The following is a 50578-nucleotide window of genomic DNA, read 5'->3' as shown; positions in this document are numbered from 1 at the left end:
TTGGTCACTTTTTATTTGATGGTCACTTTTTATTTGATGGTTACTTTATATTTGATGCTCATTTTTTATTTGATGATCACTTTTTATTAGATGATCACTTTTTATTTGATCATCACTTCTTTGACGGTCACTTTTTATTTGATGGTCACTTTTTATTTGATGCTAACTTTTTATTTGATGCTCACTTTTAGTTTGATGGTCGCTTTTTATTTGATGGTTATTTTTTATTTGATGGCTACTTTAAATTTGATGATCATTTTTTATTTGATGGTTACTTTTTATTTGATCGTCACTTCTTCTTTGATGGTCACTTTTCTTTTGATCGTCGCTTTTCATTTGATCATCACAATTTAAGTTGATGGTTTCGGCATTCCATACATGGTCGCTTTATATTTGATGGTCGCTTTTCATTTGATCGTCGCTTTTATTTGATCGGCACTTTTCATTTGGTCGTCGCTTTTCATTTGATCATCACTTTTTACAGTACGTGCGCATAAACGTGTCGCAGTGAGCATGCACTGAGCAAATCCTCATACGTATAGCTAGCGCGCTCTTTTTGCTTCCGAGAATTGAAGTGCAGGTGCATATATATGAATCTATTGATCGTGAAAAAATAAATCTGGAAAATGGAGGGTATACTTAATAGTTTAGGGATGCCTCAATCAGTTATTAACAACTTTCAACGGGAAGGGGTAAGTTGAAGTTAGAATTTACTTAGATCTAGACCTACACTTTAGATCTAACTTTGTTTGTCTATTTTGTTGGTGTGAAACGGTACTATAGGCCTTGGCCTAGGCCCTACTCCCTCACAACATTGTCACTGGGGCGTTGCACTGGGGCCTATGCTCTAGTATAGACCGGCTAGGCTAGGGCCCTATCTATAAGTGTCACTAGGCCTAGTCACTAATAAGCCTAGACCAACCTGACTCCATTGTTGAGAACTGTGCTAGTAACTTAGTGTTAGAGCCAGAGGCTACACACGAAACCCATGCAAATGCAGAAAAAATACAGTTAGTGTTCAGTTCTTAAATATTTTCAGATCTCTAGACCCTAATAATATTAATTTTAGCTGATGATTGGCATTGCCCATTTTGCAAATGCAGCGCGGCGGGGGCAGAGGGAGGGGGTAACACTAACGAGTAACGTTGAGTCTTATCCATTGTAGTTATACACTCAAGCCTAGCGCCTATAACATACAGTTCAATTGTTACTGTTAACCCCCTACCCTCTACTCCTGCCCCCGTTGTGTTGAAGAAAACCTTTTTTTTTTTTTTTTTTTTTTTTGCTATAGGCTATTCATATTTATATATATATATATAAACAAGGCCATAGATATGAATAACAACAAACCGAGTCGCCCTTTTCCAAAACTCCCAACCCCCCTCCCCCCAGAAAATTTGTTGCGTCTATTATTGGGCTTATTTTCTTTTTACCCAAAATTAAGGGGGGGGGGGCTGCGTGCGCAACCTCCCAACCCCCTTGGCGACGGTCATGCAGTTGACCCACAGAAATTTAGAAAATTTATATTTTTCTTGCAAAAATGCATAAAATTTACAAAAAATTGTGCAACAAATCCTTCAAGTTCTGCTCGATTGCTTCGCTCCCTCACTTTCGAATAGGGTCTATTTTTGAAAATTGCAAGAGTTTTTAACAATGATGGGATGAGGATGTTTTAAACACTCTATCAAAAGTAGGTTCAATTTTGCACCTTTACCAATGTCACACCTGGAACACATTTAATGATGCAAATTTGCACCTTTCAGAAAAATAGGTGCAATTATAAGCTGTACCTTTTAAGGTGATTTCTTTTCTGAAAGGTGCAAATTAGGTGCAAAATTGACACTTTGAAGGTGTTCTCAGTGTGACATTTTCTTCACAAATTATGTGCATTTGACAAACTCCATAAATTTTTCCATCAGTGGTCATTTGTAATTGTGAATTTCAGTCAAAGTTATGATATGCTGAGATCGTTAAGCATGATCTCTTTGACGGCAAAGGCGAGGAATGGCTGGCTTTAACGCCACACATTGTCATAAAGTCACGTGACCGCACATGCCTCCTTTATTTCGAGGGGTGGAGCTTAGCAAGCGTTAGAGCTGCGAATAATGACTTTTTTCTCTCAATATAGAGAATTTCAGAAAAATTGGGTGGAATCTAATGTGAGGTATTTTGATGTTTTAAGATCCTATGTTATTTGGGTTGCAGGAACCCTTTGCCTCGGGAAAGATCGACACCGGGGAGGTGGGGGTGGGGGGGGGGGTGCACTCACAGATAGCATGCGTACACAAGCGCTTCCATGGGTTTTGAAAATACCCCTAAACAGGTTTTACGCTTCGATGAAATAACACACCTAAACAAAGATTTCTGGCGCGGCTTTTCATGATATCAAGCTCCGAAACAGCTTCAATACAAACTTTATCCCCTGAACATTTTCTGTAACTATCCTTCATTGAGTCATTGGCCAAAATTCAAGACAAGCAGCCATACACTTAGGAGCGCCAAGATGGAGAATTTACCCCCTAAATGCGTTCAGCTAACCATCAATGCACCCCTTTTTGTTGAAATTCAGCGTCTTTGGAACTATAAACGCGTAACGCGCGTTACGCATTCCTCATTGACAAAAGACCCCTTTTTCCGTGGACGCGCATGTGTACACCTATTATCTGTGAGTGGCCCCGGGGGATCGACACATCACCGACATTGTTTTTCAACATCAACGGGACAAGTATCCCCGCACTGCGGTACGGGTACAGGGGCCGTATTCTGAAAATTGTCTCAAGATAAACTTTGTCTTATCTTCAGAGTTAAGATTAAATCCGTATTCTGAAAATTATTTTGACTTTTCTCTTATCTTTTCTTGTATCTCTCCCCACTACTGCACATGACGTCAGGGACATATCTGCATAAAGCTGAAAATTGCGCTTAATTGTTGCGCAAGATAATATCTTGGAATAATAGGTATTCTGAAAATTGTCTTAACCTTTTTTTTTTATCTTAAATTCCTTGCAAACAAAGAAAAAAGTTACAAGAGGTAGAGGGCTATTGTATATTAATGTCAGATGAGATTTTTCTTGGTCAATACGAGTTATTCTTTGCTAAATCGGACAAGGAGATATTGTTTTTTTTTTAGAGGAGACAACCCATAGTTATTGCAGTGTAGGATTTGCTTATTTATGATCCGAAATGAAATGATGATTATTTTCAAAGATGCCGTGGCAAGGAGAACTGCCACGTGTATTTCAAGCAAGAAGTTTAGAAGTTTAGAAGTTTATTGAAAAACTCGAGACCCTCAACTCGGGGTATCAGAGTACAATAATAATAACAACGATGATATCAACAACATCAGCAACGATAATAAATGATAATATTGATAATGATAATAATACTAAGAAAGTAATTACGATAATAACGACAAATTACGACAATAAATTCGAATAGTAATAAATATATGAATGAATCAATGAATGAATAAATAAGAATAGTAACAATGAGTCAACAACACAACCAACTGATAATAATAATATTAATGGTGATTATGATCATCATGATGATGGTTTTGATGATGATGATGATGATAATAAAATTAATAATAAAGCACACAAAAGCGCACAGGCATTAGTGCAAGTGGCGCAAGGTTAATAATTCGCTAATATTTTCACATAAGAGACATTTCTATTGGTTGATGTAAGGAAATAAAACATTTATTGATTGGTTAATGACAATAAAATGGGCGTGCCAAAGATGATATAAAGGTGGTCCTAACAGAGATAAGATTATTTTCAGAATACCACCCCAAGATAGGATCCTCTTCTCTATCTTTCCTTTCATGCTCCCTCGGTCGTTAAAATAAGAGATAGGCCTTAAATTAAATCCAAGCATAATTATACTAGTATGAGATATCCCTCTGAGTAATTTGTATTTCTACACAAACACACACACAAAAAAAGAAGGAAGGGAAAGATACCCCCCCCCCCCAATTTTTTTTTGTTTAACAGTTACGTGATAGAAATAAAGATTAAACAAGCTAATATGGCAAAAATAGTCAAATCTGACTGCTTGGCATATAAAAACAATCACCAGAAACCCCCCCCCCCCTGCACAGCAGGCCCTATTTGAGTGTCACATTTACACTCTGCACGCTCATCAGTAGTATTTTTTTTTTATTTGGTAATGTATCATGTATGCATCATTAAATTCATACTTTCAGGTATCAGTCGCGACTGTCCCACACCTGAGCAGCCAAGAGCTGTCTGCTCTAGGGGTGCATGGCATGGGGCGCCAGGCCATGCTCCGTGGTAGATGCCGTACAACGGGTACAAGTCATCACAGAGGTATGTTATTTCAACCAAAATTGGTGGGACTGGTGTTGTGTAGATATAATTGGTTAAAAAATATTCGCAATGGGACAGTGTTTAGGTGCCGATGGGGGGGGGGGGGGTGGCCCGACGTACACCCCCCTTATTTTCGGCAACTTTTTTTTAAAGTAAGAATTTAGAAAATAACGGCCGCAAATGCCAGGAAATTGCACCTATAAGGACAATTAGAATTAAAAAAACATTTCTTTGGAAGTCAACCCCGACCCCCCAGGGACGTAGCTAAAAGGGGGTGGGGTGTGGGAGGTTGTGACACCCCCCCCCCCCCAACTCTGGATATTGTCGGTAAAAAGGCGCTCTCGTCTGGAAAAAATGGAGGGGGGAAAAAATGCAAGGAGCAAAATAGAAAAAAAGGGGAAAAAAAGGAAATAAAAACAATGGAGGAAAAGAAGGAAGGAAGAAAAATGAAGGAAGAAAAAGAGAAAAAAGAAAAATAAGAAAAAAGGAAAAGAGAAAGTGTTGAAAGGGAAACAAATATAATTGAAGTTGAATATAAGAAGAGAAATTGGGAGGGGGGGCTGGCAAGGTTTCCAGGAAACTTGTAGTGTTGGTTAAGCAATCGCTTGTCGAGAAAATGAATAACTGTCGGGTTTTTCAGAACTGTTCCGACTGCTATAAGTATCCTTGCTAGATCTTCCACGATCCTTGTCGGAAAGTGACGATTGAAGTTTCGAGGTACCTTGTGTTGGTATTGCTCTAATTTACGGTGGCGTCTGAGTGCCATCGACTTGGAGACTTGTCGAGATATTTTATCTTGACAAGTCGACATAATAGCTTTATTTTGTTGACTTGTAAAGGTATTTATCTTGCCAACTCGACTTAATACATTTTATAGGTCAACTTGGCAACATACGTTATCTCGCCAAGTTGACTTATCAAATTATCATGTCATCATGGCGAGATACACTATCTTGGCAAGTCGATTTAATTAACTTTATAAGTCAACTTGGCACCGTAAATTATCTCGCCCAGTTGATTAACTAATTATGTCATCATGGCGAGATACATTATCTAGCCACGATGACATAATAATTTCATGCATCCAAGTCTCCAAGTCGATGGCACTCAGACGCCACCGTAAATTAGAGCAATACCAACACAAGGTACCTCGAAACTTCAATCGTCACTTTCCGACAAGGATCGTGGAAGATCTAGCAAGGATACTTATAGCAGTCGGAACAGTTCTGAAAAACCCGACAGTTATTCATTTTCTCGACAAGCGATTGCTTAACCAACACTACAAGTTTCCTGGAAACCTTGCCAGCCCCCCTCCCAATTTCTCTTCTTATATTCAACTTCAATTATATTTGTTTCCCTTTCAACACTTTCTCTTTTCCTTTTTTCTTATTTTTCTTTTTTCTCTTTTTCTTCCTTCATTTTTCTTCCTTCCTTCTTTTCCTCCATTGTTTTTATTTCCTTTTTTTCCCCTTTTTTTCTATTTTGCTCCTTGCATTTTTTCCCCCCTCCATTTTTTCCAGACGAGAGCGCCTTTTTACCGACAATATCCAGAGTTGGGGGGGGGGGTGTCACAACCTCCCACACCCCACCCCCTTTTAGCTACGTCCCTGGGGGGTCGGGGTTGACTTCCAAAGAAATGTTTTTTTAATTCTAATTGTCCTTATAGGTGCAATTTCCTGGCATTTGCGGCCGTTATTTTCTAAATTCTTACTTTAAAAAAAAGTTGCCGAAAATAAGGGGGGTGTACGTCGGGCCACCCCCCCCCCCCATCGGCACCTAAACACTGTCCCATTGCGAATATTTTTTAACCAATTATATCTACACAACACCAGTCCCACCAATTTTGGTTGAAATAACATACCTCTGTGATGACTTGTACCCGTTGTACGGCATCTACCACGGAGCATGGCCTGGCGCCCCATGCCATGCACCCCTAGAGCAGACAGCTCTTGGCTGCTCAGGTGTGGGACAGTCGCGACTGATACCTGAAAGTATGAATTTAATGATGCATACATGATACATTACCAAATAAAAAAAAAATACTACTGATGAGCGTGCAGAGTGTAAATGTGACACTCAAATAGGGCCTGCTGTGCAGGGGGGGGGGGGGGGTTTCTGGTGATTGTTTTTATATGCCAAGCAGTCAGATTTGACTATTTTTGCCATATTAGCTTGTTTAATCTTTATTTCTATCACGTAACTGTTAAACAAAAAAAAATTGGGGGGGGGGGGGGGTATCTTTCCCTTCCTTCTTTTTTTGTGTGTGTGTTTGTGTAGAAATACAAATTACTCAGAGGGATATCTCATACTAGTATAATTATGCTTGGATTTAATTTAAGGCCTATCTCTTATTTTAACGACCGAGGGAGCATGAAAGGAAAGATAGAGAAGAGGATCCTATCTTGGGGTGGTATTCTGAAAATAATCTTATCTCTGTTAGGACCACCTTTATATCATCTTTGGCACGCCCATTTTATTGTCATTAACCAATCAATAAATGTTTTATTTCCTTACATCAACCAATAGAAATGTCTCTTATGTGAAAATATTAGCGAATTATTAATAGGCGTATATTAACCTTGCGCCACTTGCACTAATGCCTGTGCGCTTTTGTGTGCTTTATTATTAATTTTATTATCATCATCATCATCATCAAAACCATCATCATGATGATCATAATCACCATTAATATTATTATTATCAGTTGGTTGTGTTGTTGACTCATTGTTACTATTCTTATTCATTCATTCATTGATTCATTCATATATTTATTACTATTCGAATTTATTGTCGTAATTTGTCGTTATTATCGTAATTACTTTCTTAGTATTATTATCATTATCAATATTATCATTTATTATCGTTGCTGATGTTGTTGATATCATCGTTGTTATTATTATTGTACTCTGATACCCCGAGTTGAGGGTCTCGAGTTTTTCAATAAACTTCTAAACTTCTAAACTTCTTGCTTGAAATACACGTGGCAGTTCTCCTTGCCACGGCATCTTTGAAAATAATCATCATTTCATTTCGGATCATAAATAAGCAAATCCTACACTGCAATAACTATGGGTTGTCTCCTCTAAAAAAAAACAATATCTCCTTGTCCGATTTAGCAAAGAATAACTCGTATTGACCAAGAAAAATCTCATCTGACATTAATATACAATAGCCCTCTACCTCTTGTAACTTTTTTCTTTGTTTGCAAGGAATTTAAGATAAAAAAAAAAGGTTAAGACAATCAGAATACCTATTATTCCAAGATATTATCTTGCGCAATAATTAAGCGCAATTTTCAGCTTTATGCAGATATGTCCCTGACGTCATGTGCAGTAGTGGGGAGAGATACAAGAAAAGATAAGAGAAAAGTCAAAATAATTTTCAGAATACGGATTTAATCTTAACTCTGAAGATAAGACAAAGTTTATCTTGAGACAATTTTCAGAATACGGCCCCTGTACCCGTACCGCAGTGCGGGGATACTTGTCCCGTTGATGTTGAAAAACAATGTCGGTGATGTGTCGATCCCCCGGGGCCACTCACAGATAATAGGTGTACACATGCGCGTCCACGGAAAAAGGGGTCTTTTGTCAATGAGGAATGCGTAACGCGCGTTACGCGTTTATAGTTCCAAAGACGCTGAATTTCAACAAAAAGGGGTGCATTGATGGTTAGCTGAACGCATTTAGGGGGTAAATTCTCCATCTTGGCGCTCCTAAGTGTATGGCTGTCTTGAATTTTGGCCAATGACTCAATGAAGGATAGTTACAGAAAATGTTCAGGGGATAAAGTTTGTATTGAAGCTGTTTCGGAGCTTGATATCATGAAAAGCCGCGCCAGAAATCTTTGTTTAGGTGTGTTATTTCATCGAAGCGTAAAACCTGTTTAGGGGTATTTTCAAAACCCATGGAAGCGCTTGTGTACGCATGCTATCTGTGAGTGCACCCCCCCCCCCCCACCCCCACCTCCCCGGTGTCGATCTTTCCCGAGGCAAAGGGTTCCTGCAACCCAAATAACATAGGATCTTAAAACATCAAAATACCTCACATTAGATTCCACCCAAATTTTCTGAAATTCTCTATATTGAGAGAAAAAAGTCATTATTCGCAGCTCTAACGCTTGCTAAGCTCCACCCCTCGAAATAAAGGAGGCATGTGCGGTCACGTGACTTTATGACAATGTGTGGCGTTAAAGCCAGCCATTCCTCGCCTTTGCCGTCAAAGAGATCATGCTTAACGATCTCAGCATATCATAACTTTGACTGAAATTCACAATTACAAATGACCACTGATGGAAAAATTTATGGAGTTTGTCAAATGCACATAATTTGTGAAGAAAATGTCACACTGAGAACACCTTCAAAGTGTCAATTTTGCACCTAATTTGCACCTTTCAGAAAAGAAATCACCTTAAAAGGTACAGCTTAATTGCACCTATTTTTCTGAAAGGTGCAAATTTGCATCATTAAATGTGTTCCAGGTGTGACATTGGTAAGGTGCAAAATTGAACCTACTTTTGATAGAGTGTTTAAAACATCCTCATCCCATCATTGTTAAAAACTCTTGCAATTTTCAAAAATAGACCCTATTCGAAAGTGAGGGAGCGAAGCAATCGAGCAGAACTTGAAGGATTTGTTGCACAATTTTTTGTAAATTTTATGCATTTTTGCAAGAAAAATATAAATTTTCTAAATTTCTGTGGGTCAACTGCATGACCGTCGCCAAGGGGGTTGGGAGGTTGCGCACGCAGCCCCCCCCCCCTTAATTTTGGGTAAAAAGAAAATAAGCCCAATAATAGACGCAACAAATTTTCTGGGGGGAGGGGGGTTGGGAGTTTTGGAAAAGGGCGACTCGGTTTGTTGTTATTCATATCTATGGCCTTGTTTATATATATATATATAAATATGAATAGCCTATAGCAAAAAAAAAAAAAAAAAAAAAAAGGTTTTCTTCGACACAACGGGGGCAGGAGTAGAGGGTAGGGGGTTAACAGTAACAATTGAACTGTATGTTATAGGCGCTAGGCTTGAGTGTATAACTACAATGGATAAGACTCAACGTTACTCGTTAGTGTTACCCCCTCCCTCTGCCCCCGCCGCGCTGCATTTGCAAAATGGGCAATGCCAATCATCAGCTAAAATTAATATTATTAGGGTCTAGAGATCTGAAAATATTTAAGAACTGAACACTAACTGTATTTTTTCTGCATTTGCATGGGTTTCGTGTGTAGCCTCTGGCTCTAACACTAAGTTACTAGCACAGTTCTCAACAATGGAGTCAGGTTGGTCTAGGCTTATTAGTGACTAGGCCTAGTGACACTTATAGATAGGGCCCTAGCCTAGCCGGTCTATACTAGAGCATAGGCCCAGCCCCCAGTGCAACGCCCCAGTGACAATGTTGTGAGGGAGTAGGGCCTAGGCCAAGGCCTATAGTACCGTTTCACACCAACAAAATAGACAAACAAAGTTAGATCTAAAGCGTAGGTCTAGATCTAAGTAAATTCTAACTTCAACTTACCCCTTCCCGTTGAAAGTTGTTAATAACTGATTGAGGCATCCCTAAACTATTAAGTATACCCTCCATTTTCCAGATTTATTTTTTCACGATCAATAGATTCATATATATGCACCTGCACTTCACTTCTCGGAAGCAAAAAGAGCGCGCTAGCTATACGTACATGAGGATTTGCTCAGTGCATGCTCACTGCGACACGTTTATGCGCACGTACTGTAAAAAGTGATGATCAAATGAAAAGCGACGACCAAATGAAAAGTGCCGATCAAATAAAAGCGACGATCAAATGAAAAGCGACCATCAAATATAAAGCGACCATGTATGGAATGCCGAAACCATCAACTTAAATTGTGATGATCAAATGAAAAGCGACGATCAAAAGAAAAGTGACCATCAAAGAAGAAGTGACGATCAAATAAAAAGTAACCATCAAATAAAAAGTGATCATCAAATTTAAAGTAGCCATCAAATAAAAAATAACCATCAAATAAAAAGCGACCATCAAATTAAAAGTGAGCATCAAATAAAAAGTTAGCATCAAATAAAAAGTGACCATCAAATAAAAAGTGACCGTCAAAGAAGTGATGATCAAATAAAAAGTGATCATCTAATAAAAAGTGATCATCAAATAAAAAATGAGCATCAAATATAAAGTAACCATCAAATAAAAAGTGACCATCAAATAAAAAGTGACCAACAAATAAAAAGTGACCATCAAATAAAAAGCGACCATCAAATAAAAAGTGAGCATCAAATGAAAAGTGAGCATCAAATAAAAAGTGACCATCAAATAAAAAGTGACTGTCAAAGAAGTGATGATCAGATAAAAAGTGATGATCAAATAAAAAGTGACCATCAAATAAAAAGTGACCATCAAATAAGTGATCATCAAATAAAAGGTGCCCATCAAATTAAAAGCGACCATCAAGTAAAAATTGACCATCAAATAAAAAGTGACCATCAAATAAAAATCTATCATCAAATTAAAAGTGAGCATCAAATGAAAAATGAGCATAAAATGAAAAGTGAGCATCAAATAAAAAGTGACCATCAAATAAAAAGTGACCGTCAAAGAAGTGATGATCAGATAAAAAGTGATGATCAAATAAAAAGTGACCATCAAATTAAAAGTGACCATCAAATAAAAAGTGAGCAACAAAAAAGCGACCATCAAATTAAAAGTGACCATCAAATAAAAACTGAGCATCAAATTAAAAATGACCATCAAATAAAAAGTGACCATCAAATTTAAAGTGACCATCAAATAAAAAGTGACCATTAAATAAAAAGCGACCATCAAATTAAAAGTGACCATCAAATAAGAATTGATGATCAAATTAAAAGTGACCATCAAATTAAAAGTGACCATCAAATAAGTGATCATCAAATAAAAGGTGCCCATCAAATTAAAAGCGACCATCAAATGAAAAGTGACCATCAAATGAAAAGTGACCATCAAATAAAAAGTGACCATCAAATAAAAAGTGACCATCAAATTAAGTGATCAAATAAAAAGTGACCATCAAACAAAAAGTGACCATCAAATGAAAAGCGATAAAAAAATTGAAAGTGACCATCATCAAATCTAAAGTGGCCATCATCAGTTCAAAAGTGGCCCCTATCGAATCAAAAGCAACCATCATCAAATCAGAAGCAGCCATCATCAAATCAAAAGTGGCCACTATCGAATCAAAAGCAGCCATCATCAAATCAAAAGCAGCCATCATCGAATCAAAAGCAGCCGCCATCAAGTCAAAAGTGGCCGTCATGAAGTCAAAAGTAACCGTCATCAAATAAAAAGCAAGTAAAAAGTGGCCGTCATCAAGTCAAAAGTAACCGTCATCAAATAAAAAGTGGCCGTCATCAAGTCAAAAGTAACCGTCATCAAATAAAAAGTGGCTGCCATCAACTTACAGGTGTCCTTTTGGGGCGCACATCAGGAACGCCGAAAGGACAACATTGATTTGATGTTAGAAACTGATTTGATGATGGCTGGTACAGAGGGATATGATGCTGAAAATTGATATGATGATGGCCACTTTTGATTTACTGATGGCTGCACTTGATTTGATGATGGCTGGTACGGAGGTCCATCAAATCAAAAGTGACAGTGATCAAATTTTAGCCTTTCCGCGTTCCATACATTTTTACGTGTTTTTTTTTGGTCGCGCATGGTATCCACGCGTCAATGTAAGTGACCCCCCCCCCCCCGGCACTTCACAAAATTGACCCTAGATCAGGTTTATCGACCCTAAAATAACATCAGGTAGGGCCTACCCTTCATTTTGTGTTTACCACTAGTCAAACGACATATTATCTCTCCTGAAGATGAAACTTTTGTCAGGTCCCTCTTTTTTTTTTTTTTTTTTTGAAGACGAATAAAAAAAAGGCACAGTGCAGGCGATTCACGAATGTAATGGGGGTGGGTTTGTCTTACCCAATGATCCGTTTTACCACACTTTCCCCTACATAATATTAGGCGTTTTGGACGTTTGACTACAATAACTCGACCACGTACTACGTGATGTACACAAGTTCTCATCTAGCTACTTTACTTTCTATAAATAAACTGCTGTCTTTTGTCTCTGCTTTTGAATAAAAATGAAAAATAATTATTCGAAATTTGGCTAGGTTTTTAGTGGCAAGCATCAAATAGATTGAATAGTTTGACCATGTGATATGTTCTTGGTCTATACTAACTGTTAGATTACTTATAAATGCAAAAGTCTTTCTTTGTGAAAAAGGACAAAGAAATGAAATCATCAACATCTGCATAATTCATGCCATTACATCAACGAACCTTCCCTTATTAACACGCAATCCATTTGTTCGACAACTGAATTTACTTAAAGTTGTATAATATTTCTTACACAGGACCTGTAAACTAACATCAAAGTATAATTTGTAGAAATTCTATTTGACCATATATGTGATCTCTGGGGATCTCTGCCCTCCACCGTCTCTAAAAATAGTTTAACTTTAGCAGTATGTGAAATCCATGCTGCACTAAATCCACCCCTTGCGCCAACCACAAATTCACTAGCCCTATATATAATCCAAAATATTTGTAATAAATGATAACCATTGCGATTTTGATGGATAGTGTATGCTTCCTAATGCAAAAGAAGTCATTATCTTGGTGATTTTTTTAGTTTCTTTTTCATTTTGCCACCTGCAGCTCACACTAGCTCTGGCTGATGATCATGAGTAAACTCTTTGGTGACTTTTTCTCTTTTTAGTAAACATCATCGCGGCTCTTCGCTGCAGTTTCATAAAAATGGTGTCATTTTCTGCCATTGGAAAGGTATGTGGGGTAAAAATCAAATAATTCATGCTTAAGTTGTAATACAGGTATTTTCATATAAAAAATTAGTAAAACGAAACCCGTTGCGGTGGATGTTTTGCAGTGGCCAGTGCAGCAACGTTCACATCGGCATCGAGAAGCTACGCGGGGCGCCCCGGCGCGCCGTGGCCTCTGGGAAGGGGTTGACGAAGGCCGCGGCGCGCGGTGGAGCTCCAGATTAATTATGAATATGATTATGAGTGAGACTAGCCATGCTAGCCTGGAGGCGTCTGGGGAGTACTAGTACTACGTAGGCTTACTACCCATGACGCCTGGCACGGCAAGGCATACATGGCATAGGGCCACACAAAGTCAAAGGAGAGTTTTTGGAGAAAACAATGTTGCTCCAAAATACTTGATTTGTTTAACTTGCTAGCCACACACTTATGTACATGGACAACAAGTTCAAATCCCCCCATTACGTACATTTATACTTAAAAATGATCAATATTAGAAATATTACGAAAAATTATGTAAGAAGATGAGCAGATACTCACCGGTGATCTTCATCTTGTTGCCATTTTCCTTCTTTGTTCGTAGCCTAGTTACAAGACGCGTATAAGATCGGTTAGCCTCAAAATTGGTGATTTAGAAATTATTGCATAGGCAAGGGTCTGAGCTCAAATAATAAAATTTGAATTTTGATTATAAATAATTATTACAATTAATAAAAATTGAAAAAAATAATTAAAAATTTGTACTTTTTGTAGATCTAATTTTGTATGGCATTGCCGTGAAAATCCCCTCATCTCAAAAACTAAAATAAATTGCTGCATAGAAATTTAGTTATGAATAGAATAGGACTTGTAGTTGTACTTTCATTTTTTGCAAAGAGCTCAAAATCAATTTTTTAACAAAAATTGACTGATACAACGGTTCGGATAGATGCCAACGACATGTCTAAAAATGCTCTAGATCTAACTTAGGCATCTGTCTCGTGCCTCTCTCAGTCTCTGGTTTAATTAGGGGATTACAATTAAATTGAGCCTATGGGGAATGGGTCCCCCACATGTCACAGTGTTTCGTGCAAGATGGCTAGCAGTCACACTAGCTAGCTAGCTGTCTGTCTGTGTAGGAGAGAAACCAAAGAATTCATTTAAAGGTCAAGTCCACCCCAGAAAAATGTTGATTTGAATGAATAGCGAAAAATCAAACTAGCATAACGCTGAAAATTTCATTAAAATTGGATGTAAAATAAGAAAGATATGACATTTTAAAGTTTCACTTATTTTTCACAATACAGTGATATGCACAACTCAGTGACATGCAAATGAGACGGTCAATGATGTCCGTCACTCACTCTTTCTTTTGTTTTTTATTGTTTGAATTATACAATATTTCAATTTTTACAGATTTGACAATAGGGACCAACTTGACTGAATCATATACTTTTCAGCAATGCTAGTTCCACATGTTCATGGAGGAATCACGTGTTGTTTCACTTGACAATGAGAAAATTAGAATATTTCATGTAATAGAATACAAAAGAAATAGTGAGTGGATGACGTCATCAGTCTCCTAATTTGCATACCGACCAGGATGTGTGTATAACTGTTTTGTGAAATTAAGCAAAACTTTAAAGTATCATAACTTTCTTATTTTACATCCCATTTTGATGAAGTTTTCAGTGTTTTACTTGTTGGAGTTTTTTCTTTTTATTCAAATCAACTTTTTGTTGGAGTGGACTTGTCCTTTAAAGATTTAGTAGTCTGCTGTTTATAATTAAAACTCCTATGTCTAAGACCAATAAATAGCAAGTCATGAACGCTGTTTTCTTATTTTTAGTTGAATTTTTCTTATGAGGTTGCAATAGTTCAATGGATAAAGCGAGGTTTCTGATTCTGGTGACAAGGGTTCAATTCCCACTTGGTATAAATCTCATTACCAGGTCCCTCGAGGACCTTAACCCTAAAAGGACTGGGGGAGCCATGATGCCCCCCCCCCCTCAACGCTTGACGCGATTTTTCCGAAACGCAAAAAGATAGCGCCGCAATTTTTTTTTCATTTTTTCTTTTATGTCTCACACAAGTTTTGAGACCAAATTTGCCATATATAAGTATAGCATCGCGACGCCATATGACTTTTTACGAGACAATGTCATGCCGAAAAAAGCTAATTTTTGTACCTTGTGTATAAAGTCTATGGGAGATCATATTCATAAAACGGTGATTTTTTTTGTTCTAATTGTTCTGTTTAATTAATTTAGGGTTTAATTTAGTTGTTGATTTTACTGTAATTCCATTGCCCAAAAAACAATAAAAAACAAAAGACGAAAAAACGGAGAAATACAAGAAATTCTAAATACAAAGAAATACATAAGGAAAAAATTGGCTTTCGCAATTTTTCTTTGCGGAAACTTTTAAGTTAGATTACAAAGATAACATTTGGAAAAATTTGAAGTTAAATTGGGTGTTAAATATGCAAATAATGTTTTTCACAAATAAATTTGCATATTTTATTCATAGGTATAAAAAATGATTATTTTCAGATTTTTTTTTTATACTGGCTTTTAGTTTATGTGTTAGAGTATGTGCGTGCCAAATTTCAGTGCGAACGGCGGCCAAGATCAGAAGGGGGGCATCATGGACCCCCCGCCCTCAATATATCTCAAATAGCCCAGTCCTTTAAGGGTTAAGACGTCGGTCCTCTGGTTGCTTGCTTACAGGCATTCATGCTTTCTTAGCAATTAGGTAGAAAATTCACCACCATTTACCTATATTTCTTGAATTTGACTTTACCCATATTTATGAATTTATTCAGGGATCTGATGTTTGTATTGATGTAATCTTCAATATTTGTTATGAAATGTTATAGAACTGTATGTATTATTTTGAACATGTATTTACACTTTACTTTGATTATATCTTTTGTTTGAACGGAAATAAATGAATAAATCTAATAAAATCTAATGTCATAAATTTCATTTTTAACATTGCAGGAAATTGTACTGAAACTTCTTGGGACAATCTTCTCCTTTTATGCTGTTTATTACATAGTGGCCTCACTCATTCACGGAATCCTCAGGTAAGAAGGTCATCCCTAATACCTTACCTTACCGTACCTTATCAGAAATACTGGAAGAAAGCTGTGGCGGCTTCCAGGTCTATATTCTTCTGTAGTCAAGAAGTTCAGGGGAACATTAATTTTAAGAAAAAAATCGGGAAATTAAAGGTTATTTGCAGATCTAGAAAGTTCTGACATTATTATTTTCTTACCTGTGCCTAGATTTTATTATGCAATCAACTATTATTGATTTTTTTTTAATGTTCCATATACAGACTTGATAATTTTGATGGCACTATCCCATTTCATTACCAAAGTTTCGATCAAATATTCACCAACTCAACGAGATGGAACGATAGTGTTTTCATAGGTGAGTTTTCAACAAATTACTGAAGAGTCCAGGGCCTGTTTCATAAACCTTGTTATAAAAAAGATACAGTTTAAAGCTTCTGAAATCATTTGATTTGATTGGCTGATAGTAAACTTGTTATAGAAATTGTGCATTTGTAATAATAACAAGCTTTTGTGAAATGGGACCCTGCCCTTGACCTTCTGTAATGCCTGTCATAAATGTTTTTATTAACTTAGTACATATATGCATCAATGGTAGATGATTGTATGAGCCAAAAATTATAGGGAGTGAAGGAGGGTCAGAACAAGATGATTATGATACCCAGGGAAGCCACTTCAGTTCTGAAAACTGCTATTATTACCCCGGCTTTAGCTGAGCTGCCTAGGCGCTCAAAGCATTCAAGGAATTTCTTCCTACCGGATACCGATTCACCTCACCTGAGTTGAGTGCAGCACAATGTGGATAAATTTCCTGCTGAAAGGAATTACGCCATGGCTGGACCCACGACCCTCTGTTTCAAAGTCAGAAGACTAATCCACTGGGCCACAACGCATTATTCACCCTCTCAGCTCCTTCCCCAGAAATCTAAAAAAATGGGATTGTCTTCATGTGTTTTATATATATTTTGTTAGCATTCTTTTTTTTTATTGCCAAAATGTTAAAGTTTTCCCCTCCCTCACCTGTCTCTCATTTCCCCCATGTGTTTTCCTGGATATATGCAAACGATTACCTATGACACCCTGGCCCAGTGTTTCATTACGCCTTCCATTAGCCTAATGGAAGGCGTAATGAAACACTGGGCCAGGGTGTCATAGGTAATCGTTTGCATATACCGTATGGGCACTAGTATTCAACCCGGCATAATTCAAATATTTTGACATATTCCCCAAAATATTTAGAAATAGGGAATTCATCTTAATTTCATACCTTTGTTATTTCCAGGGTAATCTGTTGTCGGTATTTTCTTTATCAATCTGTCGACTGTATGCGCGGAGGATCGAATTATGCGGCGATGGCCTTTTGCACTGAATGGCACTAGTATTCAACCTAGTGAGGATTGATAGCAAATTTCAAAAGGGTTTAGATTGCTAAATTAGATCTAGATCTATGGAAGTCTCTGGCTTTGATTAATTCCCTGTTTGGTCTCATCTCAAATGGTCGAGTCCATAGTCGGATGGGACAAGGGCAGATTGAGAGACAGGGCCATCTTTCATAACTAGGTTGAATACTAGTACCGACAGATTGAATACTAGTACCAAAAACCGTCGCCGTAAAATTCGATCGCCTGCGCACGCAGTTGACGGGTTGAAGAAAAAAATAACGGGAAAAGAATAACCAGCATTTGCTCTTGGAAATAAGACAGGTCTGAAATTCAGGTAAATTCCATATTTCTGTATATTTGAAGAAACTCTCCAAACGGGTTGAATACTAGTACCCTTACGGTATGTGTCTATTCTTCCCCATGTATGTATTGTCTTTGATTTAAACCCTTATAAAGAGAGCTCTGATTGTTCCAGGTTTAATTTTTTTCTTAATTTGCACCAAGTTGGGAGGGCTGTATGATTCAGGCACTGTAATCCAGCACTGCTGTAATCATCCTTTGAAGTGTTTACATATAAGCTGGGATTGTCTGCATCTGGCTTCATTAAGGAAAATTATGACAACTTCTCCCTAAAGAGTGGATGAGAGTGCATGTCAATATCATTTTGTTGTTATAGTCATCATTTTGACCTTGTATAACTGCCCTTCATTTTTCAGCTGACTTCATCTCACTAGAATGCACATATGCAATCATTCCATTTGTGTTCTTCATCTTCCTGAGATCACGGCTATGGGATTATACAATCACCATCACAGCTCTACACTGTATTCTTGTCTGTTTAGGTATGATTTTGAATTTTTACTGTTTTGAATTGATTATTTTTGTCTCACCTGCATAGCAGAGTGAGACTATAGGCGCCGCTTTTCCGACGGCGGCGGCGGCGACGGCAACGGCGGCGTCAACACCAAATCTTAACCTGAGGTTAAGTTTTTGAAATGACAGCATAACTTAGAAAGTATATGGACCTAGTTCATGAAACTTGGCCATAAGGTTAATCAAGTATTACTGAACATCCTGCCTGAGTTTCATGTCACATGACCAAGGTCAAAGGTCATTTAGGGTCAATGAACTTAGACCATGTTGGGGGAATCAACATCAAAATCTTAACCTAAGGTTAAGTTTTTGAAATGCCATCATAACTTAGAAAATATATGGACCTAGTTCATGAAACTTACACATAAGGTTAATCAAGTATCACTGAACATCCTGCATGAGTTTCACGTCACATGACCAAGGTCAAAGGTCATTTAGGGTCAATGAACTTTGGCCGAATTGGGGGTATCTGTTGAATTACCATCATAACGTTGAAAGTTTATGGATCTGATTCATGAAACTTGGACATAATAGTAATCAAGTATTACTGAACATCCTGTGCAAGTTTCAGGTCACATGATCAAGGTCAAAGGTCATTTAGGGTCAATGAACTTTGGCCAAATTGGGGTATTTGTTGAATTACAGCCATAAATTTGAAAGTGTGTTGGTCTAGTTCATAAAACTTGGACATAAGAGTAATCAAGTATCACTGAACATCCTGTGCGAGTTTCAGGTCACATGATCAAGGTCAAAGGTCATGTAAGGTCAAAGAACTTTGGCCACGTTGGGGGTATTTGTTGAATTGCCATCATATCTCTATAAGTGTATTGGTCTAGTTCATAAAACGTGGAAATACGAGTAACCAAGTATCACTGAACATCTTGTGCGAGTTATAGTAGTTTTCAAAATCAGCACTGCTGCTATATTGAATCGCGTGATGCAGGTGAGACGGCCAGAGGCATTCCACTTGTTCTTGATTTTTGTCTCACCTGCATAGCAGAGTGAGACTATAGGCGCCACCTTTACGACGGCGGCAGCATCAACACCAAATCTTAACCGAAGGTTAAGTTTTTGAAATGACAGCATAACTTAGAAAGTATATGGCCCTAGTTCATGAAACTTGGCCATAAGGTCAATCAAGTATTATTGAACATCCTGCCTGAGTTTCATGTCACATGAATAAGGTCAAAGGTCATTTAGGGTCCATGAACTTAGACCATGTTGGGGGAATCAACATCCAAATCTTAACCTAAGGTTAAGTTTTTGAAATGTCATCATAACTTAGAAAATATATGGACCTAGTTCATGAAACTTGGACATAAGGTTAATCAAGTATCACTGAACATCCTGCATGAGTTTCACGTCACATGATCAAGGTCAAAGGTCATTTAGGGTCAATGAACTTTGGCCGAATGGGGGTATCTGTTGAATTACCATCATAACTTTGAAAGTTTATGGATCTGATTCATGAAACTTGGACATGATAGTAATCAAGTATCACTAAACATCCTGTGCAAGTTTCAGGTCACATGATTAAGGTCAAAGGTCATTAAGGGTCAATGAACTTTGGCCAAATTGGGGGTATTTGTTGAATTACCATCATAACTTTGAAAGTATATTGGTCTAGTTCATAAAACTTGGACATAAAAGTAATCAAGTATCACTGAACATCCTGTGCACATTTCAGATCACATGACCAAGGTCAAAGGTCAATGAAATTTGGCCATAATGGGGGTATCTGTTGAATTACCATCATAACTTTGAAAGTTTATGGATCTGACTCATGAAACTTGGACATAAGAGTAATCAAGTATCACTGAACATCCTGTGCGAGTTTTAGGTCACATGTTCAAGGTCAAAGGTCATGTAAGGTCAATGAACTTTGGCCATGTTGGGGGTATTTGTTGAATTACCATCATATCTCTGTAAGTGTATTGGTCTAGTTCATAAAACGTAGACATAAGAGTAACCAAGTATCACTGAACATCTTGTGCAAGTTATAGTAGTTTTCAAAGTCAGCACTGCTGCTATATTGAATCGCGTGATGCAGGTGAGACCGCCAGAGGCATTCCACTTGTTTAAAATGTTAAATGTATTTTTTTAGACCTATATTAGAAGCATCATGGTTGATGTAGTGTTTCTGATGCACAATAATTAGTAGGATGTGGGTTCTACACTAGGTGTTGATATTTTTCATCATGACTTCAGCCAGTAATTGATTCAAACCTAGGTGAAGCAAATATAGACCTAACAGGAATACATTCCCTGAAACACGTTTGACAGTCTTGCTGAAGCTATGACCGTTATGCTCCATTAGTATAGAATAAAGTCAATGTTAGGCACAATACGGTTGCTATTATTGCATGCATTGTTATTATGATGTTATTCAGGGGGGGGGGGGTGTTGCACCCACAAATGTAATAACGCCCACAAATGTAATAACGCCCACAAATGTAATAACACTTTACCCACAAATGTAATAACGCCCACAAATGTAATAACACTTTACCCACAAATGTAATAATTTTTGATCGCCCACAAATGTAATAATGACTTTACCCACAAATGTAATAAATTTGAAGGAATTTTTGCCGAATCCGTTCTAAACTGAAATCCTATAGTAATGCGTTCATATAGCACAAAAGTGTAAAGTCTTTTTTCCAGACCCGATTAATTCAAAAATTATAATATGATTTAAAGTCTTTTTTCCAGACCTGGTTGTTTAAAAAATTATAATATAAGTCCAAAGTCTTTTTTTTCCAAAAACGGTTATTCAAAAAAATACGAAATAAATCCAAACTAGGATACGATAATGATATTCCAGTGGAATGAAAATGAGAATCGAGCTTAGTCTTTTCTCCAGACCCAGTTAATTAAAACTGATGGAATTAATGTCTTTGTTGTTGTTTGAACTTACACGGTGCGTTTTGTGAATATATATGTATGCGCTAAGAGTAAATTGAGAATCAAGCGTAGTCTTTCTCCACACCCGGTTACTTAAAACTAAAAACTACATCCTTATAGTAATGCGTTCATATAGCACAAAAGTGCAAAGTCTTTTTTCCAGACCTGGTTAATTAAATATTTATGACATAAGTCTAAATTAAGTCTTTTTTTCAAGACCCGGTTGTTTCAAAAATTATAATATAAGTCCAAAGTCTTTTTCCAGACCCGGTTGTTTCAAACATTACAACATAAGTCCAAAGTCTTTTTTCCAGACCCAGTTATTTCAAAAATTGTAATATTAGTCCAAACTAAGATACCATAATGATATTCCAGTGGAATAAAAATAAAAATCGAGCTTAGTCTTTTCTCCAAACCCTGTTATTCGAAAATTATAAATAACAATACAACAACAACAAAAACAGTATAAAGACCCCATAATCCTATTAATGCTGGATAACATGGACATATAGCATAGTCTTTCAGCCAGACCCAGTTTTTTTTTTCTCAAAATAACGCTAACAGTAATAATAAGAAAATTCCAAATCTAAGACCAAACAATCCTTCAACCTAAGAACCTGTTTTAAAAAGAGGTTTAGAGCATTGTCTTTATTCCAGACCTAATCATTAACAAAATTACCAAAAAAAAATCTTCTAACGTAAGACTATATCATATTCTTATTCTTCTGGAATAACATGAGTTTTAAAACGTACTCTTTTCACCAGACCCGGTTATTTAAAAAAAATGAATTAAAAAAACTTCAACAGTTCAAATCTAAGACCAATCTTCAAAAGTTACACCCTTACTGGGTGTAACTGGGTGTAAAAATATGTATTTACCCCGCACCCAGTTTTTTAGAAATAATACTAAGACCCTTACAAAACATTGTAATAATGCATGGGTAAAGCAAACATCCTTTCTCCAGACTTGGTTATTATTTGAAAAAAAAAAGTTTTTACAAATATTCTAAAATGAATACCCAATAATCTAATTACTGTGGAATAACATGAAGATCGATTGTAGACTTTCCTCCAGACACAGTTATTTCAAGAATAAAAAAGCCATAAAACCCAACCCCAACAACGAATCTAAGAACCAACAATCCTCCAAATTAAGACCATGTAGAAAAGCACATGTTTAGAGCGTTGTCTTTATTCCAGACCCTGTGGAATAACACGAGTATTATGCATAGTCTTTCGTCTAGATCCGGTTATTTAACAAATAAAGAAATATTGAGAAAAAAAAAATAAGACCAAATTTCAAAATTAAGCCCAGTTAAAATGCTTGGGTTTAGAGTGTTGTCTGTACCCCACACCCAGTTTTCTGAAAAAATACAAATTAAGCGAAACTTTAATATTAAGACTTAACCCCAGCATCTTCTAAACTATTAAAACCCTGTGATAATGCATACCAAGAAAACGACAAATTAATCATAGGCGTAAATGTTCATATCTGAATGATACGCACCTTAAAACCCAAGATAACAATAACAACGTTATTCTACATCAATGATATTGTGGGGTCTTTGTTGATATAGTTTTTTTTTTATTGTTTCTTATTATTTCCTATTTTGAAATAACTGAGTCTGGAGCAAAGACTACACCATAGGTCTTTGTTTTGTTGTTTTAGTTTGAACTTATATTATAATTTTTAAAGCAACCGGATCTGGAAAAAAGACTTTGAACTTACAGTATAATTTTTGAAACAACCGGGTCTGGAAAAAAGACATTGGACTTATAATAATTTTTTAATTAACCGGGTCTGGAAAAAAGACTTTGCACATTTGTGCTATACGAACACATTACTATAGGGTTTTAGTTTTAGTTACCGGGTCTGGAGAAAAGACTATGCTTGATTCTCAATTTACCCTTAGCGCATATATTCACAATACGCGCCGTATAAGTGAAAACAACAACAAAGACACTAATTCCACCAGTTTTACTTAACTGGGTCTGGAAAAAGACTAAGCTCGATTCTCATTTTTATTCCACTGGAATATCATTATCATATCTTAGTTTGGACTTATATTATAATTTTTGAAATAACCGGGTCTGGAAAAAAGACTTTGGACTTATATTATATTATAATTTTTTTTAACAACCGGGTCTGGAAAAAAGACTTTGAACTTATATTATAATTTTTTAAACAACCGGGTCTGGAAAAAAAGACTGATCTTATATTATAATTTTTTAAACAACCAGGTCTGGAAAAAAGACTTTGAACTTATATTATAATTTTTTAAACAACCGGGTCTGGAAAAAAAGACTTTGGATTATATTATACTTTCTTTATTAACCGGGTCTGGAAATAAAGACTTTGCACTTTTGTGCTATAAGAGCGTATTACTATAGGATTTCAGTTTAGAACGGATTCGCCAAAAATCCCTTCAAATTTATTACATTTGTGGGTAAAGTCATTATTACATTTGTGGGCGATCAAAATTATTACATTTGTGGGTAAAGTGTTATTACATTTGTGGGCGTTATTACATTTGTGGGTAAAGTGTTATTACATTTGTGGGCGTTATTACATTTGTGGGCGATTATTACATTTGTGGGTGTAACAGGGGGGCTCAAAATGGCTTAGAAGAGATGCTTTGCCAACCTTTCAGACCCTTTCTGGGGGGTGTTTCACAAAGATTAAGTATGACGTCAGTTGTACTTAAATGCCGATGCGTATATGATATGCAACACGCGATATTGTTGAAAGATACAAAGTATTGCGCATCCTTATGACATGATCAGACCAATGCAGTCATGCCTTTCATACTGTACGCAACTCGGTATTTAAGTGCGACTCTAAGTCATACTAAAATCTTTGTGAAACACCACCCTGGTACTGAAATCAATATTAAAGTGAGCATTGAGAGATGTCTCAGAAAATTCCCATCTTGGTAGCTACAATAAACACACAAATAATAATATCCATCTGTACCTCTTCCCCCCAGTTAATTTAGCTTTCCCTTTGATATGGGAGTGGTGGGTGTGGATCATCATCAGTGTTGTCCTTAGTATTGGGATCAGCGAAATGACTACCGCCCTCATCAGGAAAAAGAAGACAGGAAGCTTCAGACCTCTACCAAAGGAAGAAGATAAGGTCACGTGACTTGAAGGAGATGGTGTCACATGACTGGAAGGATGCCGGGTCCCATGGTTACATAAATTGGAAGAATTGATGCAAGTAGCTCTGTCCCTCTGTTGAGTAAATTACAGCATCTATAGGTGAATGATATATTATCATTCCTATTTTATTGAGCAATTTTTGCAATGCATATCAATGCTGATTAGTAATTTACCATTCCATCAAAGATTTCTTGTAGTTAACGGTGATTTCCTTTGTTCACTTTGTAAAGCTACTTGATGTAATCCCAGTTGATCTATTTCCCAAATTAGATCAAATGAATGTGTAACTAGTAAGCAGTTTCAACTTTCGAACAATGGTTTTGATGGGTAGGTTTTGATGAACAAAATGCACATGCAACAATGATCTTATATAAGCAACAAGTTTACCGGTAACAAGATATTAGACCAAATGGTAACATTTTGAATGGTTACAAACCAAAATGATTGTACATGAACTTCTAGATAAAAAAGGAATTACCTTATACAAAATGCAATTAGACCAACTTGAATGAGACCAAATGGGAAAGTGGTATTAGACCAACTTGAATGTATATCAGGCCTGGAGGGTGTTTCATAAGACTGTTGATAAAGTTATGCACAACTTTATGAATGACTGGAAGATGTTCTTAGGTGTTAATCCAGCTTCCTATAGGTCACTAGTTGTGCATGAAATCATACAGCACAGCTTTATGAAACTGTCCCTCTCAATCAAAGGCATTCTTTGTTCTCATTGTGAACATTACATTTTTTTTAGAAGTGCCATAGATATGATGTCAGTTGAATGAACAACAAAAAAATTGTATTAGTTGATTCGTTAAAATGCTGATCAAAATTTGAACTGCCGTATAATGGTTTCTCCTCAGGTAAGCAGACAGTACAGTGTAGGTGTACCTTAAGTCAAATCTTATTATTCCAAATTATAAATTGTATTTTCTCTTCTCTCTACCTTGCAATAGCAGCAAATTTTCTAATTCCATTTCAGTACATTATTCTTTAAAGTACAAGTACACTGTAGTGCGTGTATAATGCCCTTTGTTTCATGGAGAGCGTATGACGTTCAGCAGTACACTGTGCAATGGACAGTTTTTTCATTTTCGTAACCAGGGCATTTTTGCAGTAGAAATACAAATTCTGAATATCTTTATATGTACAAAATGATCTTGCCTTTGCATTTTTGCAATGATCCAACTTATGACTCATGTAAAAAGCAATCAACAGAAATGATTTGTGAAATAGAAATCAAATTTTGCCTTTGTGCTTTATGCAGCAGGGCCTTACATTGGAAAAAAGGTGATTCATGAAAATGTTGTAATTTGTCAATATATTGCTATACGTGTAGGTAGTAAATGTCACTAATGTCTTGTTATTATATGTAGTAGTGCAATGTTTGTAAACTACATGTAGATTATAATGTGTGTTGAGCAATGTAATCAAATAATTCAAAAGTTTTAGAAAGCATGATCACATTTTATGATTGTCATTAATTTTATACCTTTTCATTTTTAACTAAAAATGCAGTTGCTTTTGAATTTTGCTGAAATTTAAGATTTCTAACATACATACATAGAGCATTTACATAGCACTTTTTTCATCAATGTGCATTATGTGCTTTACAATTAATATAACATAACAGTAGGCCTATTGCTTACAATACATGTCAAGGGAATGTTATTAAGAAAGTAAATTGGTTTTTAGCTTCTTTTGAATAGTTGCACATGAATGAATGTTGCTGGGGAAACTATTCCAAATGGTTACAAGTCAGTGCATGTTTACTTTATTTATACCTAAATAATGTAATGACCTGATTTTAACATTTTTTGGGGGAAAAAGATCAACATTTATCAATTATAACCCCAAGAGTTTGATATTGGTCCAAGGGATATCAACTTTTAAGAAATTTAATTTTCTTTCATAACACTTTTTATGTTTCAATGAACAAATCTGTGGAATGTATCAAAAATATGAAAGCTGGTCAAAATGAGGGCCATCATAAATTTGGTGTCTTGCAACAGATTTTATGGGCAAAATTGTTTATAAAATTTTGTGTCTTTAATATGATTTCAGCTAAATGTCATACCATGGGTCAAATGAACTCATTAATGTTTTAAATTTATTAAATTATTGTTCTGTGAATGTAAAGAAACACTCTTATTATTTCAAATAACGGAGAAAACACACTTTCGAGCATCTGTAGTGACATCTAACTACAAAGTTGATTAAACCCCGTCTGGTAAAACCCTTGGGTGGTATTCTGAAATTTGTTGTAACTATTCTTGTAACTCGGCAAGATTACAGCTCTCTAGAATTTTCTTAAATTGGTATGAAAATTATCTTATCTCTGTAAGGATGTCCCCTATTTTATCTCTGACATGCTCAATAATTCATCATCAACCAATGATTACATTTTTTATATGCTTACGTCAACCAATAGAATTGTTTCCTCTGAAAAATATTTAAGCACGTTGTTGGCAAGAAGTGTAATTATCTTTGCGCCCTTGAACCTTATGCGTTTACACTGCCGTGCTAAAAATACAAGTGACTATTCTCCTAGTCATATTTTCTTTGAAAAGATTCATCTCGAATACTAATTTTTAATTGCTAAAAGTCTATCAATCCATCTATGTAATGTCTATGGAATGTCTCTTTTTTGTAAAACAAGATGTTCTTACGGGATGCAGCAAGAAATTATTTTTGACCGATAAATATCGCATGTGCCACAAAGTCACAATAGCCCTCTACATCTTGTATTTTGCGAGGAAGTTAACAGAACGCAAAGATAAGAGAGAATTTTCAGAATACGTTTTATCTCGATGTTATCTTGCGCAGTCAATAAATCTGCTCAAAGAGCCTTTTAAGTGAAAACATCACCGAGAGATCAGGTGCTAACAATTCCCAATTTGAATTTCATTGGACATAAAAAATCCTGTGGCCACTAGTTTTTATGGAATGTTTATACTCAAGTATTATTTACTTGTCCCTTTAGATTTATAAGACTTTATAAACTTAACTTAAACCTATTTTATTTATTTTGTGTATATGCTAATTGCCAAATATTTTTAGATTAATTTAATTGTACTAAGCTAATTATACATGTATTATATCATCTCTTGATTGAACTGAAATGATCTTCTAATCAATGTTATTAGATGTGCTAACTTGTTAGAAACAGTATTTTATTTATTAGTTTTGAATGTAATTCTTGTGGATCTGTTATGTACATTATTTAATGTTTTTCTGCTTTTATCTTTTTACAGTATTTAATGAAATTGTTCTCCACTGCCTGTAACTTTTTGAAATTTGAAATATTAAATATTTTGTCTTTCATTTTAAAGTTTCACATCTTAACATGCTGTGTCTCTGCTTTTGAAATAATACACACTTATTTACCCTGGAATCTAGTATTTCATTTTCTATCAATTGTTCTCTTTCTATCTTTTCCTAATATCTTTCCTACATTTAACTACAACTCTTTCCATTATCTGATTTCATTCTCACTTTCCCTCTCTCTCTTCAACTTCTTTTTCCTTTTCCCCTAGCTTGATCTTGTTTGTCTAATAATTATTTCAATGTCCTTTACACTCTAAAGCCTGGCTCACACCTTTGTGTTTTGGGCTTGTGTTCAAACCCAACACTACACAATAAAAGGAAGCTAATACAAGTTCAATACGCAGACTAATTCAGAGGGTTTGCATTCTAGCTGGGTAGTTTGAAACTTTTTCCAAACATCTGCAACCAAGCGCAAAAAAATCCATACGGGCTAACATGGCAATATGCAGCTTAGAACTCAAATGTGAGGCTTGGGATTATTACACTAAAACCTTATAGCGAAACAGGAATACAAATTTTGTCAACAAAGCTTTGCATCACCATCTATCACTACTCTTAAGCCCGTCTCACACTATGAGATCCGGTGCGACGCAATTTTTTATGATATCACATTTTGCATTAAAAATGAACGTTCCAAGAAGTAAAATTATTTTATTTAGGGTTTGGCATATTGTTAGGAAAACTAGAATCATATTTTTACTTAGCGGCATGCCCTATGGTCCAAATCAGCTTCAAGTGGCAGCTGATCATGACGTCATTACGATTTGGAATTGAATTTGTTTTTATTCATTCAGGGAGGCTCTAAGTGGACTGAATTTCGATTTCAGTAGTCCTACCACTGTTCTGAACTCTGATCCGTAATATGTTATTGGTTGGAATATCCGCATCAAATGTTATCACAATTAATTTGAAATTCGAATCGCATAGAGTGAGACGGGCTTTAAACATACATTGTACATATAGGGACAAACTCATCACATAATATTTTGTGTTTAACTTTGAAAATGTAGCCAGATGACACAAAAATGTTACTTCATGTTATCCCATTACTTCTGTACATAGGAGTACTGAAATGTCAGCCAGTGTATGAAAAGCATTTATTCTAAATTTGTGTTTAATTTCTACGTAGCATTTAATAAGGTCCCAAGATCATGCCAACAAAAAGTTGACTTTGAACTGATAGAGAAAAATCACAAGTATATCGCATTGAAAATATGATCTTAATTGGATGTTTATATGAGGCAAAAAATAAGTTTCATGTATTATCTTTATCTTGTATTTGGTACAAAATGCAAAGAAAATGTTATACAGTGCGTCCCACAAAAAATGAAACCTGTTTTCAGAAACAGATTTCACAATTATTAACTATGTGTTTACTTTAAATTTGATATTTATGGTAAGAGTGTAATCTCATCTTTGATATGAGGCCAACATCTTAGGAAATCGTTCGCGAATGACAGATTACAAACAATAAATATTGAGGCATGTCAGAAGTGATTTGTGCAGAAACTCGCGTGTGAATCTGAATCCACTCTCATTTCGGGGATCAGTGAGAAAAACTTAACAAAGAATAAAAAAGAAATGCTATTGAGCCAATCGTTGAATAAGCATGACCGTCGTATCACTAACCAATCTTGTTCAACTTTTCTGCACTACCTGATTTTTACATTGAAATTTCAAACTCGTCTTGCTCATTAATGTGTGAAGTGTTCGTCTCATATTAGGTATAAAAAGACATGGGAGTCCCGGTTTCCTTTTATCTGGGACGCACTGTTTAGATTTCATGAAAGGGTCTTCATCAAATCACAGAATAAAATCATGATTATACATGATCTGAGGAGTCAAACCACGATTGGAGGGAAAAACAATGAAAATTTTAGTTTTGTGCAAATGCGCAAAACTTTAAATGTCACAAATTTCGTATGTGACCTTTGATTTTATGGTGGTTTTATTTATTGATTTTTCTTTTTATTTCAAGTTTTTATTGGAGTAGATTTGACTTTTAAAAAGATGGGTCATTGTACTTAAGCAACTCTGTACAAGCAGGGTTTCACATCAGTGTTCCGTATACACAATTAGAGGCAATGGGAATCACTTCTATGGTGATAAACCTGCTTAGAGTGTTGCTTTGTGGCTCGCTAACGCAACCCTTCAACCTTCGAGAATGGAGTGATGCGTTAACACATCCTTTCAAAACAAGCGGGGGGGGGGGGAGGGAGGGGTTTCTTGAAGGATTGTGTTAGCGTACTGCAATGCAAAACTTTAAGATAAGCCTGAAAACAACCCTGACAAATAACAGCTGGGCATTTAATAAAAGATGCCACTTTTTAAAGTTATCTTTTATTTTAGCCATAGAAAATACTTGTGTAGGAAATGGTGCTTCTCTTTCTAGATGACTTTAATAATAATAATTAATTGTAATGTTCAATTACAGAGAACACTCTGCATAAGTTGAATGATTGCCTAACTCGAAACATTATTTCAGACCAGAAGATGCAAAGCATGTGTCATTTACATCATCTGATTCAAGTTTCACCCACTATTGACAACATGTTCACAAATCTTATTTGGACAAAAAAAATCTCTGAGGAAATGAGAACATCATAATTGTTTAAAATTCAGATGATATGTTTATTCCTATATCAGAGATTAAATCTATTTGATATTTATAAAATACAAACAGTAACAAATGACATGCACATAATTGAGACTTGAAACAAAAACCCCTTACAAAGACAATGTAGTCATACACATCCATTATTAATTATTTCAAAACTGATCATGTTTATTACCTCACCATCTGCATACCTCACTGAAAAACATACTCTTTAATATGGTCACCCTCTCTCCCTGACCCAAATAAATTATAAAGATTTTTGTTCAGAATATAAGATGATTTATATTTATATCTGCCTATTTGATGGTTTCTTTAAAAGTATGAATTGACAAATAATACAAACTGTAGACAATCATTTATACAAGACTCCTATCAGGTACCTAGCAACACAACATTGTTAAATACCATTGTTAAATTGATCAGAGGCATAGTTCATGCCTTGGATGGTTTCCTAAAGTGATGCTCCTTCTTCTAAAACTTATTTTTTTAGTCTACAGAAGTGCAATCTCTCAGGGATTCTCTTTAAAAAAAAAAAAAAAAAGAGGCCATGATGTAGGACAATATCAATAGACCAGTTCGTAGTCACTTCATGGACGATTTTGGTCAAATGACCTTTCATTTATTTCACTATGATAGGCAGATTTCAAAGCAAGATATTACGAAAGCTTGCCTTACATAGTGGGATGAAAAAATTGAATAGACCAGGTGACTAGAATAGCACACCAATGAACACTCTATGAAGGTATTGTTACATTTCTACTTGAATGCACTTTATAGCATGTTGTACAACGTTCTTGGCAAACTTTGAAATACCAGTCGTTCGTGGACGCATTGTTTTTTTTGGTGGATATAAATGAAAAACACAATGCAAATGAATATATGAATAATCAAGACATCAAGGTTGGTGCTTGTCTCATTAAATTTTAAACCACCATGCCACTTTAGTACAAATGACCTTTCTCTGATCATGTGCAGAATCTTCTGATCATGCGCAGAGAGGAACTACGAACTGGCTTATTAGTGTTGTAGATTATGCAACATGTTCAATATACTTGTGATAATCAAACAACTTATCAAGGGTAGATTACATGGATATCTGATTTCCATGAATAATTCATATCATAATTCAATATTCAGATGTATCATAAATTGTGCCATTGTTTGTAGTGCTCGTTTCCCATCCAAGAATAACATATTTTAATACTGCCCTTTCAAAACTATTCTTTTTCTTCAAAGCATTCATACAATTGCCACATTACAATGATCAAAGATTAGAATTGATTACTTTATACTCTAATAAAAAAAAAAGAATTACATGTATATACATATTCAAGAAGTCCATAGGACTCACATTAGTCTGGATTCTAGGTACTAGTAATGATTATCACTCTAGAAATTAACAAACAAAGTCAAAACTAGTTTGCTTTCTTTTGTCACAAAAGTCCAATTCTCATAAAACATCATCTATTAATTATTATAGTATATTCCAAACCAAATTCATTTTCCCTATACATGTAGATGAGAAGTATATAATGATCTGTGATCAAATAAATATCACCTCACAACTATTTCACACAGAAAACTACTTACCCTAAGGGTGAGCAATTATACATTGAGCTAAGAACAAATTGCCTAGTGCCTTGAATCCAGGCTAGAGGTATACATCCATGTAATTGGAACTTGAAATGAATTCACAAAAAATGAATGGAAGAAACAAAAGACTGAAGAACTACCAAAAAAAAATGAAGACATACCATGACCTGATTTAGAGGAGTAACATATATCCCTAAGAAACACAACCATTTTGAACATCAGACTTCAAATAGTTTTAATAATTTAATATATAATATAGTTGAGACTAGAACACCAGGATCCCATCTTACAAGGAGTTACGATTGATCTGATCAACCTCAATTCTATGGAAATCCATCATGGTTGTAATATTTTCTACAAAAAATTTGAACACTGTCATTTGTAAACAAAAAGAAGCACACTAAAAACAATGAATGTATGAATATACGTTCATATCTAGGAAATATTTTGAACAAACGTTTATTCTAGATGTTGCCATTGCTGGCTTTCCATAATTGTGGTTGATAGGATCAATTAGTAACTCTTTGTAAGACAGCGCCCTGATTTGTCAAAAACTTAGATATAAACCTATCATTGACCTCTATGTCACAATAATGTAGCAATAGCCCTTGATATTACATTTAGTATATCTATATATAGTCCAAAATAAATTTGAAATATTTGTTCTTGAATTGCGCATATTGAAAAGTCTATCAACCTTCATTCAATGAGCTCTCTTTTAATACTCTATTAACGTGACAGTTCTAGAATCTTTTAGCTGATATAAATCTTCCCTGCACTGAATGCTATACAATGGACTGCATGGCATAGGGAGCTCTTGAAAACAAGATGATAACTTAGGATGAAAATCAAACTCTAGGCCCGTATTCTAAAAAGAGGTTTCAATTGTACCATACCAAGGACTATGCCGATTTGTGTACGTAATTACAATTACTTCATCGCTTTATACACTAAGGGAAGTCTGATTACAAACGTGTGCTTTTGGCATAGGGCACCTAATTGAAGTGCATTTAAAAGAGAAATCTGCATAGTCCATAGACCCATGATACCATAGTGCAATTCAAACCACTTTCGTGAATATGGGCTTTTGTGAAACACCCACTGGTACCAAACACATAATAGACACATAAATCTTTGGTCTATGTATATCTATCCTCACCCTTTACGATTTAGGGACTTCATATCTCTTTCATAAAATAAAGGGCAAAACCTACACTGTACCAATAATAACCAATCACTATCATATAAAAAATAATAAAGAATTGTTCGTCTTTTTTCTCCAAGCTATATACTTTCCATTGTGCAGTGGTGATTAGGTATGAAATAATTTGCAATGAAGAATAATTCAAAGTTAGGTTGAATGCTATTTGGCTGGGTAAAAATACTACGGAAGGGTCTTTTGTATGAAATCACGCACAAGGTTCATTTCCTGAAATGAAAGAGAGAGAAAAAAGAAGATGGTTATTATGTGGAAGCATTGTGGTGAAGTGTTCTGGCTTTCATCTTGTAATCAGAAATTCATGTGTTTGAATCCCAACATGCATTCTTTGGCAAGGCATTAACACTATCTTAACTGGGCTATTTCGGACCAACATATACTGTTGATTGCACGACGCGAAAAATTTGCACCCACGTAGAGCCAGATGTAAACTCCAAGACTGTATAGTAAAATTTTCAAAAAGTTGATCGCTTATATTTTTCTATTAATTAATTATGCAAATAAGCGTATGAAATTTGTCTTAAATTTGGTGTTCTGTGTATGTTTTTGCCTTTAACTCACTTTATAGAGCTAGTAGAATGCTAATTTTTTGTGAAAATATGAATTTTTATATTTCTAACAAAAATCTACAAAAAAATGCCAAAAAATAATTTATTTCCTATGTATTTTATTGTTTTTTAAATTCTTATGTATTTCTCTGTTTTTTTCAAGCCTTTGATTTTTATTGTTTTTTGGATGAACTTTGTAGGGGACCCTTTTGCGATCATAACTAACATAAAATATATCCATCTTAAACAACAAAAGTAAAAATAATCATACATTTATGATTTTTGATTGAAAAATACAATTTGCATTGACTTTGTACACAGAATCACGGTTTTGAGCAATTTTGGGACTGACATGCGCTTACAACATATTGCAAAATTTCGGAACCGCGTACCCGGGCATCGCAAATTTGTTCTCAAAAGATGCGCAAGACTTGAAAGTAATAAGTCAGCAAGCAGTGCGGTAAAAAAAATTTGTGCGACGGTGTAGCAATGAAATTTGTCGAGGGGGGGGTCAAATTGACCCCCCCCCCAGTTTAATATGGGTTAATCCACACTTTGCCACTCTCCAAACAGGTGTTAAATGCTGTATGCCTAGCGATTGAAGTTGAAACTCTCGCTTAAATGCTCCCCAGGGAGTGGAGAATGTGCATACATTGTGTGAGGGAAAGCAAGAATCTGATGACAGGGTAATTAATATTGTAATTCTGCTATAGACCAGTGCCCCATCTTACAAAGAATTCCGATTGATCCGATCAATCGTAACTCTATGGAAATCCAACAATGTCATCATTTTTTCTTTCGGAGATTTGTTTGAGGTCCTTTGAAAACAAAAAGAAGCATACTTGAACTGTCAAGAAAACAGATAATGTATTGAATATACATCATTTCTAGTAATTATTTTGAACAAACATGTATTTTAGATGTTGACGTTGCTGGCTTTCCATAGTTACGATTATCGGATCAATCGTTACTCTTTGTAAGACGGGGCCCAGAGATGGCCAGGAGGGAATGTCACTGACCAGCAATCAGTATATGAGGTTCAAACATCGCTGGTTCCAAGATTTTTGTTCTCACTTATTTTTCCGATCGAAAAACGCAACCTTATTTTACACTGGGTGCAAGCCAGAAATTACATGTATATCTATAATCAGTCGCTGATGAGCCTTAGGGTGAAACAGTCTGTACGACTAGCTTAGTTAAGCAATCCAACCAATAAATTATTTATATCTATAATATCAAACTTCCCTAACAAGCCTTTAAAGGCCACCGCACACCTTACGACTGGTCGGCGACTCGATTTCAGAATAAAATGTAGTAGAATTTGATGCTAATATTGAGACTTGGAATATCTTACTGTGTAATGTTCTAAATCATCGTACGAATACCTATGTTCAAATCTGTGACTATGCTATCATCCTCCTTAGAATAAAAGCGAATTCAATATGTAGTCGTAATGACGTCATAGCAGTCATACGATTGACTACGATTTGAAACTAATTTGGCCTTTACTCAAAAATAAAAGCTTGCAATCTTTCAAAATGGTTATATTAGTATTCTTTCAATTGTTTTCAACCTCAAATAAAATGATATGTCCCATTCACATTTTCAGAAAATAAGCAAAATGCGATTTGTTCCAAAATCGGATCGCGAACAGTCGTAAGGTGTGCGGTGGCCTTAACACTTGATTCCCTGTCAGTTATGAATGATTGGAATGTCAAATGATCTGATAAATTGAACTTGTGTTGTTACTACAGATACCTGTCCCAATTGGCTATCCATAGTTAAACCACAGTTTTAGACCAGAGTTTAAATGAAAACTGAGTTCAAAATACAAGGCCAGAGAGTAAAAAACAAGAGTGTCGCTAAGGCGAGCACATACTGCGCCCGTCTGTAACACGGAAAATAGAGTTATTGGTCAAGCAAGAAAAGTAGGTGGCGACTTCACTTTTGACCTTCTGGCCTCAAAATCAATAGAATTGCTAGGATCTAGATGCTAGTATCATACACACCAAATTATATGAGCCTAGGTTAAGTTAAATTGAAGTTATCGCGTTTAGAGACGGGCGTATAAAAGGAAATAAAGAGAGAGGGGAAAGGGATAGGGGGTAAGACGGAGAGAAAGAGGATGAGGGCAAGCTTACCTCCATACTTGAACTATGCCCAAGACCAGACAATTTATGGAAACATGGATCGTTGACCTGGGTCTTTAAAAACTTATGAGTCATCTCACCAAGTTTGAAAGAAAGAACGGCATCAGCGGTTCCATGGCATTGTATTATGGGAAGAGATCTTTTATTCACTCCCTCTTTCTGTAAACATCACAAATAAAACAATAATTGTACAAAGAACATAAAGCTTTATGTGGGATAACTGAAATCATCTATGTTAAACACTGATTTCACAAGAAAGTCTGTAAAACCAGGCTTAATTGTCACTATATCATCGAGGATCTAGATCTGGTACAGTAACATAAACTGAACTTTGTGAAATCTTGAAATCTACGCTGAAAAATGTTCACACCGAAGATCACCAACACAGATAAGCGCAGGTGGGACAGTGTATTATTATTGCTTTGAATGTCGGCCCGACGCTTGACCCGAATCCTGTGCTTATTTGCGAATTTCTCAGCAATTACACAATTTCTTCCAAGAATCCTTTGGCACATATTTTTTATTTATACAAACAGACACTTTGGAGGTCATTTCATTGGATTCTGTACGAACTCATTTTGCAATCGTTACCACAACTGGCATTTATCTTTAAGTGAATATAGTTTAAATAATCAAACAATTATCTTGCAAAAACGTGATGGAAGCCATTTCAAACATTACAGCTTATGACCAAATGTAAAGCTTAAGTTAATTCTTTTTTATATAGATTGTTTCGTCATTTTTCATTTCATTGTTTATTTGTATTTTTAATACTTCATTGTTATCATACTTGAATGTTCCAGAATTGATTTTGATTGATTTCAAATGGAAAATATCATCCCAATGGTTATGAGTGTATAAAACCAGCAGTGTTTTGTGGTAGTTAATCATATAAGCTTCCATTCAAAATGCAGTTTCCAAACTGAAATATAATTATAAAATGGCCCATGCAGCATCATATTGACCACCCCAACCTTGTTGTTTAAGGTTCATGGTTGTGAGTACCCTTGATATCGAAACCAAATTGTTGAATATAACATTGTAAATGTCCAACAGGTACTCAAAAAAAAATTCAAGAAAATGTCTATAGTTGTCACAGTTTAATGTTTTATATCAACAAATGAAATGAATAATTTCAAGAAGCAACATAGATATAGTTACAGATGAATTAGAGAGTAATGATATGGCTTTGTTATCCAAGGCCATAGCATGGTTGCCTTGTTGACTGGCCTAACTGACCATAATAATGACCTTCACATTTTATTTTTGTGCATAATTTTTTTTTCTCCATTTGTGATGTAATATAGAAATGTGCATTGTGGAAATGTGGACTTTTCCCCAAAAAATGAAGGTTTAATATTGGGAAAAGAGTCATAGGAAGAAAGAGAGAATGAAAGCTGGAGAAAGATAGAAAGAGAGATGATGGAGATATAGAGAGAGTTCGGGGGGAGGAGGAGGAGCTAGAACTCACTTCAAATGTATTATGTAGAGGCATCCATGTACTGAGTGCTAATAGTCCTGCATATGGTCTATGATCTGTGATAGCTGTGTAGAGTGAAACACCTCCTCCTTGTGAGAAACCTCCAATGATGATTCTATCTGCTGTAATACCTTGTTTTTCCTCTTCTTCTACCAGACTTAATACTGTCAAGGATTAACAAACAACTCATGAATATAAAAAGTGGAAGCGTCGTGATGTAGCGGTTCGGACTCTTGGCTTGTAATCAGAGGGTCGTGTGTGTTTGAATCATTTGGCAAGGCATTAGGGGAGAAAATGCAATACATTGTGTGCGGGCATGCAAGGATACGATGACCGGGGTCATCATAATTACAATGTAAAGCGCTAAGAACCAAAAATCAAGCACTGTCACATTGAAAATGAAATCTCTTTGATTTAAATTTGTAATAATAATTATTTGAAAAAGAATGTAAGTTGGAACAAAGGAGAGTGAGAGAGAGAGAGAGGGAGAGAAAAAAGATAGAGAGGAGGGGGGAGAGAAGAGGTATCTATAGAGTGTGCCATTGATGGTGAGGATTTTTTCAGCTGTGCAAGACATAACTGATTTGACCTAGCATTGTGTCTTTTGAATAGGAGGTATAGCAATGCACCCAATTGGGTTTTATACATTGTATGTGGATTGCTAGTGTAGAGAGTGGACACACCTCAACTTTAACACCATGAGGAAAGGAGAGTTGGTTCTGGCTGCTCTGAAAAAATGCAGTCAAAATTAATTTGCTTTATTTTTCTGGATTTTTTCATTTTTCTTGATCATTTCTGTTCCAAAGGCAGACAAGTTAGCCTTTTACTTCAGTGTAAACTTGAATTTTTTTTCAAGCCTGTGATACTCTAGCCATCAATTGGATGGATTAATTCATCAGTTTAAATAAACAGACGATGATTGACCTATATGGTAAATGGCATGTGTAGAATTGTTATTGAGTCTCCATGAGAAAAGTGCTAAATAAATTTATTAAATCAACGTAATAATGTGTAGTTCTGACAAATCTGTTCTGTTTCAATCAATATTCAATTTGATTTAAATGTACACAACACAGGCATAGAGTCAGTGTTCATGCAACTGTCTTATCAGTTCATTTTGGTCAAAACTCTGATTTTGATGAGAGTGTAGTGGTTTCATGGTACACCATGTATTCTTCCGTGGGCATATGTTGGTCCTCAAAAGGAACACCCAAAATCAATATTTTTGCAGAAAATCAATGTACAAGTGCCAGTCTATATCATGTCTAATGATGACAATAATAATAACAATATGTACTTACAATTTTTAGATGCCTTTTTGATTCCTTCTGTGTCTTCTTGACCGTCAGCCGTTAACGAGTAGATATCAAACCAAGATGGCATAACCATTCCAAAGTTTAGCGTCACTTTCGCATTTGGTCTGAAAGCAAAGTATTAGCATACAAGAATGAAGATAAATCCAAGTTTGGAGAAAGACAGAAATTATTTTTGTGAACCATCAAAATTATTTCCATATTTCCGAAGAATTTCACAACAAAATGATCTACTGCAAGTGATTGCTTATCAAATTTCCTCACATTCAATATGTTGGAACTGATGAGCAGACGATTTGAATTGAATTGAATGTATTCCTGTGTAGGAAATTCCTTTTACATCGGGTTTACAAAATTACAAATACATATGCACATACACAGAATGAATACAATACCGTGGGATTGCATACACATAAAAAAACCCAGCGGCAATGCATTTTTGTAAACTTCAGGGTCCATGCCATCCAGCTATGGGGTCATTTGCTTGTCCGGCTTTTGGTTGAATAAATCTCCTGGGCTGCCGGACTATGTACTTTAAAGATAATTTAAAGTAGTTGCAGTAAACACTGATTTCACAAGAAAGTCAGTAAAACCAGGTTTAATTGTCACTATATCATCAAGGATCTAGATCTGGTACAGTTACATAAACTGAACTTTGTGAAATCTTGAAATCTACGCTGAAAAATGTTCACACTGAAGATCACCAACACAGATAAGCGCACGTGGGACAGTGTATTATTATTGCTTTGAATGTCGGCCCGACGCTTGACCCGAATCCCGTGCTTATTTGCTAATTTCTCAGCAATTACACAATTTCTTCCGGAATCCTTTGGCACATATTTTTCATTTATACAAACAGACACTTTGGTGGTCATTTCATTGGATTCTGTACGAACTCATTTTGAAATCGTTACCACAACTGGCATTTATCTTTAATATGCATGAGGGAATATATTGTGGCTCAAAGTGTGAGTATGAACACACTCATGTACTTACGAATAAGGAAAAAAATTTATGTATTTGATATGTGGTTCAAAGTGTGAATATGAACACACTCTCAATGTACTTATGCTGCGCATTAGGAAATATATATTTGATATGTGGCTCAAAATATGAGTATGAACACACTCTCAATGTACTTAGGCATTAGGAAATATGATATGTGGCTTAAATCAAAGTGTGAGTATGAACACACTCTCAATGTACTTATGCTGCACATTAGGAAATATATATTTAATATGTGGCTCAAAATGTGAGACACTCTCAATGTACTTACCATTAGAAAATATGTATTTGACATGTGGCTCAAATCAAAGTGTGAGTATAAACACACTCTCAATGTACTTATGCATGAGGAAATATATATTTGATATGTGGCTCAAAGTGTGAGTATGAACACACTCTCAATGTACTTACGCATTTAATAGGAAATATGTATATATGTGGCTAAAAATGCGAGTATGAAAGCACTCTCAATGTACTTAAGCATTAGGGGGAATATATATTTGATATGTGGCTCAAAGTGTGAGTATGAACATGCTCTCAATGTACTCACGCATTAGGGGAAATATGTATTTGATATGTGGTTTAAAGTGTGAGTATGAACACACTCTCAAAGTACTTACGCATAAGGAAATATGTGTTTGATATGTGGCTCCAATCAAAGTGTGAGTATGAACACACTCTCAATGTACTTACGCATTAGGAAATATGTATTTGATATGTGGCTCCAATCAAAGTGTGAGTATGAACACACTCTCAATGTACTTACGCATTAGGAAATATGTATTTGATATGTGGCTCCAATCAAAGTGTGAGTATGAACACACTCTCAATGTACTTACGCATTAGGAAATATGTATTTGATATGTGGCTCTTTAATCTCTTCAAAGCCCTGACACCATCCATGCCTGTTCACACAAAAAACAAGATTTGGAAATATTATTATATCTTCTATGCTTTCTTAATAGAAGAACAAGTAAATGTGCGCAAAGCACTATACAAGTGGCTGAACTACTAGTAATTAATCAGTCTCAATCCACTAGTAGACGGGTCAATATATGGTTTGACCCGGAACAAATTGCAACAAATGATTTTTCAACGGTATTTTGTACTATTTGACGTCAGGAATAACATACTAAAAATCTACCAAAATCCGCATCCGGGAAAGTGGTTATTTTCAAGATGGCGTCCAAGATGGCCGCCATTCAATAAAAATTGATATAATTCACGCATTATACACCCTAGAATCCTATTTTGGTTCATATTCCATGGTCCAATGGGTAAAATAATGTATTTATACAAGTTAGAGTGAATACTAGCACTCCAGAGTCCCAGGACAATCCAAGGTGGCGCCCAAAATGGCTGCCGTAGGCATGGTAAGCTACAAAATCCACAATTCATCTATTACTTAAGTGGCTTTAATTTGGTTTCCATTCGATTGTTTTAATGATAAAGTAGTACGTCGGGACAAGTTACAAGGACAGCCAGTGGTATGGTATGTCAAAAAATACAAGATGGCTTCCAAAAATTGAGTTTAAAATGGCTGTTAATCCTTAAAATGGACATAGCTCATATCACATCCACCTGAGAGATATGATTTTGGTGTCTAGACTATAGTTTCAATAGTCAAATAATACATTGGGACAAGTTAAAAGGACAGTTAGTGGTCCGGTATGTTAAAAATCCAAGATGGCTTCCAAATATTGAGTTAAAAATGCTGTTGCTACTTAAAAAAAAAAAAACATAGTTTGTTCATTATCCGGGAATATGATTATTTTGTGCCAATACCATGGTTAAATGGGTCAAATAATAAATTGGGATAAGTTACAAGGACGATTGGTGGTCAAGTATGTCCAAAAGTCCACGGTGGCTTAAAGATAGTATGAATTAGCCGCGATGGTATTTAAACATGGACATAGTTCATGTTTTATTCGTCAAGGGGTTATGTTTTTGTTACCTATATCATGGTTTCAAAGGGCAGAAAATTAGTTACAAGGACAGTCAGTGGTCCAGTATGTCGAAAATCTAAGAAAGCTTCCAAAATCGGAGTCTAAAATGACTGCTGTTACTTTAAAAATGGACATAGTTCATTTAAAATCCACCTAGGAGATATGATTTCCGTGTCCACACTATGGTTTCATGGTTAAAATAATATGTTTGGACTGGTAACATTGATATGCAGTTGTCCAATTTGCCTAAAGCACAAGAGGGTTTTTAAAAAATAATGTCCTACATCCACTTCTAAGTAATAATTGTCATTTAAGACCCCCATTTTTAAAGCCATCTTTGATTTTTGGACATACCTGACACCTGACTGTCCTTTCAACTTAATCCAATGTATTGCTTGACCCTGTAAACTCTAGTATAGACAGCAAAATCATACCTCCAAGGTTTATATATAATAAACTATGCATACTTTTAAGTAGAAACAATCAATTTACACCCCATTTTTTAGTTAATCTTGGATTTTTTTAACATACAGACAACTGACTAGTCTTGTAACTTACCCTCGTGTATTACTTGACCTTATCAAACCATGCTTTTAACACCAAACTCATATTCCCCAGACAGATATTAAACAAACTATGTCTTTTTATAAGTAACATCAGACATTTTTTACTCCATTTTTGGAAGCCATCTTGTAATTTTGGACATACTAGATCATTGACTGCCATTTTCTTGTCCTAATATATAATTTGACCCTTGAAACCATAGTTTAGACACCGAAATCATATCTCACAGGCGGATTTAAAATGAGCTATGCCACTTTTAAGTATCAACAGCCATTTTAGAATCAAGTTTTGGAAGCCATATTGGATTTTTGGTCATACAAGACCACTGAATGGCCTTAAACCTCTCCTAATGTATTATTTTGGCCCTTAAACCAGTGTGTTAGACACCAAAATCGCATTTCCCATGCCGATATGAAATAAGCTATGTCCGCTTTAAGTAGCTGCAGTCAATTTAGAATCAATATTTGGAAGCCAACTTGGATTTTTTGACCGACCAGGCCACTGACTGTCCTTGTAACTTGCTCTAACGTATTAATTGATCATTGAAACTAGTGGTTTAGACACCAAAATCACATTTCCAGGCCGATATGAAATGAGCTTTGTCCGATTTTTGTAAGACAAATTTTTGGAAGCCATCTTCAATTTTTGGACATACCAGACCACTGAATTTCCTTGTAACTTGTCTCAATGCATTATTTGACCCATTTAACCATGATATAGACACAAAAATCATATTTCTGGACATTGAGCAAACTATGTCAGTTTTTTTAAGTAGCAACTGCAATTTTCGACTCCATTTTTGGTAGCCATTTTGGATTTTTTAACATACTGGACCACTGACTGTCCTTGTATCTTGTTCCAATGTCTTATTTGACCATTGAAATCATGGTTTAGACACCAAAATCATTATGCCCCAGGCGGATATGAAATGAACTTTGTCCATTAATTATCAATAGCCATTTTAAACTCCATTTTTGAAAGCCATCTTGGATTTTTGGACACACCAGAGCACTGGCTGTCCTTGTAACTTGTTTCAATGTACTATTTCACCCTTAAAACCATTGAATAAAAACAAATTTAGATGAACTGTGGATTTTCAGCCTACGGCAGCCATTTTGGGCGCCATCTTGGATTTGCCTGTTACACTGGAGGGCTTATAATTCATTCTAGCCTAAATAAATTTGTGTACCCCCAGTCCATGGAATATGAACAGAAATAGGATTCAAGGGTGGATAATGTGTCAGTTGTATCCATTTCCAGTGAATGGCGGCCATCTTGGACGCCATCTTGAAAATAACCACTTTCCCGGATGCGGATTTTGGTAGATTTTTAGTATGTTATTCCTGAGGTCAAATAGTACAAAATACCGTTGAAAAATAATTTGTTGCAATTTGTTCCGGGTAGGGCTATTTTTGGTCGTATATTGACCCGTCTATAGTGCAAAGTACCCACTCACTATATTCTGTGATATGAAATAGGAAATAACATAAAATTTCACAGAATACTCAAATCTATGGCCCCCCCCAAAAAAAAAAACCATGAAAAATACAGTGTAAATCAAAGCTTTAGACAATGTTTTCACAGAATGTTTTCAATGCCCACACAATGGTTATAAATATTACTGAATCATTCATTCTTTTACACAAATACAAATTAGAAAATATGCCATCTTCAAAAGTGTGGTAAATTTCGTTTTTTTAACAAGGGAAACATAGCAATGCTAGATGTACATACCCTGTATCGCCAAGCCCATGCAGAAAGATAACCTGTGATATCGAGAAACAAAAAAAAGCATATGTTCTTGAATCATTTATAAATAATGCTAACTTTCCTATAATTTATAAATTATGCTAACTTTCGTATTTATTGTATCTTCTGTGAAAACCATGATTTGATTTACTGTTGAGCCATGTTTCCATGGTAATTAGCACTGAAGTCATCTGGCCTGGGAGTGTAGCATAATGTATGCCAAATGGGAATAAATACATTTCAATCACATTAACATGTTGTTAAAAGAGGTACTCCAGGCTGAAAATGATATGATTTGAACATATATTAAAGAAAAAGCAGACTTGTAAACAAAACACTGAAAAAGTGATCAAAATCGGCTAGAAATGATAAAGTTGTGACATTTGAAAGATTTGCATTAGTTCAGTAAATTCTATTTCTATGCATGTTTTCATGGATATTCAAAGATCAAACAGATGTCATATGCCCACTTGTTCTTTGCATTTCATCACATGAAATTATGATTGTTTAAATTTTGTTCTCCAAGAAATAAAAAAAATTGATTGACAACTGATTTGCATTGGATATTCATTGATGTAACTTATTCTATTATATCATACACAAATGTGTGGATATATGTAATGATGATAACATAAAAAAAAGAAAAATAGGGACATGAAATCATCAGCCCACCTAATGAATATTCGTGATTTGCATATACTGTTTAAACAAAATATTGCTCGAATTTAAAAATGCTAGGTGTAGGGATTGGGATACATGTATGTAGGTATTATACTAACCGTAGCTGTATGTTTAGCTGAAGGGGCTATAATTGGTGTTGCCATGCTTGAGTAGGAATTACCGCACATGTACTGATTGCCGATTGGGTGATTCAAATTCCTTCTTGATCTGATTGGATGGTTTCCAGACTGACCTTCCTCCCTCCTACAATTAATTCCACTACAAACACCTGAGGCGGGATTCTGCTGTACGTAAGTAGGGCTTGATGTATGGTGATTTCTGATTGGTTGATGGTTTGTGAGGAGAGAGCTGATTGGCTGAATTTGAACGAGGATTGATGTGAAACTAACCAGGGATGGAATCCTACTTGGTAGTTTTATTAGTGATGCACACAGACCAGACATTTAAAGGCCCTGAATACAAAGAGACAAATGAAAGACATGTATGTATGTTATAATGGACGGATGTCATACCGTTACAGACATCAGCTCAAGACCTCAACTTATCATGATCATGACATTTGCATTAATTTGCCGCTGCATACATGGAGATTTTTGTACAAACTTATTCTAAGTTTAAAAAAGTAACTCCAAAATCCAATCAATTACTAGATAATATGAATGTGTATCCATGACCAAAACCAGTTTTACTGGATTATTGGAAAAACATTTGAAAAAAATAAAATAAAATATAGTATTTTTCATATAAAACGACTTCCACGAAATGTAGATAGCTGAAAGTATCAAGATCTCTGTCTGCAGCTTTCTAGTATACAATCACTATATTTGGAAGCTAATTACCCACTTTAGAGAAAAATAAAATATCAATGAGAGAGAGCAATAGCAGTGGCGTATGCAGGATTGTGGAAGGGGGGTTCAAGCTGAAAGAAATGTTGACAACCAAAAGAAAGAAAAAAAGGTCTTCATCACAAATTTTAGGTAATTTCATACCCCCAAACAAAATTTGACAAGCAACCCCCCCCCCTGCATATACCACTGAGCACTAGTATCACTATAATCATTAAAAAAAATTAATATAATCACTGGGCTCTGTACTGTTGAAAGATTGGATAGAGGATATTCACAACACTTTACCTAAGCTTCGGATAGGCTCTCTCGTAAGGGAGAAAAAGAAATCAAGTAGTATAAACACTAGGTGGTTTCAAACCGCCTCGATCACAAGAATCCCCATTAAATTACCAGAAGTTTTTCAGGCCACAAAATACCCATTAATTATTCCCACATTCACGCTGCCCCGAAACATACCCTTCGGGATCAGTTCCTGAAGTTACAAGAATGCGCAGTACGGTCTGATAAGCGAGCAAGGTGCAAGATTCAAAATCTCTAGCTCAGCGGCCACCGGCGGCGCCCGCGCCCAACTTTCATACTTTCAAAATACCTGCAACCTTGGAAAATTCCCCACAAAAGTTCTTGTAAGTTTGACAAGTATCTGCTTTAAATAACGGGTACTTTCTTTCGGGGAGATTACATGTTATTTACTTTCACATTTCCAAAATCACTTGGTATTTTCTGATCGGGGTACATTTCCAATCAGAAAATACCTGGAACTGATGAACTTCAAGGCGGTCTGAAACCACCTATTGTGTCTTTATCCTCCAACCACAGAGGACAGTTGAAACAAGGCCTCTTGATGAGGATAAAGTAGTGATTGGACAGCGTCTTAACGCATACTTCACAATAAATTTCCACATTTATTAGAGCCCTGTTCACATTCAAAATTCAGTCACAGTGCTCACTCAGCAAAATTTTTCATCTCATATACCTTTCATGAATTCACCTTCAAATAGTGACTTAAGTCTAGATTGGATGCAGCTCAAAGATAAATGCATATTGGCAACAAATATTGCGCTCAGGATTTCAGAAAATGTAGTATTATTTTTAAAGAGTGCAGCAAGGAAATACTGCAGCTTATTGTCATAATAAGACCATTGTAATGGGAAACAAAACCTGCATTATTAAGCTGCACTATTTGAGAATCTTGTTTATTAATTAAAAAAAAAAAGAGTTTGGAGACGGGTCAAGAGTCTTCTTGAAAAGATGACTTAAATAATATGATTCATTCTGACCCTTGACCTTTCATGAACTGAAATAAGCCACATCAGAGCCGCATCCAAGATTTAATGAAAGGTGCAGCATATCCCATATAGTAACTGGGATTTGTATGTGAACGTTCTCAATCAAAGTGTGAACATGAGGTGGCTCCATGGTCTGAACATGCCATGAAGGACGTTTACTCCAGGCCTCTATGTTGTTGACTCCTGAGATGTTTTTAGATGAAAGTCAATTGCATCTCTATCAAATGAACCATGTGAGTGGAAGTACACGCTCTTGTGAATTATCATGGCTAGCTACTCCTCTCAAATATTAGGGGTGACAACAAGGTGGTGTGTATTAGAGAAGGAGCATTTTCTTTTAGAGCTTTATCCAAACTCTACTACTTGTATGTATGTTATGCAAAAAAATAGTAGGCCTACTATTTATTGCATGTGCATCTCAAAACAGGGATATTCCTATAAAACACAGATAAGATTTATAATTAAAGGAGGCAATACAGTAACTTTTAGGAATTAATATGTTAATACTTTCTGCATTTATTATTGGAATGAAATTTCATATTGTTTGTAATGAAATACTCACTTGTAATTCAAACCTTTTTTAAGGCTATACAATACAGTAACTATTTGAATTGATATGTTAATACACATGCATTTATTGTTGGAATGATATTTTAAAATTTTCGTACTGAAATACTGATTAATAGTTATTTCTATTCAGTATTAACTTTTTGTATTAATAATACTTCATGCATTTATTATTGGAATGAAATTTTTTATTTTTCATACTGAAATATTGATTACTAATTATTTCGATAAAGTAACTTTTTGAATTAATATGTTTAATACTAATGGAATTAAATTTTAAATTGTAATGAAATATTGATTACACACATCTAATGTAAATCTTTTTGGAGGCAATACATTAAATTTTTTAAATTAATATTTTCATACTTCATGCTATTATTGGAATGAAGTTTTAAATTTTCCATACTAAAATATTGTTTACTAATTATTTCTATACAGTAACTTTTTGAATTAATACATGCATGTTAATACAACATGTACATGCAGTTATTATAAGAATGAAATTTTGAATTATACTACCTGAAGTACTCATTTTTCTACTGAATTTCAAGTAATTATATCAAATGGTGGCTTTATGTACATTTTGTTTGTACACTTTGTGTATACATTAAAACGAGTATTCACATTCACTGTATAGAATTTTTATGTAAGAATGGCTTTACATGTACTATGTTTAATATGGCACTTTGATGTTTATTGACTCGAAGTTGTGAACAAAACAAATTTCCGATATGGATAAATATTGACAGGGTTGTTGATTTTTTTTTAAAAAATCAACAAAATCAGATTTTTTTTATTTTTTTAAATCAGATTTTTTTGATTTTTTTTCCAACGAAAAATAATGGTCACACTTAACAAGTTTTAAACTACAGTATATTTAAAACTGTTTTACACCAATAATAGTGGTCAAGTAGTCTTTTGAACATTGTGTATTGTACTATTTGACACAATAATCCACTTATATACAGGTTATTATTATTATTATTTTTTTTTTTTTGCATTATAGAGAGGGACATATTATGGAAGCCCAAGTAATGTTATGTATTATGTATACATTTAAACTCTTGAAATTTTTATATCAGTCAGTTCAAAACATCCGAAGTGTTACTCCAATGCATGAAGTACTCAAAGAACTTGAGAATTTCCAACAAAATTGACATTATTAAAGGCCTGTTAGGGTTCCTATACTGCCCTTGGGAATTCTACTTATTAAGTATACATGTGTACTTTGAAATTGTGTAATTGAATGTATGGGTATTGATAAGAAAATACAAAAGCATGCAAATATACATGTAATTCTTATCAAATGTACACATATGCCTTCAACTTAAGTAATTGAAAGAATGGGTATTAATAGTAACAAGAAGGAGGTACATACAAGTAGTTCAGCTGTTTTGTAAAAGTATCCAAGTTGTGGACTTTGAGCACCTTTGTAGATTTTATATATTATTTTATTGAAGATTTAACAGTTTGGTGTACATACAGAGAGTTATTTATCATTACTTCGTTAGAAACTTGTTGTTTTCATCAGTTTTGCTTGTTTTACAATTTGAAAATAAAACAGTGGTGTTAAATCAGACTCCATGAGGGTGTATCATTCTTTTAAAGTATCTCTAAAGCATGTAGAACAGAAATGAAAATGATTACATTGAAAGTATCTGTTAAGAAGAAGAGAAAATAGAGAAAACTAATTTTTTTCATAAAAGTTGATTTAAATCAGTGATTTTTTTGAAAAAAATCAAGTGATTTAAATCAAACAACCCTGATATTAAATAAAGACGAAATTTGAACTTTCATATAGTCTTAAAAATAGATATTTCTTGACCCCCCCCCCCCCTTCTCCTTCCCTGCAACAACATGCTAGAAACATTTTTTAAAGGAGTAAAGTAGAATAATTCAAAATGGAAAACTATTCTTTAGAAATTTTACAAGGATGTACAGTATGATCTAAAAACAATAGCAAAAAAGAAAGTCGAATTTCTCCATCCAAATATGGATATTGCTTAAAGCATTTATAGGGATGCGAGTCCAATCCAATAAACCAGCTAGAATTTCCATTGAAATGATGCCCAGCAACCATACTGACAAATAGGTGAACAACAAGAGTGACGCATGAAGATAAATACATGATGTATGACATATTGAGGAAATTCTGCAAGAGGCTTCTAGGGGCTTTCATCCCCCTCCTCTCAATTTTCCTGTTTGCAATGTGTACATGTAGATCTCTTCTTTTAATGGGAGTCAAGTTACATATATGGCCATGTGTCTTGAACACGCCCCACAAAAAGATGGTGTTGTAACTTGTAACGCTTTTTCAATTTTCATTCAGTTTAACATGTACGATATTGGCAATTCCAAGCAAAAGTGGACATTTTCAAAAGAATTTATGGTTCTATTTCAAATCTGGATCACATTTTTCTATCAAAACTCATATGGGATTTCATAAATACAAAAGGGGAACATAATTAGCCACAATTTTTTTCTTACGCATCTCCTTATAGGAGAATCCAAACCATACAAAAAATTCTATACATGGGACTACATATCTTGTTTTTTACTTAATTTCAATTTAGCAGAAAACTATTGCTTGTTTTGTAGATTTTTTTTTGATAATCTGAAGGTCATCATTTTACATCATATCAAAAGAAAATTTTAAAATATAAGTTCATTTTACGTTGCCCGTGTGTGAATATTTCAGATGTCACTCCGTAACCGTCACTCGGTATTATGGGTTTATGTTTTAAGTTGTAATTAATGAAAAAATACACCAATTTTTTAATGTAAATTATTTCTGAACCAAGAACTCTATTACAATCCTAACTCTAACCCTATGCTCTCTAAGGCATTAACCCTAAAACCGCTGGGGAAAATGTTGTGGGTGAATCAACCCCCCCCCCCTTGACATTTTCCAAGACCATTCTGCTGTGCAAAATTATTCGATTGCGCCACTCACTGGCTTTTTTCAAAAAGTCTTGCGCATCTTTTGAGACCAAATTTATGATATCCGGGTATGTGGTTGAAAAATTACACAATTATATTAAAGTGCATGTCAGACCCAAAATTGCTCCAAAATGTGATTTTGTGTACATGTACAGTGTACAATGTAAATGGATTTTCTCATCTTATTCATATAAAAGATATGGTCATTCTTACTTTCATCGG

General features: G+C 35.2%; 2 protein-coding genes across 2 annotated transcripts; one reads left to right on the top strand and one right to left on the bottom strand.

The window, feature by feature from the left end:
- The first annotated feature begins 13014 nt into the window (after positions 1-13014).
- LOC129280579 (putative transmembrane protein 244) lies at positions 13015-29412 on the top strand. Its single transcript, XM_064112474.1, has 5 exons — positions 13015-13148; positions 16126-16211; positions 16466-16560; positions 18301-18426; positions 24349-29412. The coding sequence occupies exons 1-5, from the start codon at positions 13122-13124 to the stop codon at positions 24504-24506; spliced, it is 492 nt and encodes a 163-aa protein (XP_063968544.1). The 5' UTR covers positions 13015-13121; the 3' UTR covers positions 24507-29412.
- A 1045-nt stretch (positions 29413-30457) lies between these two features.
- LOC129280667 (acyl-protein thioesterase 1-like) lies at positions 30458-45187 on the bottom strand. The gene is made up of 7 exons (XM_064112473.1): positions 44814-45187; positions 44020-44051; positions 40615-40680; positions 38759-38877; positions 37449-37621; positions 35969-36136; positions 30458-33489 (listed from the first exon to the last, which is right to left on the bottom strand). The coding sequence occupies exons 1-7, from the start codon at positions 45156-45158 to the stop codon at positions 33445-33447; spliced, it is 948 nt and encodes a 315-aa protein (XP_063968543.1). The 5' UTR covers positions 45159-45187; the 3' UTR covers positions 30458-33444.
- Positions 45188-50578: the final 5391 nt, after the last annotated feature.

The sequence above is a fragment of the Lytechinus pictus genome, chromosome 17, assembly GCF_037042905.1.
Source record: "Lytechinus pictus isolate F3 Inbred chromosome 17, Lp3.0, whole genome shotgun sequence".
Classification (NCBI taxonomy): Eukaryota; Metazoa; Echinodermata; class Echinoidea; order Temnopleuroida; family Toxopneustidae; genus Lytechinus; species Lytechinus pictus.
The sequence above is the reverse complement of the archived record's forward strand: the minus strand, read 5'-3'. Positions and strand labels throughout refer to the sequence as shown.

What these genes read in the sequence shown, in the direction of transcription:
- LOC129280579 (XM_064112474.1), top strand. Translation starts at nt 13,122, where the DNA reads ATGGTGTCATTTTCTGCCATTGGAAAG. An exon ending in CATTTTCTGCCATTGGAAAG is followed by an intron (nt 13,149 to 16,125) that starts GTATGTGGGGTA and finishes TTAACATTGCAG; the next exon opens with GAAATTGTACTGAAACTTCT. An exon ending in CTCATTCACGGAATCCTCAG is followed by an intron (nt 16,212 to 16,465) that starts GTAAGAAGGTCA and finishes TTCCATATACAG; the next exon opens with ACTTGATAATTTTGATGGCA.
- LOC129280667 (XM_064112473.1), bottom strand. Translation starts at nt 45,158, where the DNA reads ATGTCTGGTCTGTGTGCATCACTAATAAAACTACCAAGTAGGATTCCA. An exon ending in CAAAAAGGCATCTAAAAATT is followed by an intron (nt 37,622 to 38,758) that starts GTAAGTACATAT and finishes AATCCTTGACAG; the next exon opens with TATTAAGTCTGGTAGAAGAA. An exon ending in GGCATAGTTCAAGTATGGAG is followed by an intron (nt 33,490 to 35,968) that starts GTAAGCTTGCCC and finishes CTTTCATTTCAG; the next exon opens with GAAATGAACCTTGTGCGTGA.